A 72,089-nucleotide genomic window follows, 5' to 3' on the forward strand; every position below is an offset into this window, starting at 1 on the left:
AAGTATCATTTTGCTGCTACATGAATCCTTGTTTTGCCCACATCTTAAGTACAATATTGCAGTTCTGATGTCTGCATCTCAAAGACATAAGGAAATAAAAAGGAAATCCAATATTGGTTGGATTGTTAAGGGATTAGGCAGGGATGTATGCACTGATATCCCCAATGAAGCAACTGTGGCTGCTGAAGGCATACAAGGGCATGGCTTGCTGCAAGTGGACGGGCTGGTGTGGTCTCCCTAAAAAGGATCTCTTTGCTCCACAGTGAGACAGAAAGCACTGGGCTACATGGACCAGTAAAGTCCAGTTAGTCTGACCAAGCAGGGCATTCTCCTATATTTTTAAGTGTTTTGTTACAGTTAAACAACATTGACAGGAGTGCTGGCTTATCACACTTCCTAACACTGTGAAACATTCAAAATACGTAGCATTTGAAAATACCAGAATGACATCCTTTAGTCCTCGATCTTCAGATTTCTTCCTTCCTGGATCAGAGTCTGGAAATTCAATACAGCAGCAGATTTACCAGCAGAGTTGGATATTGCCTAGATACGTCTGAGACGGTTGCAAGGCCTTCCCAGTGCCTCACGCTTGCATCACTGCCAGCTGCTGTTCCCATTCTTCCACACTGCACACAAGAAGTATGGCTCTTCTCAGAGCTGGCATGAACCCTTCACTGATGAATATTTTCAAAGAAGGGATTGGTTTTGCTGAAGTTCCAACCTTTCTTAAAAATCTATTTCACTATAAGAAATTACAAGAAAGTTTCTGAGATCCACAGGCCAGGTAGCTTCTGCAGGTGATGCAGCTGACTTTCCTCAGGCAGAAGTGATGACTACAATAAATTATCTAAAGTTTTGAGGACTGTACCGATGCAACACGAAAACAAAATGTTGGAAAGCTGCCGTGTGAGTTGTCCAGAGATTCTCCAGCCAGGACTGCATTTATGAACAGCAGAGGAAATTCACCTGTCCCTTAGGCAACAGCTCAAGTGCAAGAAGTGAGATATGAAATCTAATTACCCTGAGCTTGCAGGCCCCATAGCATTAGTCATGAAATTATCCTGCTTTTTGAATATTCATCCTCCTAACTGGATTAATTCCAGTGACCTCACTTTTAAGTTGCTTGTTCAACAGTAACCCAAATTCATATGTACAACTAATGTATTAAATAAGTACGCCAAATTCACCCCTGTGAATTGGGCATCACTCTTTGAAAGTTAGGGGAGATCTACGACTGCTGAAAACAGCTCACTTAACTTCCCCCCCCCAATGTTAGCTAGCTTCCTTGCTCTTTCTCCTCTTTATGCAAAGAGGTTCAACAGCGACCTTTGAGATGAAAGTGTTTCCATACAAAGAACTGGGCACCACACCTCAATTAAGCAATAACTCCAATGAGCATCACTGCACAGAGTGCTGAATGGACACTGGCTACTCGGCTGCTCTGGTGTAGCATTCAGCACTAAGCCACTGAGCCACAACTCTGCTAACAGGATTTCACTGCTTCTGATACCCACATTGACTTGCTATTTGCCAAGAGCTGCTATACACACTTATCCAAAAGCATAGCATAGGCTACCTTCATTTATTTTTTTCTCAGTTTCTCAACAGAAATTTCAAAAAAAAATATCTAATTAGCAGTACCCTGAAATCAATTTCAGCACGGTAGCAGAACATCCCACCCTCAGCATGTGGGGACACTGAAAACTTGCAAATCAAGAAAGTTCAGGGGTTGCACACACATCTTATTTGTCCTAAGTCTAGTGGTTGTTTTCATTCATGTTTTTTATGCCACTGTATCTACTCTGGAAGGAGACTTGTTAATCAGAGCAAGCGAAAACAGAACTTGTCTCCCAGACTAAGCACACTGATTTCTAGTGTTACTGAGCCAGCAATTAAAGTTAAAAGAAAAAAAAAAAAAAAAAAAAAAAAAAAGAGACTGAAAAAATACAACTGAAAAAGTACCGTTCTCTCCATACATACTTTCTATCAGAGGTTGCTTTCTTTCCTATCTGCTGACTAGGTAACATCATCACAGTAGCACATTTTGCGCAGAAGGTGCTTTTGTGACACGAATAAAACTAGGTAGCAAGGAGAGTAGATTACACCGGGAAGCAGAACTGCTGTTGTCAGAGGAACGGGTGCCCCTGGCTATCAATGAAGCACCAGTGTTTTTCTGTCAACACTCACAGCCAGCTACACTGGTACATTTCCTTCCCTTTTCCATCAAAGAGCACTACCATATACACCTGGGACATTTTCACTGCCTACATAGATCAACAACATAAACTACCTATCCCTCTTTGCTTATTCCTCCCAGAACAGAAGGAAAATAACACAACAACTGCAGATCTCTGAATCACCAAAATGGATTTTTTTTTTTTTTTTAACCTTGCCTGCTATTAACTTGTTCCAAGATCTGAGCAAGTCAGATCTGAGTCAAAGGAAGTGTTTGAGTCTGCCTTGGTTCCCATACCTTTGGTTAAACACCTGCAGGAACACCAGTCTTGTAAATGGTGGCATTAATCCTAGAGAAGGCAAAAAATTTGTTCATGTAGTTTTGCTTTGTTTTCAGATGTTTGAAGACTTTCATGCTGTGAGGCATGTTTTGAGTCACAAATTTATGAATATAATGTCTATGAATATAAATTATTTCAAATGACACTTCTAGACTGTCCTGTTTTGCAGAAAGCGGAGGGACAAAGATAAGTTCTTGTAATCAGTTCAGAGTAATTTGTTACACATAGTTGCATTTATCTTCTATAACAGGCTGAACAAACAGTTACAGCTTATAATTTAAATAACAGTCTTATAATTTAATACCAAAGTATTTTTGATCCATTTAACTGTGACCATGGCTGACCTGTTCAAATATAGTATCACGTAGAGTACTGTAAGGCTGCACCATGAGGTAGTGCAGGGCATGGCACATGCATTTTTATATTTCATGTACTTCCTCTGGTGTATGTGCAGCCCTCCCTGGTGATGGAGCTCAATGAGCCTCAATCCTATCTCCATCTCCAGAGATGCAACAAAAAGCTATATCATTAATGCTGGCTTCTCCAGAATGCTGTCACTGGGATTTCTGCTCAGTCCACATTTTCCAGAGACTAGTGACTCTTCTGCTTCCCAAATCTTATTGTAAAATTATTCTGTTCTTCATGATTGGTTTTAGAACAGACTATGAACTACCATCTCTAGTGAAAATGCTTCACGTTCAATGTTGATTATTCTGAAAGCTCTCTTAGATCTAGATTTTAAAAGTGCATACTTGTTTATTGCAGCTAACTGGAAAGTTCTCATGATAAGCTGAGCACTACTGCATTGGGTGCAACACAAGACCTAGTCCCTTTCAGCTATGTTTCATGTTCAAACAAGTTTGTTCATTATCATATTATCTTTTCAAATAAGATGAAATGCTAAAGGAGGAGAACAGAAGAGCCATTAAGGTTACACTCAGTGCTACTGATCAATTTTTGTCTACATGTCCATTATCACAGGGAGATATCTGAGACATTTCGGCTGCAAAGGCAAAGAATCAGGCAAACTAGAAACCTTGTACATACAGCATAAAAATCTGTATTTGTCTCACTAGCTTATGAACTGAATTAAAAAACAAAAACAAAACCAAAAACCAACAACAAACAAAAAGCACAACACAAACAAAAAAACTCTCCCACTGATGAAGCACTCCAGAAACCATAGTTTAATTAAACAGAATGTGAGCAACTACAACTACAGCTGCTTGGGTGACTGTGGATTTGGCACCCTGGCAGTCAGTATCAGACAGCTACTCCAGAGCCTTGTGCCAGCACACCTCGCCATTAGGACACAGTGATCACGCTGCTGTCGTCATGCTCTCTGCTGCGCTGGATAAAGACAAGTCAAACAGTGCAATGAGTTGGTTGGGACCCAAATAGGATGCAATTCAAACCCTGGAAATATGAACCAGGCCTAGGCTTCAGAAAAATCATCCATAAAGCTGCACATCACTCCTTTGTCTTTTTTTTTTTTCTTGCCAAAACATATTTCATCCCATCTTAACCATTACTGAATCTAGTGGATGTTTAAAGCTCCATGACATCGGATTATTCTGACTTCAAGTTAACATTGTGAAAAAATCTGTAGAAAAATATGGGCAGCATGTGAACAGAAGCTTTCTAAACAGGCATTATTTGGAAAATGACAACTCTGGCCCAGATTTCTTTATGACTCACACGATAGGGTTATATAAGTTGTTACTAATATTAGAAATGAACTGTGGCATTATTAAAAAAACAAAAACAAAACAAAAAAAAAACCTGCCTGTTTCCATCTTTATATAAACAATCATTTAGACTAGACTAATAGAGGGCACATACTTTTTCAAATTCCTTGTAGAGCTAATTCTGTCTAAAGCTTATAAATACACAAACTCCATTTCATATCTGCTGTTACATCAAAGCTCCACAAAGGCAGCAGAAATAATCTTGTCAACTACATGGGCTCCAGCTGGACTTCCGAGAGCAGAGTTTAAGCTGTTTCAAAGGTACCTTGGCTGAAGCAAAGAAGGAAGCTAAAAAGTACTGTTAGAGAGCTTTGGCAAATACCTGCCCAGCAGGTACCTTATGCACCTATCTCAGTGGTGGCGGTGCTTTACACACCGAGTTGCTGAGGACATTGTGCTTTTACACTGCTGCTAGTAAAAGACCTGATTTTCACTAAATGACTGCTAATTGCATTACTGCTTTTAAAAGGGCTCCAGTTCTCAGCTCTGTCTTGCTGGAAAGCAGCATGAGAGCCTAACACTTCCTTGTCTTCTTCTGCTCTTACGTGTCTCTGCTACAACAAATCAGTCCCAGGCCCTTCCTACCCCAGGCTGGGGCTGCTTCCAGATGAAGCTGGGCCCAAAGGAAGTTGATAAGCACAGATCAAAACGTGGCAGGTAGCAGCTTGAGAGATGGGAGATGAGGATGGGAAATGTTCATAACAATTACATAACAGTGCTAGCCAAAAAGATTAGGATGTCTTTATGCTGATTGCTTTTTAAGCACTTAGGACTACTGCAGGTTAATGACCACGTTCAATACATGTTGTTGTGGGTTTGCTTGTTTTGATGGGAAGCTGCGAGGACTTTGATAACTGGCTGGAAAAGGGAACGTTTTCAGTACAAGTTCCCCTTTGCCTTATCACGAGTTGTCGACACAACAACTTCCTCTGAGCTGTAGCACGTCAGATAGGACACAGAGCATAAAGGCCAGATCCAAATTCTGCTGGGTGTTAAAAGGAAAGGAAGCCTATGTTATGGCTAATAGTAATTCTGGCCTAGAAGCAATCAGACTCTTAAGGGAACTCATTACCACACCGCAGGGCAATCAAATCCAAGTGCTCAGTCTTAGCCTCAGCTTCATCCATATGAGACTCACACTGGTTCCTTCATCTGCTGTTCTTCTAGGCAGATCATGCTAACTTTCTCTTTCTTCTTCCATTCACAGCAGTGATGTTTTCAGAACAGCTTTTGCCAACCCAGAAGAACACACTGGGCTCATTTTGCACTGCTACCAAGGACTTTCCTCTCAAGGATAACCAGCAGGCTGCTAGTATTCACAAATCCACGTAACTGTCTCTATTGCATTACACACGTAGTTCTCCATAAATTCCTGTTCATTGCTGAAATCAGGCAAGCTAACCAGAACAAAGCCCCCAGCCACTCACTGCATTGGAGAGTTCTCCATTTTCTGAATTTTACTTGTTCTTGAAATTTTTAGCTAAGAAAAGTACTTCAATATATAATCTCTCACATTAGCCATATCTACATAAAACAATTTATACATGTGTGTATATATATATATATATAAATATAAATATATGTAACTTCACCCATTGATTCCCATAAAAATACTTTGTATCTCACATAAGGCAAACAGTGCAAAAATCATTTGCCAACAAGACTAAACTACTGGAAGACAATGCTCATGAACAACAGCAACAAGAAAACAGCATCTTGGGTTTCATGCTGTCTGGCCTTCCACCCATCCACTACTTGACATTTTCACTGTCCCTGTCTGTGTTGCAGAGGCTACTTAAGTTTAGCCAAGCTAGCATCTTCCTTATCATGTGTTTATTACAAGTGACTCTGAACAAGAAAAGTTCAGGCCTCTCAGAAGAGGTAGAACTTGCATGGAAAAAAAATACTGCCTCTTTGAAAAGTGAGGCAGCACAGGCAGCATATAATAAATCTGCAGTGACATCAAGGCAATGACTGTGCATGGCTAAAAGAGGGGAAAGTGGCAAGAGGAGGGAAAATAAATACAGAAGAACTAATCTTTTGTCCATGTCTTGCTGAAAAACTAGCAAGTTTGGTGCCTTCTTTCTCTGAATAAATATAGGGCTAAACTTGTCTAAACTACTTGTCCAGCGGAACAGTACAGAGACTGCTCCTGTGTTGCCGCACACTCTTCCCCCCAAAGCCAGGAAGAAACTGTCTGGCAGGTTTGGGACAGTCACCCACCACCCACCTGCCCTCACTCCCTTCCTGCTCAAAGGCTCACCATGGAGGCTGGCTGGTGAGTCACAGCACAGCCGGTCAGCAGCTACACAGGAGAACAAGGCAACAGGGAGGAGAAAAGTCTCACCTCATCTCTCTCACCTTCCTGGAAGTGGAAGCTGGATTCCTTCTTTAAGAGCTTTAAATATCTTTTGGGAAAGCAGGATTTTTAAATCAAACCCAAGCCTCTTGTATTTTGCTGATAAGAACAGCTTTTTACCTTATTAAGTCTTCAAAGTACACCTCAACACAATGGTATAGCACTAATCCTCCTCTCTCAGCACTCATACCCATCAGAGATTTGTTGACAGTGTATTTACATTCAGTACTGCACTACTAAATACAGTAAATTGAAGTACAAACTTGGATTTAGCGTTTTAACATTTTTTATAATCCTATAAGAACCATCATAAGAATACCTGCTTTTAGATTTAAATGTCCCAGTATCAGACTAGCAATTTCAATAGCATGATTATAGATCACTAAGGATTTGTTCTGCTTGGTTTATAAATATATATAATATACATATCACAAATTCAAGCATACTGGATGCAAATGCATGCCTGCAAAAATAAAAGTTTACCACAACCCAGTTGAAAAGCTAGTCTTGGATATTTAGCTGAAAGTTTAGAGACATGCATGGCCATGTCAGTGCCCACAGCACATCTCAGGGAAGGTACAAACTGTCTGCGTCTGCTCTAAGTCTTCAGGAATACCTCACCAAACCTTCCCCAAAAGCATCTACATAGCAATGGCTTTGGGGTCAGCAGGTGAGTTTGAACCACTTCCTTCAAGTTTACTACCAGGAACATTTTAAAAATTAAAAATGGGAAAAATTATCTCTGCTGTTCTCTTCCAATATAGTCACACATTGATACTGCTTTTGCAAGATGCAAATTTCTACTTCTACAGACAATAGCTTAAGCAAACAAATACTATAATTAAAAAACAAAACAACAACAAAAAAAAAACTCATTCAGTGATTGAATAAGGAGCAGTAGGAGAAGAATCATTTCCAAATTTCACTGAGGCTTTCTCCATAGTCTTGGTTGCAGCTAAGATAGAGCTGAAACCTGGAGCGTGGACAGAGCTCCAAAGACTAGAAAGCCAGCTTGCACTGGTAATTCATTTGGAGGCTTTTCCTCAGGAACAGTTCCATCTTCTGCCATAATATGTTAATATAAATGGATGTGTCAGACATTCAATGCAATCTGCACACTTGCTGTAGGCAGTTCCAGTTCCAAGGCTCTGACAGAAATGCTATTGCAGTGGGACTCCATTTGCTCCAAACCTTTCCTCAGTGCCACTGACTAAACATTGGAACAAGAAGCCTTCTTACTTTGCATACTTGGTGTGAGTTTGGAGGAATGGACAAAGAAACATGGGCGTGGAGATCGGAAAGCTTTTATCAGCTTACCACTAATAAAAACAAAGCTGCTTTGCTCCTGCCAGAAGATGGGAAGAAGAGCTACTGCTAACCCCTGCACAGGCAGTATGTTTCCACTCTCTAGCAGCACGGATGTGTTTTTGCCTCCAGGAGGAATGCAAGAGCATCATGTGAATAAGGAGTGGTGCAGAGTCCAAAGGGCTCCAGCAGAGAAACAACCACTGATATTGACAAGAGCAACATACCTAGATACACAAAAAAACATCTTTGAAAGGAAAAGGATTTTGTTATCAAGGCAAACAGGAGGAACAGAACTGTTGTCAAATATAACTGCTCCAGTTCCAGGTCGTGGAAGCACTCAGCACTGAGCCACTCCTTGAATCCAGATGGGCTTATCTGAGAACAAACGACAAGAAAGGAGGACAGGCAGTGCCAGGCCTGAACTTAGCTGATTTATTTATTTTTTGTAAACATAGAACCTCTTAAAAAACTGTCATTCTTCTCATATATAACGTGTAGTAACTTCTTTGCTCTTTTATATGGCAAAAGTGGAACTTTAACTGGTTAGGCTCCTAGCACAATATCAAGTCCTCAGTAGCTTTTTGTTGTTATAGCTTCGTGAGAATGATATGAAATGGTTTTGGCAGCCAGCCACTGCAGCCTGTCTCAAACCAGTTATAGATTCGCAATTTCCTACACTGCAGTTCCAATAGGACCAAGAAATTTTCAGCAATACCAGACCAGCAAACACAAAATCTTGCCCAGCAAAACAATCTTGTGCTCAACCAGCCCCCTCTATGCAGGTGTATATAGATGTGGCAAATTATATAATCCATATACAAAGGCCAAATTCATTTTTGGGTGATAAGTGACTTATTCCAAAGGTTACTGGTCATTTCCTTCTGATGTTAATATTCAATATTCAATAGCATTAGCAATACCATCCTAACCTGCTGGTCTGAAGCACCGCTAGCAGCTTTACCTCTATGGGCGTCCCTGATGCCCACACTGAACCGCTACCATAGTATTGCAATAAAGCAGTTTGGGTCTTGTTTCTTGAATAAACCATTAGTAACTGAAGATAAGTAATTGTGCATTCCAGTGGTGATTTGAAAGCCTCTCAGCCTTCAGTGCTTTGCCCCAGTGGTGTCACTGACTTTACTAGTCACAGTAAATGCCATCAGACTTGACCAATGACACTCCTATTTTTAGACACCCTGTGGTTAAGCTGCAGAGCAAGATCTTTGTGGCAATATCAAGTTTCACGTAGGTCACTAACTCAATCTAGACGGTTCAGCATCTCACCAGCACGCTCTTGCACAGGCAGCACAGCAAGTTGGCTAAGGTTCAGTTCAGTGGAGATTAAAGTATATTTTTTGGTGTATTGAAAGCTCTATCAAGAGCAGCAGTGTTCTCACAGCTACTAGAGTGTACTAACACAGTGCCTCCTTCCCTCTGTATGTAACATGAAGACTATAAAAGCTCCTGTTTGTTCTGGGCTTTGCCCTAGTTATCTGTAATCAAAAACTGAAGAGCTGCTGGTCAGAGTGGGGTGAGTGCACGTATTGAAAACTGTGGGTGGTGACAAGCCAAAGAGACAGTCTGCAGAGAGTTGAGGAGCACACGACATCGTGTTACTGGCGTTCTTTGTTGTCAGTGTCTGCACACAAAAAGGATGGATCGATTTCCAAAGTATAGAACTAGATTCTCACACGACATTCAAAAAGTTTGATCACTTAGTTGGCCTTCAAAGCATGGCTCTGTTGAATGCATTTCTGCTGAAGCACTCAAAGCATACCACAGATGACTGCTGATTGGACATCTCCAAGTTGCTTGAATTCAGCTATGTCCTTAAACTCAGTTAAAAGCTCCCAGGACATTGGAGCAAATCAATTGCAACAGAGTTAAGCTGAAATATATTGTTTGGTATTTTGAAGATGTTACTGTGCATCTGGTAGCTCTAGTTCCTCTGCCTTTCCCATCCTTCTGGGCAGGGTACCACCATGAGGACAGCTCAGCGCGGCTACCATGAAGGCCAAGCAGGAACAAAGGGCAGGTCTTCTAGCTCCTGCTGTCATGGTAAGAGCAGTAACAGAAATGAAGCTCAAAGGGTAGAAACCAAGAACAGAGGTGCCAAAATATCAGATGTTAGTCCCACTACTGTTTTCTTGTGACAAACCAGAATAAAGGAAATCACATATTTCAGGTGAGCAGCTTTTATCTGCTCTTCCTGAAGTAGGCAGAACTTTATGTATCTAGAGAACTTGTAGTGAAATGCCTATCTAATATTCAGTAATTTAAATAGTGTTTGACATATTCTGATCAGAAACCAAGTGAGTTAATCTACTGTAGCAGTAACGCTGTGCTTGTGATACCCACTGAACGATTAAGTACGGTCTCATCCTCAGAATTTGTTAATAAACCATTTTACAGGATACAGCAGAAAAACAAAGAAACAAAAAGTCTGGTTATCTAGGACAACACCATAGTAGGAAGCAGGATTTCTACACGTCCCAAGTCATCCAGTACCCAGTGTAACATCACAGAGCAGAAACTGTTCTCATATTCATTCCTGGGTTGTTGTTTCTAGTACAGCTATGGCTGGAAGGGAACACACAAGTAAACTGGGACACCATAACCTAATTCATCTTCCTGACTTGTCCCCCCATGTTTATTTTTTTTAAACAATGACTCCATAAAAGGCTACATGTGCTGATATTCATGTCCTACCCAAAATCATAGGAATGGAAGCTTCACATGTATGATTACTGACAACATTTGGCTTTGTAACCTTAACTGTCTTCTCACTTATCTGAAGTTCTCCATACTTACTTTACTGTCAATGGTCATTTTTCTTAATTAAAAAAAGGAAGAAATGGCTGTCCGGTACCTTTGACTGGCTGTGAGAGGAAAGGGGGATTTGTCAGGAACGTCCAGGTCTTTCTCTGCGAGCTACCTTTGGTGCATTCATTCGGTTCTCCACAGTTCAAGTGCATGCGCTCTGGGAACTTAGCCCTCTATATCATTGTTCTGATTTTATGCTGACATAACAGGCTGTTAATAAGGCTGAAACATGGACTTTAAGTCCTGTTATCTCCAAAATAAAAGATTAAAGGAGGAAGTGATAACAGAGCACAAAAATCTGAATCCTTACTCAAACTTCTTTTGATCTCACACTGAAGGCAGCACTCCTTTCATACATGTTGGGTATATCTGCCTGCATGTAGCCTTGACCAGTGCCAAGGGTTATTGCTGACCTGAGATCAAAACACTTGAATAAAGTTTCGTCCCTCTCCATGAGGGTACAGCAAGCAGGCAGGTGCCTGGCTGGAGTTCTGTTTTCCTGCCTCTGGAGCTCTTTCATGCCCTGGCTCACTGATCTATGGGAGAAAAGGTAGCCCCCAAAATAAACAACTCATCTTCACATCCAGCCAGTCCTGAAGGCTCAGCATAGCAGTATCTCTGACCTCATTTTGCAGACATTTTCAGCGGTACAGCAAGAGAGAAAATAGAAGACCACGGCATTGCTCTTCTCACCAGACCTTTTTAGTTAGTGGTGGCAAGGCGCCACTGGTTTTTGGGAGATGGAAGGTCCAGCCACCCCCAGATCTGGATGCACAAGGAATACAACAGTCTTTAATTTGGATTGCTGTCATCACTTCCTAGTACTTCTCCACTCTACTGTTCTATGGACTTCAATGCAAGAAACTATTATAGTCAGAAAGTTAACACAAAAGCCATCATCACCCATACCAAACTGAATTTATCTACAAGTTCAGGCATCTCAGTACGAATGCCCTTTTGTATCATTCACTCAGCCTTATTCCTGATTGTACTTCTGTATGCAAGCCTCCCTCTTGGGTGTGGAAACATATGCAGCTCCATCTGTCTCACAGCTGTCTATACCCTCCTGCATGCTAATCATGCAGTGTCAAAAGCAATGTAAAAAAATCACCGTCAACTACCACAGTGCTGTATTTTGGCTCACTTTTCTGACCAATTGCCTGTAAATGTTCTGAGCCATAACCAAATGACTTTACGTGTTACAGAGCAACACACAACCCCATCAAACCCCCCACGTACCTCTCTCTGCTGCACAAGCCCGAGACCGCAGGCCACTAGAATCAGAAGAGCCAGCTTACTTTCTAGTTTCGTGGACAAACACTGCCAAACCACTTCCATCTCAGACATCCTGACTCAGCAGACACTGTACCTGTTTAACAACAACCTCGTTGATCGCACCTGACTACTGGAGGCATCATTATTTGGGGCCTATAAAACAAGGCTGTGCAAAACAAAATATCCCCCTGCCCTGAATAAAAACAAACAAAACCGAAAAACACCACATAGCAAAAACACATCACATGGAGGATGACACCATGGTATCTACCAAGTCTACAGAACTACAGGTGGTGGGGGAAAAGGATATTTGCATGAAACAACCTGGATAATAAGAGTGGATAAATATGGTATTTTCACCCCACGGAAGTTACCATTGTTGGCACAGATATTTAGGTGATAGCATACTTGAGTTTGATTTAGAGGCCAAGGAACTTGAATTGTCACACTGTTTGACAATTGCTATGTTTTATTCAAGCAATTATTCCTTCACACACATCCATGCATTGCAACCAACTTTCACTCTGAACGTTGATGACTCCCTGGTAATTAGAACAAAAACTGAAAATAGAGTTTGAAAAAGCCCTGCTTTCTGTAAAGAAGGTTTGGACATGGATGTTTTCACTCAAAATCTACCCTCCGGTTTCTATTAAACAAGTTTGAATGCTGACGTTTTCACTGGCCACGTCTGTGATATTGGATAGAAACATACCCAGTGATTTGGCAGCTGACTCTAAAGCTAAACGCACACTCCCCATTAAGAAAGGAAAAGGCTGTTGCACTGGAAGTCGTCTGATATTTATCCTGCTTTTAATTGATGTCTCTATTATCTGAGCTCTCAAAAAGACTACAAAAGCAAACATCACAGTAAGCATTTCTGACTTTGCTAATCTCTCCTTGTCTAGGTTGATTTATTGATTTCAGCTGAAGATTAGCCAACACTGAACTCTTCACTGATTACATTCACTATGAATTTGAGAAGTCGCTTGGTGTAGTCTAAATCTGTGATGCTTAGTGCCTGGCCAAAGATCATTAAAGTCAATTAAGTCAAGCCTCTGAGACTGCAGCCCAAATCCCAACTACTGAAGTTCTCAAACTGTAATCACAGTGGTAGACATACTTATCTGATCATGTGAAACAAACCTGTCACTTGGTCACCTTTCTTTTTTTCTTTTACACTGCCTATTGTTGCCATCATGGTACACACTTCTTTGAGGCATTATACAGCGTTGCCTAAATGTATGCAAGCAACATATTGCTTAGCCAAAAAAAAAAGAAAAAAAAAATCTGTCTTCTAAGCAGTGATGTAAATGGGGAAAAATTCAATCTTGTTTTAAGCTATTATTTGTTTCCAGAACTAGACTGAGATTGAAAACTAGCTTCCAAAGCAACCTATTCTGGTATCACACACACACAAAAAAAATAGCATGTCTCTTAAACGAAATCAGCATAAGGCAGCACTGGAAAATTATTCATGTATGGAAGTTTCAGGCTACATTTGCTATCTGATTTTGAAAACACAGGTCCTCCTTTCAGAAGTCTCACTAATAACTAAAAGCAGGAGAACACAGAAAATGGAGAAGAGAATGGTTTTCAAAAGGTACTTGTTAGTTACACTTTGTTAGTTCCTCTATTTGCTGTCTTTCAAAAGAAACACAAGTCTATTTTCATCAATCATCAGTAATCCAGCAGTCTTCATTATTTTCTACCCTTTTTCATTCTGTTTATAGAATTAGGTTCCATATGCATAGCAGATAACTTATTTGTCTTCGATGAAATTTCTGAAGGAATAAATTATAAGAATGTCCTTGAATATCCAGTCCTTCCTAACATGCAACTAGCCACAGGAAGAAAAAAAAAAAAAAAAAAAAAAAAAAAAAAAGTGTCGTGGGCACAATCTAGGGTGAAATTTTGAAAGGCAACTCAAAGGATTAGGAAACAAAAATCCCATCTGTTTGCACTAAATATAAATGAAATTGGAAGTCTCACTTCTAACACTTAACATATGTTCAGATTTCATGATTCCTCCCACCTTACACCCCCTACCTCCCCCACCCAAACAGTTTAAGTGCATCACTGCAATTGGTTTCTTGTATAAAAATGGAATAGCTGTTTCCTGTAAATGCCACCTACCTTTTCTTGCTTTTAATTCTTCCCAGCATATTCTGAACTGCTGTCCACAAATATGTCAAAAAGTGGTTCAGACATGCTCTTTATGAGGTTTATATTAATAGTTCTTTTGCAGGGTTTCAGCCCAATAACTACATGGGAGTTAGATGACAACCTAGAGGTTAGTTGTTTATGTTGTTTTTTGTTGTTGTTCTTTTTAAATGAGAGGCAGTCAATATTCATAACGTGATAAATCCTTGTTACTTACCAAGCTCTGAGAAGAATACATTCTTAAATTAAGTACATTTACCTTAAGGAAGCAGCAGGTGCCACAAACTTAGATCCAACTCACCATTAGCTTATTGCTTTGGAAACAGCTGTTGCAGAACGGCTAGCAATTTGTCTTCTAAACACTATGAATTCAGTTTTGTAAGAAGAAAGAGACAAGTACTTGAGTACTGCTTTTCATTGTAACACAGCAGCAGTACCTGTTTTTAAAATCTTGGTATCACGTACTACTGCAGTATTCCCACATGCTATCTCATTCTAGGGATGATTAGTCTCAGATATGCCTTATACGCAGATCCATGCCACCTCTTCCAGAACCTAATGTTGAAAACTCAAACTCATACTGGATTCTCCACAGCTTTTGTCTTTACCCTGACATTCTCTCCCACCTTCAAAGAAAAAGTTGCAATAGAAAGGCTCTTCTCATTCTCTCTCAGTTACCTCACACTGTTACTACGCTCTGGCTATCCTTTTTTTTTTCTTTACAATGACAGATGGTGGCTAATAACTAGGGCTTGATTCATAATAACTGTTCCTTATCAAAAATAATTCAAAAGCATCTACCCTAACAGAAGCAAGAGATAAGTCTCAAGTTACACAAACCTTTCAGCAGACTCCATTTCATGTAAAAATGTGGACAGACATCTCAGAACTTTAACCTTGCACTCTAGTCTAGATAAAACACAGGAACAGACAACGCATTCAGCTTCTACTGTTCCGTACTCAGAGCTTGAAGGATAACAGGAAACAAAGTCAGTACAGTACAGCAAAATTGGATTTCAGAACATGTGATTTTCATTTGGAGATACTTAAAGCACATGCAAATTGCATAGCCACACAGATTTGGCTTTGTAAACACATAATAGACTGCTGCTTTGCTCATATGACAAACTTAAGTTGAGATTCAAATGTAACTGGAAGAACATTGTGGGAAAGAATTAAGAATATGTTAGTCAGAAATTCTTGTTTTTTAAAAGATAGAAATTCAAAAGAGTCTTTTTAAAAAGAGATGGAAAATTTTATAGTGTGGTTAAAATAATGGTTTTGAAATGTAGGTCACCAATCACACTGGTTACAGAATTTCTATACATTCACGGGTTGTTAGACATATGTTTCATCACAAAAATCAAGATTATCAGTGAAATCTCATTTTACATCAGATAAAAAATTAAACATAGCTCTTCCCAGCACTTACTAACAACCTAACTTCCAAAGAAAGAATTTTTCAAAACTATCTCCATCAGCTCTCACCCATAATCGCATCAAAACCCAGCGCGGTTTCCAAAGGGCTGATAAGATCAAACTAACCCAAGTGGTGACTTAACCAAGGTTAAGGAACTTATAGCATGGTACGAATCCTTGAGGTTCATTGTGCCTAAGCTTACAGAAAACATGCAAAAGATTTTCCAGAGTATATTCAAAAAACTAAGGGAAGATAACCCATTTAACTGGATTGCATTTAATTAGACAACAGGCTAAAGAAAGTGAGATTGTGCTGCACAGGAGAGGAACCAAGCACCCACAGAAGAGTTATTGGAGCTCTGTACTTGGGGCTGTGATATAACCTCCGAACACTCATGAGCTTGTGTGTACTACAGAAACTACTCCACAACAGGTTGAGGTTTCATCTGTCTGACTTAATGACCTGCCACATAGCTACCAGTAATTGCTCACCATAGTCTTCTTAAGATGTTGCCAAAAGTTGACTTAATCAGTACTCCAAAGTCTTACTTACCTAAGCACATTAACTTAAAAGTTTCCATTTTCCCATTGTTAACCATCTTTCAAACTGGCATCACTTACACTGCAGGCAGGTGCACTCCATTTCTTATAAGTGCCTTTTCTAGGCAAAGGTAGTTCTTCGGATGGGGGAGAAGTCAACTATCATTTTTATGGCCCTTTAAGAAAATATCAGCTTTTTTTTTTTTTTTTTTTTTTTTAAATTAAAAAAAAACTAAAAGTAATGGAAGAGACTTCCAGAAGAATCTGGAACATAGTAAGCAGTTTCCACAGCCTACTGAAAGTAATCAAAGACTTGATAGATTTAAAAAAAATTGGAAACATTTGCCTCATTAGGATAAACAACATATTAATGCTTGACATCCTCCACTCGTGGCAGCAGCTTATCCAGCAGTTTCCATTTTAGCTATAGCTGTTACATTTCAAAAGGGAGGCTGAGCATTGTCACATGTGTAACATCCAGGGTACAATCCAGGAAACAAGAACTATACCATACTGCTAGGTATCAAAATTTCGTGTATTATTGGTTGAAAAAAAGCAAAGTTTTCTTTCTATACTTCCTCAATTGCTTCATTAGCAGTAATGAAGCTTAGCTCCCTAATGTACAGCTGAGTCAGCAAATTCTTTGTCTAGGCTTAGACAAACTAGAGAAGTAACATCTCCTCCAGATGGAAATTAATTATTTAGCCACATTTATCAAGTGAGAGCAGCAACGTGGCTGACTTCCTAGGCAACTGCTAGTGGCCTGAGAGTACTTCTGGAGTTCACCTGGACATCTAAGATGGCTGGATTTGCTCAATTGTCCAAATTCTGCTGCTTACATTAAACCTGAAAGGCCAGGACACCACAGAGCAGTATGCGTTGCTGTGATCCCTCCCCTCATTTATTCCCACTGTCTTCCAAAAGCAACACTGAGGTGCAGTAACTGCAGTTGACAGCAGTCTCAAGCTCTGTGTTTTTGCTTACTCCAGCTGTGCAAAACCAACACAGTCACACATTCACCTTTTCTAAGTAAGGCACTCTTCTTTCTGCCTTTTGATGAAAAGATTGCAAAGAGGTTCTGTTTCATTAAGAAGTGAACAAATTACTGAAATCCTTTAAGATTTCCACATCAGCAAACTCATTTATGATCCATGGGATATTTTGTTTACCCACAGCTCTCAAAGTAAACTAAGGACAAAAGTCCAGGGTTTAGAGAGTGCTTGAAACAGAACTGCATGACGGATTCATATTTGAGACACCCATCCGACAGTAAGGGTGCATTCAGGACTTCAATATTCCATTCCAGACTCCAGGTACTGTAGAAAATCACACCAGAATCACTTTTCACTTCTTTTTTCCCCTCACTTTTTCTTCAACTTGAACTTACTCACAGTCCCTCTGCTAATATTGACCTTAAGCTTAGTGTTTTACTTTCCTGGTCTCTGTTGTTTATTCCCTTGACAGCAATCGTAAGCAGCAATCGTAAGCAGCAATCGTAACTTGTCTTATCTACCCAGTCTAAACAAAATCTTTTAAGTGTTCCCTGATATGATAAGCTATCTGTTTTCCAGATAACCTGGGAAGCTGGGAAGCTATTCTGTACAACTGATAGAGTTTGAACACACCTTTCTTGAAAACTGACAGCCTAAGTCATGAAAAGTGTTCTCTGCAGTTCTTAAAAAGGCCATGAAATTGACTACATTCCCCTCTCTCCATTAAATATATGGGGGTTCGCAACTCTGAAATCAATTTTTCAACAAGTAGGGCTTTTACTCCTTCTAACAAGCACCCCAGTTATTGATATGACTGACCCTGTCTTCATTCTCATTTCTGTCTGCAAACCATCCTGCCTTCTGTTCTTCCTCAGTGTTACATATACCACTGTCCTCATCTTCCACTCTACTGACCTCTGATCTTATTAAAAAAAAAAAACACACACAAAAGAAAAGAAGAAAGCTGCTTTTCTTCTTTCCCTACTTACTATCCTTCTCCACTGTTCTCTTCTACTAGATCTTCTGTGTATCTCCTAAGAGATTCTGTAAGCTACAAAACAGTTCCCTCAAGGAACAAGAAAATAAAAAGCCTACTAAATACATAGAGAAACCTGTTTGCCACAGTCTCCCTGCTGTTTTTTTTTTTGGTCAAACAGCTTCTAGATCTCTCAATGATCTGTTCAATGGCTCCAGCTAAACATCTGACTTGTCTCATTCTGCTTCACTATTTGTGAGATGTAGTTACATATATTTTTATCCAGACTGATAGAAGAATATTAACAAAACCACAGCACTTATTTTTTCAGAGTTAATTGGACAGCTTTTTGACAGGATAGGGGTCTTCCAACTATCGTGCATTATGCTGTTACACACAAATTCAGTAGTGCCACATCAACAGAGCAATAAAAGCATACTCATTTATTCATTTCCATAATAATTACACTTGACAAGCTAAAAAAACAAACAAACAAACAAACAACAACAACAACAAAAAAAACCATTAATTGTAATGGCCTTGCTATGATTCCAGATCTGCAAATGAAAATACACCCAACTTATAGCCACAAAAACCTAAGCCAATCATTTATGATGGTGTATTTACCACAGAAGTCTGACGTGCAGAAGCCAGAAAACAATGGCTATTTATGGGCCAACCCCAAGATTTTGATGTTTAAGTCTAATGTTGTTATTCCCTTCATTAGGAAGGTATATATGAAATCAGAACTGTCATCTCCTCCAGTTTTAAACAGCCTATAGAAGCAAGCTAGGCAAAACAGCAAAAAAAATAAAAACAGTATTTAAAAAAAAATAAAATAAAATCCCCAAATCCTCTCTTTACCTAATATGGTATGTATTAAAGAAACCCAGACACTTTCTTCCCAGGGGCTTACATCTAAATTTAACCCTTCTGTCAGATCTTCGTTAGTAGTAACAAGCAGTTCAATTCTTCAGTGTCATTAACACTCATTTCTCAGGCAGACATACAGGGAAATAAATGCTGGCTGTTCAATGAGCTGTACGCCATCTCCTCCCAAATGCTGAATCAAATGACTTTAAGAAAATGCACTTTATAGAAAACAAAAGAAACTAGGACACTGAAGTCACATACTACTCCTTTTCCAAAGCACAGAAGTTGTAATTTAAAATCTCCTTTCCAGCATGCTCGTGAGAGCAACTCACTGTTTTCCCCCCTGGAGTAACACCCCACTTACATATTGCTGCTGCTAAGTCCTAGGGCCATATCCCACTTCCTGGGGCTTGTAACAAGACCTCATCTGAGGCAGCTGACCCTACAGTATCAGCTACCTTTAACCTTACTCACCTCCCACCATTCCTCCCACCAGTTCCCTAGCTCGTCTCTAAGTGATGCCTGCTGTTTAGCATTTCACCACACAGGACAGCCTACAGTATCTGCCACCCTATACAAACCTGTTAAACTGTCTCCCACATCTCCCTCTTCTCTTTGATCTAGGACTTACACACTCAAAGTTTACACTTAGTTTAGGCTAGACCCTTCCTCCACCAAGGAGCTGCTTAATTTGTTCTGATACAAAACTGATAGAGCCTTTATAGAAGATGATTAAAAAAACAAACAAACAAACAAAAAAAACAAACATACTGCTCAAAAGACCTCAATAGAAAATACCTGGACACATTTCGTTTCTTCCATCTTGTGCCTGTAGTTAGTTTATCCTGTAATCTTTACTATGTGCTTTGCAGTTCTTTACCTGCTAATTGGTTTAATTGGGAATTGACACCGGGAATTGACAGCTGTTAATATGCAAGCATGAAGGGACCCCATCAGCCGAAGGATCCATTGGAAACTAGCTCCTAAGCTACACAAAGGTTGTGCAACAAGCCCACAGTGTAGCAAAATGAGACTTGAATGTAATATTTCTAGCCCATCGTAGTTCTCACTGATACATGCATTTTGCTTTGACTAGCTGATCTAAAGAATAGTTGGAGGAAACAGATCGCTAAGTGAGGTGCTGGCACATACCTTTGGGATATGCCTGCTGTGTTATGGCAAACGGAGAATAACGTTGGGCCCAGAAATACTACCATGACTCACTGAAACTAAAAATTAGAGGAATAAAATATTAGGAAACGGTACTTCCTGAGAATAAATAAAGAATAAATAGAGCATACCATAACAACAGCTCTTGCTGCGTTTTGGGTCACACCTGTGAAGACTGCCTTGGTCACAGAGAAATGAGTTTCTTCCATCTCACTACCCAGCAGGTTGATAACAAACTTTGTGCTTCATGAGCCCTTAAGTGTACAGTGGGCCTCTACCTCCAGATCACAGGCAGGGAAGAGATTCCGCAAGCCAGAGTCATGGGTCAGCTGCCTTCTGCCCTTCAAACTTAGTTCTGCACCCACCAACATGTAGTTTTTTTTGTTTTGTTTTGTTTTTTTGTTTGCTTTTTCTTTAGCACCAATTTAAAGAATTTGTCAGAAACTAAAGGATTCCTCCTACTTTTAATGTCTTTTAAAACATTAGAGAGAGGGATACAAGGTTCCCTCTCCCCACATCAGCATGTAATGGATACAAATCATTAATCTGGTATCAGTAAATAATTTTATCCCAACAGCAGGAGAATTTCATGTAAAGAAAAAAAAAATGATTAAAACTTCAGAATCAAGATTTCCAACTGAATATACCTTGTTTTCACATTTTTTGAAGTGAGAAAATATATTGTGTGGTCAGGAGATGGAATAATATACCTAACAGAGCACATAAGCACGTAAAATATTTTTAATAGGTTATTTAGTACAAATATTTCACAGGGAAATTGTATTATATTGTTTTATGAGGGCTAACTTGTCACTGGCAAAAGATAGCAAGTGCTTGTTTAAAGAATACTGAAAGGCAAAGCCGTATCTACACTAAACCTGTATCTCCTGTCTGCAGTTCTGTCTTCATGTGTTCTTTATTGCCGGTACATTTTCAACTTGTGTAATGTGGTCATAAAAATATTAGAGAAATAGGGAGTCATAATATGAGCCATAAGAGCAAGAGTCCAACAAAGTAGTTCAGAATAGAAAGGCAAATGCAATTTTTAGAAACCCAATTGAAAGTCAGCAGCAGAAATTCCATAGAGTGGAAAAAAAATATATATATATTATCGCACCTTAGGCTGTCACAAGCAGGAAAAAGTAGGTGTTATCAGGAATTTTTTTATTACTCTTTTACCACAAAAAGCCATCAATGAAATTTAAGACACCAGGAGGAAAAGTGAAGAACATGGTATATGGAAGGCAAATTGAAAAAAAATATACATATATCAGAGCTAGGAAATGTAGAAACATGGTCTTAAATTTTGACATGTGTTTTTCCCACTGAAACTCTGTTGAGTCCTATCACATGCTTGAGTTACGCCCAGCAGATAGGAAAAGTAAGTCTGAAGCCCAACAGAATGCTTTTAATTTCTGGAGAATCAAGAAATAAGAACAAGAGAGACAACAATAGGAGAGTTACTCAGATTTTGAAAAAAAAATAAAAATGAAAAAAATAGAATCTTACAAGACCCAAATAACATCTTTTAAAAGTGGGATAGGAGATTTGAATGATTTTATTTGTGTAATGGGGCTCTCAAAAGTGATCCTATGTGGCAATTCGAGTTGACACTTGCCTCTCCCTGCTGGGATGAAAGGGGAAATGCACTGTAAGAACTCACATCCATCAGTCACTGGAGATGTAGTACTACCAGAAAACTCAGCCTGGCAAGTAGAAGAGAATAAAGAGTAATATTAAAGACAGCCCACAGGAAATGCTGCAACAACATTTGGAATCAGAGTGCTTCAGACTATTATTAAAAATTGAAAATATTTCAGATTGGGTCTTTTTAATGTGTCAGTGGAATATCATTAAGTTTCTATAAAAAGATAGACTTAAAAACACTTTGAAAGCATCTAATAATGAATATCAAATGTTTTGATAGGTGTACTTATACTTACTATTCAATAAACATTCAGAAAAATCAATTTACAGCTTTTCAATTGTCACAGGGTAAACCATAAGTGCAAGATGAAGTTAATAGCTCCCAGGTGAGGAGTTCACCCACAAAGATGGAATAAAGCAGAGTCTTTGTCAAACTCTTCTCATATTGAACTTGCTTGTTTACTGACATGTGCTCACTGGAAGGCATTGTATGGTCTACAGAAAACTCATCTTCTGTTCCCTCTTAAGCTACAGAGGGAATTGGAAAAAAATGGACTTGTGGCTTCCAACTATTTGGCATAAGACCCTTCATTTTCCATGCACCATTTAATAAATTCACTTGTAGAGTTTTCAAGTACTCTTAGATTAACTCTTCTAATTAAGCCAAATATTTGCCTGTGCGATGTCTTTCGCCAAGCTGCATATGATCCTTTCTCACTTTTTCATAGAATGGCCTGGGTTGAAAAGGCCCTTAAAGATCGTCTAGTTCCAACCCACCTGCTCTGGGTAGGGTTGCCAACGTGAGCAGGCTGCCCAGAGCTGCATCCAGCCTGGCCTTCAATGCCTCCAGGGATGGGACATCCACAACTTCTCTGGGCAACCAGTTCCAATGCCTCACCACCTTCTGAGTGAAAACTTTTCTCCTAATATCTAATCTAAATCTCCTCTGTCTCAGTTTAAAACCATTCCCCTCATCCTGTCACTATCAACACACATAAACAGGCATTCCCCCTCCTGTTTATATGCTACCTTCAAGTACTGGAAGGCCACAATGAGGTCTCCCCGGAGCCTTCTCTTCTCTAAGCTAAACAAGCTCAGTTCCCTCAACCTTTCTGCGTAGGAGAGGTGCTCCAGCCCTCTGATCATCTTAGTGGCCCTCCTCTGGACCCATTCCAAGAGCTCCACAGCCTTCTTGTGCTGGGGGCCCCAAGCCTGCACACAGTGTACCAGGTGGGGTCTCACAAGAGCAGAGCAGAGAGGGACAATCACCTCCCTCTCCCTGCTGGCCATCCCTTTTTTGATGCAGCCCAGGACAGAGTTGGCCTTCTGGGCTTCAAGCTCGCACTGCTGGCTCATGTCCAGGTTCTCGTCCATCAGGACCCCCAGGTCCTTCTCTGCAGGGCTGCTCTCAAGTTTCTTGCAGCTGGCCTTGTTGAACCTCATTAGGTTCTCATGGGCCCACTTCTCCAGCCTGTCCAGGTCCCTCTGGATGGCATCCCTTTCCTCTATTGTACCGACTGCACCGCTCAGCTTGGTGTCAGCTGCAAACTTGCTGAGGATGCACTTGATTCCTATAATCCTATAACCTATGTCATTGATAAAGGTGTTGAAGAGCACAGATCCCAAGACCGACCCCTGAGGGACACCACTTGTGACTGGCCTCCACCCAGACATAGAGCCATTGACCACAACCCTTTGGCTGCGACCAGCCAATCAATTCTTTATCCACCTAACAGTGCATCCCTCAAATCCATACCTCTCCAATTTGGAGAGAAGAATGTGGTGAGCGACCAATTCAAAAACTTTGCTCAAGTTCAGGTAGACAAATTGATGGATTTTTGAATAAGTTTAATACATCTCACATATGTATACTACAGGTTAGTAAAGTGTGTGCTGCTATTTTGGAATAATTTGTTTTTAATGAACTATTTCAAGTCTCACTCGTTGGTTCACTAGCTTCAACAACATGCTGCGTGGGGGATACCAATGCAAAATGCTGACTGAAATCACCACCCCGCTTGTCTCAGTTCACCATTAACCACGTCCCCCTGCCTCGGCACCTCCCCATCTCACACATCCCTCCAGCCTTTTTTCCACCCCACCTCCTCCTCTTGCAAACCTCCAGATTGCATTTCTAGCTTATCAGTTTCTTTCACCTCAGTTCACCTTCTGATGAATTTTTAGGTTAAGAAATCGCTGCTTTAGAGTGCACTTTTGCTTTTTTTGAGCTAAAAAAAAAATTGCATTTCTACAAAACAGTAATACAATCCTCATACTTAGGAAGACCTTGATGTTAATTCTTCAGATAGCACTGCATTCATGACGATTGTAGGTTGCCATTTATCTGCTTGAAGGTGCTCGGGCTCTGAGAGCATTGACTCAGCCAACTTTATGTGCCACGCTAACACCTTCCCCGTGGGGCACCATTTTTGATTTCGTACAACGTAACGCCTGCTCTTGAGGAACAGCGGCGCGGAACCGCGCTGATGACTCACAACGCCCCACACGGAAAAACCCCAAGGATGCAACACCGGGGAGCCCCCAGCAGCCGAGCCTGCAACACAAAAAAACAAGGGGCAGGGGCCGAGGGCGCTGTGAGGGAGCGGGGCGTTCACCCAGGACTGGGGCACCACAAACACGGGGACTCCGAGCCGTAACTGACAGAAGCCGGGCGGCATTATGGCAGAGCACCCGCCACGGCCCCGCTTATATAGTGCGGAGCGCGGCGGTGACGTCACCCCCCAGCCAATAGCCGCTTCTGTTTACCTCCACCCCCTCTCCGCGCCGTATCGGCCCGGGAGGGGGCGGAGCCAGCGGCCGGGCCCCGCCCCGTCCCCAGCCCCGTCCCCAGCCCCGTCCCCGTCCGCGCCGGAAGCGGCGCAGCGGCGGGCGCGGGCCGGAAGCGGCCGTTGCCGAGGATGAGCCAGCGGGACACCCTGGTGCACCTCTTCGCCGGCGGGTGCGGGGCGCGGGGGGACCTCGGGGCCCGGGCGGGGGCTGAGGGGGGGTAACGGAGCCCGTGAGGCGGTGGGGAGCGGGGGCAGCGCCCCCAGGCCCGCCCGGTGCGGTGCGGGGGCCGGCACCCCGCGGTTGGGGTGCCCCGAGGGGAGGCCGCACGCTGAGGGCCCGGCTGCGGGTGCGCGGCCTGCTCGGGGGCACGGAGCGGGGAGGGGGGCGCGGTGCAGCTTCCGCCCCCGTCTGCAGCGGGCGGGGTGACCGGGAGCGGCCCCGCGCCTGCTGTGAGCGGAGCCCGGCCAAGCTGGCGGCGTGGTCTGGCCGTGCTGGGCAGGGGGGGAGCTGTGCGGGGTCACCGCCAGGCGCCTCTGCTGCCGTGGGGGGCTGCGGATCGATCTGCTGGAGCCCTTGTCAGTCCTCGGGGGGACCTGAAAAGGAAGGAAGCTCTGCTTCCCTTCGGGCTGCAGGGGAGGTTGCATGCAGCCAGCACCGATGTCTTAATCTGCTGACCCTTGCTGTAACATCTACGTTAAGTCTTTAATTCCCGTTTTCATTACTGAAGCTCTAAGTGATGACATTGCTGTTTTAGCGACGTAGGTGGGGCCATTCTAGGATTTTTTGGTAGCTGCCTAGCTTGCTTCGTGACAATTCAACATCAGCTGTCAAACTGCAGTACTTCTGGGCTATTACCGGTTCATGTGGAAGTTGACATTGTATTTCTAATAATCTCTCCTCCCTCTTTTTCTATATCTTTCTGTATCCGTATCCCCACCCAACAGGTTTGGTTGACCATTTTAGCAGTACTGGGCAGGGGTACAGGAGCGGAAGAAAATTGCTCACCAATTTCTACCTGATTTGATTTCTTAAAAGTAATTTTACTCTGTTAGTTTTTTTTTTTTTGAGAATCTCACCTTTCTCTGCCTCGTAACTGCATGTCAGTTGTAAATGTGGCTGGTATTGTGTAACAGAAATACTAATCCTGTGTTAAAAATAACTAATTCAGTACTTATTTTGGAATGGTGGGCATATGACGTCTAGCACCATCAATGAGTTGAAATGGTGCTTCTTTATTTCTTTAGAAAAGGAAGCTCTTCTAAGTGATTTTGCTGGACTGGTTCATGCATCAGCCAATACATCAACAAAGTACTATTTTCACATGCAGTCCCCACCCAATGCACATCTTAGACTTTCTTGACTTTAAATAGATTCTCTGAAGGTGTACGTGTAAGCATAACAGCAGTCCCATTCAGAAGCAGAAAATACATAGCATGGGAAGAACATCACTCTTGTTGGAAATAAGTTGGAAAAATAAGAATTCCATGTTAATAAAAGAAAAAGTGTTACAGCCTTTTACTAACATGTTCCAAAAAAGGCAGTTGTAACTGCTACAATTTGTAAGCAATTAGTTCCATGCACTAACTTTAGGACATGTCTTAGGACATTTAAACATAGTTTTCTAGGCTGTTTGCAAAACCACCATCGTGCACTCCTTCTAACTGTACAGTGATTGCAGGGAGCCTTCCAGAACGGATAAGCAGTGGACCTGGAGTTCAGTTTCATGCTGTGACACATTTGCAGCCACTTACTTAGCTCATATTTTATCCCAATGAACTTATTTGTCAGGATCTCTTTCCACAAACTGTGTAGCTACCACCCAGCTCCATCTGCTAATCGTATCTCATCCTTGTGGGGCCATAGCTGGGATGCCTGTAATGTTGGATCCTGACACAAAATCATATTTCATGGGAAGCTCAACTTTCCGCTGAGGTACTCGGTTGCATCGCTCCGAACTCACCCTTTTCAGGAGTCAAGCTGTTGATTGTATTTATGTTGTCTGTTTTTCCATTTGGTAGTCAGATAACCACTGTTGTCACTGTAGACAATGCGTTGGCCGTGTAAACTCAGGTGCTTTTATTGCAGAATCCCTGTAGTGGTTAAAATAGTCAAAATTCAAATAATCCACTTAAGATAGTTAGAATTCTTTAGAAAGATAGATACTATACATGTGAAAGACTCCTGGATTTTTCTTTATTTCAGTTAGGAAGATATTAGTTAATAACTTAGAGTGTAGGATGGTGATTGGTGGTGTTTTTTTGCCTTTCTAACTGCCTGTCAGAAAATAGGGACTTGACCTGTAATTGAGTTACCAAGCACCTGGACTCCCTCCTTCCTTAAAATACATTCCTGGCATAACCCTGAATGTCTTTGAGAACTAGTTCTTCCTGTTATGAGGCATAGGAGGAGGTTAGTGCCTTTCTGCCTCAACTTTAGGTTAATTTTGTGTTTAGGTACTCTACTGCAGGGGGGGAAAAAAAAGGCAATTCTTTCTTGAAGCATTGAGTAGCTTGGCTTTTGCTCCGTGATATGACCAAATTGCATGAAAATAGCTATATCTGAAGAATTGTGAAGCTAATGTTTCTCATATTTCCTTCTAGTTGAGTGATGTTTTCAGCTGTCAAGCTGTTTTACTTGATACAAATGTCACGTTGTAAGTATTTATTTGTCCTAGGTCCTAATTGAAGCTATGCTGTCGGCGTTAGTGTTTGTTTTGGATAATGGAAAGCAGCGATGCTTGTTCCCCTCATATTATTTTTTCCAATTTTCACTTGTATGTTTTTGTATGTCAGCACATCAGGGGGATTTCATTTTTACATTGTTAATTAGAAACAGGTTTGATTAATATTTCTTAGTTTAAGGAAGTTAAATTAAAATTGTTATTTTTTAAAACTTCAGCAAAAAGTATAATCTGTGAACAAGGGCGCTGTGGGCTGCTGGTACTCCTAGCCAGTGTATTAATGAGAAAGATACGTAATGTACAAGTGTAGCAGTATAATAATCGGAAACCCCTGGAACTTCCAGATTAGTGAGATGCATTCTTGCTGGTTCTGAAAGTTTCATTTCCCAAAGGCCTTAAATTCCTTCTCAACAGAGGGATACTGTAGGTTTGATATTCAGACCTGCAACTTACCTGTCGATGTGCCCGCCTGTTACTCTCATGCTGTAAGACGGGTCTGTGAACTTGCTGGCAGTCTGGGGACCTGAATTTGTGGTAGGTGGTAAAGAGATCAGAAAGTGTTCTGCTTGCAAGTGGCTCGGTGTTTTCCTGACGGCTTTTTGAGATCAGTTTTCTCACTGTTTATCTTGTCAGTCAGTATTTGCAGGGAACTCTTTCACAGAGGAAAGAGAAGCAGCAGGTAAAGTACATGAATGAATGTAGACCCAAGATAACGGGGTCGAGGGTTATCTCCGAGTCTTTGAGGCCGCAGTGCCAAATACAGTGAAAGGTGAATCTAAGGTAAGTGCTATGCAGCCTCATCCTGGGCTTGTGTAAAATAAGCAATTACCTAAAGGAAGAGAAGCTGGTGGTTCTTAAACAGTGCTAGTTACAATTATAGGTCAGCTGTACCAGCGCTACTGGGAATATTAATCCTCTTGGGAGCGTTTGCAGACAGTCCAGTGGCTGTAATGCTGAGACCCTCATCCACACCAGAGCTGTCCCTGCTTTCACTGCAGGGGTGTCCACGCGTAGCAGCAGACTGCAGCCCACAATGCTGCATGAGGGCAGCGACTCCTAAGCAGGTACTCCCAGCCTGAAACACCAAAAGGTTTTCTTGTCCAGCTGTCCCTGGAAATAAATCCCTTGATTTGAATGCTGGGCAGGATTAGCTTATGGAGCATATGCGTATTTCTTTCCGTGCATATCGTCACAGTAAGAGAGGTTGATCTGGGACAAGGGGTTGACTTGTTCTGGGGATCTGTGCTGAAGTGCTAGCAGAGCGTAAAGCCAAAATATGTCCAAATACATTAATCAGGTGAGGTGATGGTCTTCTAAATACACATTTGGAATCAAATGCGCTTTTTTTTTTTTCCATGGGTGCTCTCTGGATTAGGCTTGTGTTGCAGTCTTCCGAAATTCTTCTGTCCAAGAGATAGCAAGTAGAGACAACTGTTCTTGGTTTTGCTGTAAATCTGTTTTGAGTTTGTTTGGTAGCTATTTGTCTACCTGTTTTGCTGAGTGCATCGGCTCTTGTGCTGTTTTGTGCGGTTCAAGCTGAATATTTAATTTTCTGACTTGTCTGGGTTAGTAATGGTCTTTTAATCTTCTTTTTTTCCCCATGTGTTTTTTTGTTGTGGTGTTGTTGTTGTTGTTTTTTGTGGATTTACTTTAAGTTAATTAGTACCTACAGGGAGATTATCATGCCCTTATACAATCAGGTGTTTCTGATAAAAGTCAGCTTTCTTATAAGCACTTGGCAAAGCTCACAAAGGCTTGTAGTAAACACTGATTAGAGACAAAAGTCAAGTTTGGGATAGGTAAGATAACTAGGGTCTTTCATGACATTCATTAGAAATCAGTTTTTACAAAATGATTTTTTTTTTTTCCAGTTTGGAAGCTTTGGGATTAAGGGCTGGGTCTGTGTCCTGGCTTACACGTTAGCAAAGTGCCTTGCCTTGCTTCAGGAGTTAGCACTGTGCCCTGTGTTGCAGCACAGTGCAGAACTTCAGGTGACTCTCACTTGCCGACTGGCCACCTTTGGGCAGGGACACCTCACGCTCTGCCCTTTCCACTTGCAGTTTGTGCTCCGTCAGCAGGAGAATAGTTGCTTACCCACTTTCTCTGGTGAAACTCAGCTAATCTTGAAGAAAAAAAGTTACATATTTGTAACTGTTTTTACAAGTCACAGTTAGTAGGGCCCAGCACTGGAGATGCTGAAGCTCTGGTATTGTTAGGTAACAGATTTCTGGAGTAGTTTACAAAATCCCACGTGTGGTAATCAGAAGAGAAATAAATGTCACTATTTTCTAATTTTTGGGAAATGTTTTTCTGAACTGTGCTACTCCCTAAATTGTGTTAAACTACAAATAACAAAAAAAAAAAAAAAAAAAAGCCTGAACCAACCAAGCAAAAAACCTAGATTTGATCCTGGGAGGAGGGCAGCAGGAGCAATAGTGATGATCTGCTGGCAATTTATAGAGCACTCCTAAGCTGGAGCTGGAGGTGCCCGGCATGCCAGGGTGAGGAGCACAAAGAAATAGCTGTGTCTTTCACAGTACTTCCATTAGTATGTCAAATAAGCAAGGCTTGAAACATATTTTTAAGTAAAATACTGCTGGTGGCAGAACACCTGGCATGTTCCTCAACAGTTGCTTATTTTTACGGGTCACATAGTTACTGAGTTGTCTCTCTTTGTTTATCTACAGGCTGCTCACTGAGGTTTCTCATGAACAGATTATTTTGCCAAGCCTTGCAGTATTTACCTTAAAATTCAAGTCAGCTATGTAAGTCGGTGTGGTTCCCGGATTATCCTTGCACTTAGTGGATCAGTTCTAACTTGGATCTTGGTACTACTAAGCAAGGCTGGTTCCTCGGTGTTGTGGGGGGGGGAGGGGGGGGTTCTTCTACTTCTTAGACTTCAGGTGCCGTCTCTGTTGCATGAGGGTTTTTGAGGGCTGGGGAAGTGAGGTATCACATTTTGCCAGGAGTGGAGATTCGGGACTTTGCAAAGACATGTGAATGACATGGATCCACGCAGTTCTTCACAGAACTTCTCCGCTTTCTTCATTTGGAAGTTGCCATTTGAGATCTTGAAAATGGGGAGGGAAGAGAATTATAATCCAGCCTAGCACTACTGACAAGTTCATCTGAGACATTTTATCTTGTTTAAAGAAAGAAAGCCAACCCCTCGGTAAGAAGCAGTGCCCAGAGTGCTGATCACTGGAAATCATGATGTGAACGGCAGCAATCGGGGCAGGCAGCGAGTGCCCAGCTCTCCCAAGAAAGCAGGTGGTCAGCTGCTCCTCTTCCCTGGGGGTAAATGGCTCCTTGTCACGGAGCAATGCTTCAGAAGGCAGGCTTGAGAAGAGCAAGCATGGAGTAGCTGCATGTCTGCCCTCTTCCCTACCAGTCTCATAATCCATTGCTGGGGGCCTGCTCGTAACGCAGCTGCAGGGAGCGCCTGACAAGAGCTGCTGCAGTCAGCCAGCCTTCGGGGTGGCTTGGGTGTGCTGCAGGGGAGCGTGCAGCTTGCAAGCTCAGTGTTAATCTTCAACTTCGGAAAAATTTTCCAGTGCGGAGTAGCTGGAGCCAGAGGCATTAAAGGCTCCAAATTCCAGGCCCCGTTGCTGAATGGGGGCCGAGTTTTCTCCTGCTCGTTTCTTTCCCCTTCCGTAGTATTTATCATCACACAAATATAAACCCTACCACGTGCTTTCGCTTGAAAACAAGTCCTCATGTAACCTGCCTGAAATCAAATGCGGAAAGATCTTAGTGGCAGCAGGCTCCGGGGGATCAGAAGCAGAGGGGTTGCAAGAAAGGAAACAAACCCTGAAGCCGGCTGCCTGTGTTGCCTGCACACTCACATTGCCAGGCAGCACTGGCTGCTGTGGAATCGCAGGAAGAGCAGTGACTTGCTCAGTCTTGAAGACACACTTGAGACTATAAAAGCTCTGTCAGGCTGTACCGAGGGCTGGCCTGCCAGTGGCTCTCACATGGTATTGCATGTCATCAACCCAAACGTGTCAGGGGTTTCTACTGCTTGCAACACTGGCTAAAATATTTTGCTCCCGTACTCTGTGTATTCCTACAACTCCTGTTTTAAAAATTTATTTGTAGCTGAATATTAGGAGAGCAGGCAAGCAAAATGCTTGTTCAGTGATGCTTTAAAGATACTACTCTGAAAGCTGTGTCGGTCTGTTACTGGACAGCATGCCAGGACCTGACCTCCATCTACCCGTGAGACTGCACTTCTTCAGACTCACAAACTTAATTTCTTTCCTCAGACCTTGAAAGAGGGCAAACTTCAGTGTAATGTTGGAGTTAGGGGTGGGACAAGATGCCTTCATGTTCTAGAAGTAGGCTCTCTCTAGGTTGCTAATTCAAACAGACCATTAAGAGAACAGCATCAAACAATTCTTAGCAGTTGCTTGGTACTATCAGTTCAATTCATACAAACATCAGCCTTTTAGGATGTGACACTGTACTAACAACTGCCATTTCTGGTGTTTGCAGCAGAAAAGAGCTGTACTTGACAGACTCTGAAAGCTCCTTTTCCATGAAAGCCTGCAGGAGTTCTTTAGTCCCAGCTATTCCTGCTAATTTGTACTGAACTCTCCTTTGCATTTAGGAAGACGTTGTTTAAAAAATACTGATGAACAAATCTTGCAGCATTTAAAAGTTTGTTTCAACAAGCTAGCTGATAGTTATCTTATTCTCAGTGCTTGTCAGGGTCATACACCAGCTCTTCTTACTCCTTCAGAGGAGTGAATACTGAGCCCTTTGAGTTCAGTGCAAAGTATATTTCTGTGGTTGTTAGTGGATTTCAGACTGAGTTGTAACAAATGAACACCCTAATATAAATCTGTTGTTTAAAAAACAAAACAGAAAACCAATGAGTGCATACCATGTCTAGGTCGTAATTTTAAGAAGTGTATTTGGCAAAGTCAAGAGAACATGGGAAAAGGTTCAAGGGTAGCATTTATTTTCATTAACAGTGAAGTCCAAGAATTTGGGGTTATCTTTGGAATCAAAATTTGTGGATTTGATATTTTTCCCTCAGAGGCTGATGTGGTCGTAGTTAAACAGGAGTGTGGGTAATTATTAATTAGCCTGTGAACAAGCACCAGAGAAGCCCTCTGAAGAAAGCTGCTAAAAGGCAGCGTGTCCCTGGCTGTGCTCTCCTTGAGCAGACTGGGAATAACGCCGCTGGTAGCGTAAGGCACGCACAGCTTCCTGTGGCCTTCTTACAGAAACAAGCGTCAGACTTCTGGCTTCCCAGATTGAGCCCTACAGGGAGCTGTTCTTGGAACCAAGTGTGCCTTGCTGTACGGGGCAGGAGTTGGGAAGCACTCACAATCATTGCTGTTGTGGTACCACGTCCAAAAATACGAAGGGAGTTTGTTAATTTCAGTGGTATAAAATTGCCACGTTACAGTTTTTAGCAGCTTCCCTGTGTGTGTGGTGCATAAATCTGTTCTACCCTTAAGGATTTTTGGCACCTCTGTTGTGGTTGGGAGCATGCTGAACATTCAAAAGAAGTTAAAATTTACCACAGGAAGTTAAACATTGGAGATGCTGAGCTAGTTTCCCGAAGTGATTTGAACAGCATGTGATGAAGACTGTGCACCTTCACTACTTCAGAAACTCTTTTTGTCTGTTCAAATTTTCACTACACATTAAGCGATTAACAAACTGACTGAAGTGTGCTTGCGTTCAAGGGCAAGTAACCACAGTTATCACGCACATTACAGTTATTTCTTCCCATTTTGCAAATCAGCTGTGTTCAGTATAACATTAATTATACATTATTGTATTCTCTTTTTTTTTTCAGTTTAGAATACGCTGATCCTCTTTCTCTTTGCAGATGTGGAGGTACAGTTGGTGCAATTCTGACATGTCCACTGGAAGTTGTGAAAACACGGTTGCAATCCTCCTCTGTGACTCTATACATCTCCGAAGTCCATCTCAACACGGTGAATGGTCCCAGTGTCAATCGAGTAACTAGAGTTTCTCCTGGACCTCTCCATTGTTTGAAGTGAGTGTGCATGGGTAGTAGGTTTCTGGTTGGGCTTTTGGGGAAGGATTCACACTCTTATGCCTATTATGATGTTACTATGAGATGATTGCACATTTTGCTGTTCAACTGTATCACATTCTGTTTTTCCAAATGTCTTTCATGTGTCAGTTTGCACCGTGAATTAGTCAGAACATACATCCCCTGTAGGACTCACGGACCCAAACTATATCCTAAAAACTCACTGGGAGCAATGTAATGCTTAAAATTAGAATAGTTCATTTGGAAGAGACCTACAAAATCATCAGGTCCAACTCCCTGACCACTTCAGGGCTAAACAAAAGTTAAAGCATATTATTGAGGGCATTATCTAAGTGCCTTGTCAACACTGACAGGTATGGGGCACCCCCTGCTAGGAAGCCGCCTGCAGTGTTTGACCACTCTCATGATAAAGGCGTTTTTCCTAATGTCTGCAGAACAGAGGCAAGATTCCCTTCACTCTGGGCGACTCCATCTTGCCAGTGACGGGAAGGTGGCTTCAGCATTTGGGTATAGGAGGAAAATTTCCTTCCAGGAAAGATGTGCTCCTGCTTTTTGCATTAGGCAGACTCAGACAAGTGTAAGAAGCTACTGTTATCTGTAATGAATCAGTGAGAAGTAGTTTGTAGGCAACCCCTTTTGGCAGTTGCAGTGAAGGATTTAAGGGTTTATCAGGTTAGAGCACAGCATTTATTTAAATGGAGCTTGTACCTAAATAGCATGTTGGACAGAAGGTTTTTCTTAGTCTGGAAGTCTTGATTGAGAGTTTTTTGTTTGTTCATTTGTTTTTTTTGCAGGTAAGTGTCTGATGGGTGAACATGTTGGGAACAAGTATGTGAGTGGGTAGGGCTCAGGTTGTGACAAGGAAGGAGAGCTCCATCTGAAACACTGGCATTTGCCTTACTAACTTTCTCATGGTGGAAGCTGAGCAATTCAGCTTCTTTCCTGAATGTTCTGGATTTTCTGCCTTCTACTTAGAAATGAGTCCAAATAAATTGCAGGAGGATCAGATGTTTTTCATATGCTCCTCTGATAGAAGCCCTAAAATGCCTAAAATAGGTTGTTTTTCTATCCGTCTTTGCAGGAAACAAATTCAGAGTGCGGTAGAGGTAGTTCATGATGAACTTCATTGCTAGGGCTGGCTTTTTTTTTTTTTTTTTTTTTTTTAAATTGCTACTACACGTTAATTCTTGATCCTTGGTATGAGAATATGTATCTGCTGTTCCTTTTGTTCTTTGCTTAGATGTGTTTTATTCCTTGTAAGTATCAAATTACTGAAATGCCAAGTAACTTCTGTAGGTTTCAAGTTCTTTGAATACAACAAATATGAAAAAAAATAAAAATCCCAGATGACATGGCAATGTGCTGTGTCTGTAGAAATATGTAGTTGTAGAACATAATTATTTTAGGCCTCTGCTTTAAGATACTAGGGATTTCAGTGGATTTAGTGGGGAACTCAGTTTGGACCTCCGTCACTTATGCCTTTATCGATATTTGATGTTTTCTGATTTGTAGGTTAGGGTTTGGTTGTATTTTCTCACACCAAATTCAGTGCAGTGTTCCAAGGCTCTCATGATTGAGCTTAAAGTACTCGTCAAAAAGCGAGTTGAATTAGGCAAACGCTGTCAGAATTCCAGTTAGCTAACTGTTGTGGAATCACTTCTGCATCCTTAGTGTCAACAGAGGTGACTTAAAAGGCATCTGTGCCAGGAAACAAACTGAGAAGAGCTAGTGCAGGTGACTGCATTCTCTGGCAACAGAAGCAAATTCCGTTATTCCTAAATATCTGTTGGGCATATCATGTTGCTGATGCCTGTTATATCTAACCTCGACTGAGTTTAAACCAGAGGTCTTAATAATGGAAATCTGACCGACCTTGCAATGTGGATTGCCCCACATAACACTGGCAGGTCAGTTGAGGCCATATGGAACATTTGTACTGCTCTCCCAGCTGTGGGTTTGCTGTTCTCTGATTTCACTAAACAGTGCAGGCTCTGAGATCTGATCTTTAATGCAAAAAGGTTGTGTCTTATTTTCAGAGTAGAATTTAACTCGTGCAGCTGGTATCTGGGAATGCAGAAGAGCATCGATAACTACAACCATTATAGTCCTTTCTGCCTGCTGTTAGGGGAAATTCTGCTGTGACTTCTCTTGGATTCTTAGTTACTCCAGCAAGTCTTGGGACACTGTAGATCTAGAGGAAACAAAAAAGAGACTTTACTCATAAATTTCTCTGAGACACTGAGGTTCCTGCTGCTTTGTATGCATTCATATTTGTGCATACATGCATGTATTTGCAACACTTCATATTGTGGTGTAAGGTGATGTTCAATTAGTAGTGCGTTATGTGGGCACAGATCACGTGTTAATTGGGTACAGCTTTGCTATCATCTGATGCTGCAACCATGCTCAGCTTTATGGAATAAGCTAAGATTATCTCAAAGAGTTCATTCCAAAAGCATTAGAATTGCTTTTAGGATAACACACTTGTCTAATTAATGAGGATTTCCAAAGTGCTTTTGAATACTCTAATTATTGCTGTGAAGCAACTTTACTCACTCAGTGGATTCATATTAATTGTTGTGGCTATGAAGCTACGGCATTGCTGGACACATGATATGCTGATTTTCCTAAACAGTCATGGTGACTATTTCACACTGATGCAACAGTTCACAAACACTGCTTTATTTTTGATTACTGAGAACAAACTTTGTAAACTTTTGTTTTGATTTGACAGCAAAACTGTGGTAAAATAGACAATCTCAGCTGCTGAAAATCAGAATAGATTTGGAATCTCTTTCAGTGCTATGGATGACTTTCATCTGTTTGTTCTGATAGTAAATTGCAAGCAAAATGGCCATTTATACAATGGTAGTTTGCTTTATTGAGCAATTGACTTGTCATTAACCTGCACGTCTCTTTGAAGAAGAAATATTTGTGTGTATTGGCCCGTGTTTCTAAATAAATAAGCACTGAGTTTTATGTTGCAATGTCCAGTGAAGCAGTTAATTTCTAACTTAAAAGCTGTGCCTAACTGAATTGCTAGAGTAGTTTGCAGTGATAGGGACGCAGGTAGTCCTTGTTTCTCCTCCTTCAGTCTCCCATATCTTGCTGTACTTCTTAAAATACTGTGTCTGATTAGCATCTAGTTTGTTGGACAGATTGGTTTCGCTGAAACTGGATATTAATGGGTATCCTCGTAAAGTACCAAGATAACTTGTTGCATAATGGTCTTCAACCTGGTCTCATTGTTTTAAAAAAACGTAGTTTTGTGCAAAAGATATTCCAAACACTGACATATGAGTAACACCTTGCTTGATGTCTCAGTTGACTAGTTACCCCTCTGTTTCTCTGTAAGTCCCACAAAGGTGGGAGGTCATATCTTACCTACAGAGGTGGGGATTGTCTTTTCAGGAATGAGTTAAAGAAAACCCATTTGATGCATGGCCAGCGGCAGTGCTTGGCCAGGAGCACACAGGCAGCGGTTCAGAACTGATAAGCGGTTGCTGATGGATGGATGGATGGAGGAGGGAATACCTCCTAGCCTTAAGGGAGGGCCACTTCTCACATCGGGGGGGGTCTGTTTCCTTATATTTCAGCAGAGTCAAAATAACCACTGTAACTTACAGAAAGAGTAAAGCTAAGAATGGTTTCTAGTGGAACACTTTGTAGAGTATCTTAAATACCCTGATTACCACCAATTTTTCTCCTAATCACTAGAAAAAAGATCTCAAAGACGTTGGGCACTTCTGGCATAGAAGGAGCTACATTGTGGTGCTGCAACTGACACGGATGCCTGTAGGTTTGTGAAGCAGTGCCCAGTGTAAGGGGAAACTCTGGGGGAATAGGGAGGGCAGAGCAAGAGGTAGGGGGCTGTAGAAGGCTCCCTGACACTGAAACAGTTCACATACCACTAGAGGTCACGTGTAGTGTAGTTTGAATCTTGCAGTGCAAAGGTAAATCTTTCAAAATCATGTGAATGACACAGCACGTTTTGAAACGTGCCGATTTAAATCATATGATTTATAGGGACAGCGGAGGCAGCACTTCTCATCCCAATGGCTGCTTTACATTGAACTTTTGACGTGTACCTTACTGTACTGAGTCTTGTTGAATCAAACCAGGGTAGCACATGCAAAACCATGTTGAGGTTGCTGTCTTTTTGAGAAGAGTGGGTGATAGCTTGCAAAAGATGTGCTTGGCTGGGCATCAGAGTGAACGTCTCCTTAAACTGCCCTTAGGAGGCACCCAACTGTTCCTGTAGTTGAATCTTTATAAATTTTCCTGTTTTCCCTTTCACTCCCTGCCCCTCTCATCCAAAGAAAGTTCCCAAATTAGGAGCTAAAGGGTGATGAATATAGAGCAGAAACTAATATTTTTTCTCTAAAGCAATTTAGAAGAGCTTACGGGAACATGAGATTTCAGTGTTTAGTATTTTCTCTCTAATATAAGGACACTTTAACTGCTTAACAATAGGTAGCATCATATGTGCTTGATCTTTGGGGAGAGTCTGTATAGATGTCATAAGCCATTACTTCTGTCTTTATTTCCTGGATTTTTATGGTATGTCAAGCAGCCATTGAATTTATATTATGCCAGTTCTGGGAAATGATCCATCTTTTGTGGTGAACATTGCATTGTCAAGGTTATTAATGGATGTGTACACAAAGATTAGAGCTTAAAATGATTTTGTAATGGTTGTTAGTGCATTCCTTAATTTTGATGTGAATATTAAAGTATGTCACTTTTGTTTTCTAGGATGATCTTGCAAAAAGAAGGTCCTCGTTCTCTGTTTAGAGGGCTGGGTCCTAATTTGGTAGGCGTTGCTCCTTCCAGGTAAATACAAACAGACATTCAGTAAGCAAAATAATTTCAGTGAAATTTTGGTTGCTGTATATTTTTCAAGGGATTTAGGGTTAATTTCAAGTGTGGTATTGCATCTGTAGTGTAAACAGTAAATATCTAGTAAATAGAAAAAATTGTTTCAGGGTTAGTTTGTCTGAAACAATGAGTCACTCATGCTGCACAGCTCTAGTCCCACATCTCTGCACCAGCTACCTGAGCATTTACTAACGCCTCTTTCTGAATGTTATTTGTTATTGAGCTTCTTCCAGTTAAGAAGGAGAATATTTCAGGAGTTGCACATGTAAGCAGAAGTTTGTGCCTTATGCACAGGTAGATTTAGCCTTCAGTTAATCCATCATCTTCAGGAAGCAGTTGTGTGACCAGCTTCAAAACACCGTGTCTTTCTCCCCTCCTGAATTCTGTTGAAGCACAGACCACTGGCCTAATGCAGTGGGAAGTCTGTTTTGAAAAAGAGCAAGAATGAGTTGAGTGAGACACAGCTGTCACAGATGAGGCTGATCCAGCAGTGGGCTGGACTCCAAAAAGTAGTGGGGCAGTGGCAGAGAGTGCAGCAAACCAGATTGTAAATCTGGTCCGACTGGCAGTGGTGTTGTGGCTGTCAGTTGTTCTGCCCCAGCCTAAATGCTCTAGCTGCTGCTGTTAGCAGAGTGAGGTTTATTCAGACCTCAGTTACGCCAGTTTGAATTGATTCTCGCGTACAAGTGTTAGCTGAAGTTCATTCCAAAAATAGAATAGCTAAGGAAGAGTATGAAGGCCAAGATGTGTAAAACTACTTAGTCCTAATGAGGCTAGCTATCTTTTGGCCTATTTTTGTTCCTTTCTCTTCTGTTTTTAAGGGAAATGTCTTTTTGCAGCAGGAATATATATTCACAATGGTTTTATTCCTCCACTGACTTAGTGCACTGCTTCCCTTTACCTCTTGGTCTGAACAGAAGATTATTCCTTTTTCCTGGACGCCCAGTTGAGGAATATTTTAATGATAGTGGTTCAAGGGTCTTGGATGCTTCTGGAAAATATTATTCAAATACGTTTTCTATTCAGCATTGCTCTGTCTGCTGCTTGAATCTGACAGATAAGATGTTGCTATGTAGGTTCCCTGTATGAAGAGAAAAGCATGATTCAGCAGTTGGAATACTTTTATTTTAGCAGTTTTTTTTGAAGTATTAGGAATCCTTGAGGTATTTTCTGATCATTAAGTTAGAATTGATATGTGGAGAAGCTGAAATAATTCTAGTAGCTGTGTTCTTGATCTCAGCATATAATATTTCATCATTCTGAATATAATCCCCTCAAAAAGGAAATGAGTGTAAGGAAAATCTAGGGTCATGTTCTTTTAATCTGCTGTTGGGAAATTAGCATTTGAAGACTTTGCCACATGCAATGCTACTTGTATTTCAAAACCAGGAACCACCAACAAAAAACATAGGTCATAGGTAAGGAATTATTTTCACATTTTCTAAGCCAGATAGTTCCTGAATTGAAGAATGCAACTCTGCTCGGTAGTCCAGTCTGGTTCTAAATGTTCATTATGGATGCTTTCTCTCATTCCAACTGTTGCCATTGCTAGGAAGTTTTCTGTTCCTGTCCCTTTAATCTCTTCAGTTATGTTCTGTGTTCTCCTTCTATAATAAAGCAATGCATGATTGCAGTTTATATCTTTAGTACCTGCAGCTTTATTCACCCTTCACTAAAAGCATGCAAATGCACACCATGTGTGGACCGCATGCTTGCTCTGCCAGCTCTCACTTTATCCTTCTGCACAAAAAAAAAAATTTTTTACATGTAATTTATCAACCCATAAAGGCCCATTGATCTCTGCATCATCGTTCAGGGAAAGTAAGCTCTTGGAACTTAGCACTCTTTTTCATAAACATTCATAAAACTTTTCTTTTTACTTTGTCAAGAGACTTAAAAGATGCATTGCAACCATCATTCTTAACTCGTGATCATTCTTAGCACCACTGAATTCCATTTTGTGATTACCCTCAATGAAAAAATCCTCAATTGCAAAACAAAAACAAAAACAAAAAACAACAACAACCCATCAATCAGACTCTTCAGTAAATTGCTTTTCAGTAAATCTTGTTTAGTTTCCTTTCCCATCTTCCCTCACATAAAATAGTTAGCTTGCTTTTTTCAGTGTTCATACTAAAAATGTCTACTTGCTGTAATGCCTTATAAATAAGCACATCTCCCTTGCCCTCTGGCAGACTGTTTTCATCCTGTACTTCATTTCAATTTGGTACTAGCTAAGTGGACTTAACAGCAGGTCTTTGTTTAAATAAGCTGTAGAGAAGCATGTTTCATAACACATCCAGTATACTTAACTGGGTTGAGATTCCATTTTAGAAATTACAGCCATTGAGCAAACACTTTATCATTTTTTATAATAAAGAAAAACATGTTTGTACTGCTAATGAGGTTAATGGTCTGTTCATGAAAGCTTGGATTTTTTTCCTTTTGTAGGGAGGTGTCTAAGTCGTTGAAAAACAACAGTTGCAAATTCAAAATGTATTTTCTGTGTACTTAAAATCAATGTAACGGCTCTAATGAATGAAAACAAGTATCTTCATCATATTACATTGACATGCTAACTTTTTTGCCTAGCTTTGTCTTGATAGCAGGTTACAAACTTGAAAGTAGTACAAGTTTAGAAATATTTTCTATGTAGTGTATTTGGGAGGGGGGGCGGGAGAACATACAAAGTGCCCAATCAAAATACAGAACTATAGAAAGCAAGTGTGGTTCCCATCTTCAGAGTTGCTGAAGCTTTTAAAATATAAATGTAATTATAAATATGTAATGTTTCTTTTAAATAAACAAGTCCTATATATTTTCTATTTCTTCTCAAATCATAATGTTGAAAGGAGCTTATGCCTTTAGAACGAAGTCTGTTAAAGAAATACCAAACAATGTAACTCCAGTTCTCACTTCAACAGTGTTTCGCTTTCTGGGCTAAGCTTCCTAGTGTCACAGAAACTGTTGCTGTACTTCTATTTATAATTAGGTATTCTTCCCCTCCCTGAGTGTTAACTGGAGCTGTTGTGTAAGAAATAACATTGTAAAGTGTGCTCATTTTCTTCATTCCTAAAACAGTCCCAATGCTTTGCAGGAATTATAACGTTGAGTGTTTTTTTTACTTAAGAAATAAGGCTTGAGAGAAGATGAGCTTGAGTTAGCGAAGTTAGTGGCACTGGTAGTAAGGGCACCAACGCATAAAACATAGCATAACTCAGATCTTGTTCTAATTTTAGAGCGATATATTTTGCTGCTTACTCAAACTGCAAGGAAAAGTTGAACAATATTTTCAATCCAGATTCTACCCAGGTACACATGATTTCAGCTGGTGTGGCAGGTAAGGATCTGTAGCTTTTTAGCTTCTTCATTCTAGATTCTACAGACAAGTGAGAGGTGGCATTAAATGTGGAAAAAATAAAACAAAGTGTTCAGTGGTTGAATGACTTCTTTCTGCAATGGTTACCTTTTCTGGCCTCTGGTTAAACAAGCCACCTGGAGACTGTGTGCATGAAACTTTGCACTTGATGTTAATTGAAGTCTTTAACCATGTGTGTGAATAGCATTTTCCAGGAAAACTTGCATGTCTGCTTCCTCAATTCTAAATTTGTGAAATGAAAAATGAGTGCTTTAAACACAGTAACTATCTGCTCTGCAAACCATAAACAACACAGTGTGCACTGAACTCTGGCTAAATAGTTTGGAATCTATTTTTTACCCTTACTTTTTCTGTTACAGCTTTGTATATCTGACTTGTTTTTGCCTTTATGAGATATACTTGCACATATTTGTGTAACTGTGTAACAGCCTCCTCCTCCCCTCCAAATCCTTTGCTCAGACACTAGTCTACATGAAGTTTGCTCAACCACTCAAGTGGCATAGAAGAGCAGATTTCTAGCATATTCATATATTTTCAAGTCTGGAAATGAATTCCTACTTCAGTCTGCAGTGTAACTTTGTTATACATGTATTTCAGCAATTGCCACTGTTTGTTGCTTGATTTGTGTGTTCTGTGCTTTGGGATTGTTAACAAGGGGGAGTTAAAGGCAACTGAGCTGGTTTCTGATAAAGGACTTGTCCTGGGAAAACTAAAATGAGCTGGCAACAGTTTGTTGCCTGTCTTTTCTATGTAGAAACAAATATTTCAAAGTTTTTATTTTTTTTCAGTATAGGTCATAGATGTTTCACAGATGAATTCTGACATTATGATAGCCTCTTGAACCTTATAATTTATGTCAAATTTTGCAATCAATCTAAAATGGACTGTCGAAGGTGATGTCAGAAAGATGAGTAGGGTAACTTTTCTGTTGAATACTTGCTAATAATCTGCTACAAAGAAAATGTTAGATAGCATAGTAAATTTAAGGGACATTAGCTTTTTAGTTAAATAACACACTAATGCTTATCTCTATCACATGAGAAATGTGATGGCTGTATTTAACCTTCTGACAGACATAAAGACATCTATTTTATCTTAAATGGGCAAATTAGGGTGCTCAAAACCACAGTGTTTTTATCACCTGCCAGTGTGTGTTCTGTTTGTAGGTGAGCAGCACAGGGAATGTGCTGGGAAAGGGTTTTCATGGAAAAGTTCATCCTAATCAGTTAATCTCCTCAGAAACCCTAATTATATAATTTTATTTTATTTTTTTTGTCTTCAACTGTTTGTTAATAGGAGAAAACATAAAAATAAAATACAGGGGGGAGGGGGAATGTATGGGCAATAGGGGAAAAAAATTAAGTGTATCGTCAATTGAAGACAAATTGTTTAACTTGTGCATTGCTGCAGAGAATTGAAGGTTCAGAGTGTTCCTTATTTTTCAAGTTACTGTCCTGATTCCATCGTAAAAATAAGTTTTATGTAGATATGATGTAGTGGCTTTTCCCAAGCACTTGCAGATGCAGACTGTAGCTTGTCCAGGAGTTCTGTATCTGCTTACTGACTTGCTTCCCTTTCAGAAGGTTGGTATTACGCATTTGCACTTACAACTTCTGGAGACTGTGGTAAATCTATTTTACCTTAACTGCTGTTTGCCTTTTTTGCATTTCTATACCAACTTTCATATTGAACGCTTCTGTGACTGTTACGTTTCTCACACTTCCCTAGTACTGCAGCTGTATTGCTGAACCATGTAGCTGATGAAACTGAGGGCAGAGCGTAGGTTCTCACTACAGGTTGTGGATTTTTTTGTTTGCTTCTTTGTGATCAGCTTGGCACTGTATATTCCAGGCATTCTCTGGAAGACCTGTAGAAGAAGGTTCTTTGACAAACGATTTCTTGATATTCAGCACTGGCAGTGTACTGATATACATGGACTGTAGTTAACAGTGCTTTCCTGGGAACATGCTAACCATGTTTTTGCAATTCTAATATATTTCAGAAAATGCACTTAAAGCAGCCATTAAGTTTTACCTGCAAGGTTTGTATTGCTCTGTGATGCAAAACATCTCAAGGAAATGGCAAAAGAACAGGGGCAAGATCAAATGGGAATTTGTAATTGGTTGACTTAAACAGGTTAACGCAAGATCACCATAACGTGTTTTGGATATTAAGATTTCAAAATTGGCAAGGTGGATAAACTTGCAACAACTAGCAAAAATAATCAGTTTTGGTTTTTTCTTTTGCAGCTGCCATGGGTTTCAGTAAGGAATTGAGTACCTGAGTGTTAAATAAGTGATATTTTTTTTTCTTTGGATAGACCTTTCTCTCACATAAAAGCTTCTGATACCTGATGAGCATGAGATGACGTTTGCATTTATGAAGTTTTTCGTGTAGGTTGCAAAATACAGTAATGCAAAAATGTAATTATAAAAAAACAAACAAACAAACAAAAAAAACCTAAGTTATCCATGGCTTTATCTCATGCATATATGAAAGTACTTTAAATAGTGAACTTCAGACAACTTTAAATACTGTTTGCATGTATCATAGGTTAATACATAAGTATCCCAGGCTAGACTGATGCTATATTAAATAAGGATTTATTTATGCACACAGCTTTTTTGGGTGCAAGAAGCTGAGGTACAGTTTTTTAAGCCTTTTTGGTTTTTAGGCCTGATTCTTCCTTCTCAAGATAAATATACATTCTTAGTTTTATTAACACTTCTTTATTAAGTTTGTTTTATCCGAAGGAGGACAAATTACGCTACATATTAATAAACTGATGCCTTATGCAATTCGAAATTGTTTTCCTTTTTCTGTGTGCTAGCTTCCAGAATATAATTCACATTACCATAATTCCTAAAATACCTTTATATCCCATAAAGGAATACTCAGCAATCCTTTTTGCTCACCACCTGGTTTATCACACGATTCTTGCATGCTTGCACAGTGAAGAGATTCAAAGCATACTACAAGAATGAGTGTTTGCTTTTGTGAAGATGGTTTCTCTGTACATTGCAAACTTAGGCTAAATTCTCAGATTCACTGCAAACTCTGCCTTCTCATTGTACCTACTCAACCTCTCTTACCACAACAGAGAATAAAATCTTACGTAGGGAACTGAATGAGATGGTGACTTCCTGTTTGGCTTTCTGAATTGCCTTTTTAGTGATTTATAGCATTATTCAGGCAATGCAGATGCAAATCTGCTGCAGAACTACTTTGCCTAGTATACTATTGCTGCTGGTTTTGGAACTCTACTGTAAAACCAACCCAAGTGTAACTTTTTTTAAAATTTGGGACCACTTTATTACCTATTAAGGTAATACACTTTTTGTAGCCTTTTAGTATACACACAGATAACTTGAATACCAAGTACGAGGCACATGTAATTCATGGATTATTGACATTAGAAAGCTTGATTTCATAAGGCATCCATTTTTTTCCGTCCTAAGATGACTTTACTTTTTTTTAAAGATATTTGGGAGGTAGTGGGAAAGGAGAAGGGCTCACTTGTAAATCTCATACATAGGTAAGTATTTGGAGATGTAAAATTGAACTGCTGCAAATGAGCAGAAATTTCAGTACTCAGTGCATTTTACACAACTATTTTAATACCTGTGGCCTGTTCTGATTATTTTTCTTGCGTTTTTTCCTAAACTTTTACCTGAAAAAAGTTAGATCTCACAATAACTAATTCACAAATCCTTCCAATGGGATTCGATTTGTACACATGTGTCTGATGAGGTCACTGCTTGTTGTTATGATACAGAAAAGCCTGTGTCTATTTTAGGCATTTACTGTACATTTCTCCCGTGAAAAGAGTGAGATCGTGTCATCTCATGCTCCCCATCCGCAGGTCACTTCCTGCAGAAATATGGACTAACTTAAACCTCGTGAGTACTGAACTGAGCGTCTCTTGCAGCCTCTAGTGTAAGAACCACACATTGGGTTTGTAATATCTATTAAATAAACAAAATAAGGGGAATTCACTTTCATTATCTTGAATTCACATTATGTGCATTGTGCAAAGACATCACGTCTCCTGAACTCTGTTAAGAGTTAACTTTGTGCAGTTCAGGGAAAGGTGGAAAATACCTTTCACTGATGGCTGCTACTTTTACTTAGCTCTGTTGGCTAATTCCAAGTCCCTTGCTGAGTTAAACAAGTTTTTTTTGTTTTCTTTTTTTTTTGTGTGTCCCCAAGCTGCCTTTAAAATGTTGCAGCTGTTGTCACGTTATTTCAAATACCTCTTTTTTTCTTTTTCTTTTTTGTTTTTAATATGTATACAATCTCCTTTCTGTCTCTTTCTCTTTTCTCTTTTGGTTTGTTTTTATTTTACCACTTTGGATTTCCAATTCAGCATTCCATATTCACATGTGTCTATCAATTACATTGGCTTACAGATTAAAAAAAAAAAACACTTCTGAAATATGATGCATAATAGGAATACCTGGGATCTTACCTGTCATTAGTTTGTATAGCTCAAAAAGTAGATTGCGATATTTTCTGTCTGAAGTTTGGATATAATTTCATAGAACAAACTAAAATACATACAATACAAGAATTTCTTGTATTGCCAGATTGATTTTAAAATTAATCTGGAATCTTAATCTTTTGAGAATACAACACGTTGATAAGCATTGTAAACCATTATAAAGTTTAGTTTTAAGACTTCAAAACAAAAAAAAGAGGAATAAAAAGGAAATGATAGAGCTTAATAGTTGTTGAAAGCCCTGCACCTATGTTTTAACTAGTACTTTTGCTATAGACTTACTTTATTTAAAAACAAAAGCTTATCTTATCAAAGATCCCCAAATTATGGATATTTCATGTTTTGGAGCCTCTTCCTTGAGGTCAGCATCACTCAACTCTTTGTTTTTCTTCTTGCACTGGCTATTTACTATATTACCTGTAAGAATTGAGCTGTAGTCATTTCATCTTGAAACCTGAATTATTGAAGGCTCTTTGATTTGAAAGCTTTGATACAAACTGTTGTGCTACGAAGGCTTATGGCAGCCCTGGGGGCAAGAATGCCTGTTGCTAAGTGTCTGAGCATACTGTTAGGAGTGCTACGCTTAAATAATGCTTAGAGCAACCTAGGGAGAGGAAGTTTAGACAGAATAAGCCTGTGCCAACCACTATTTGCTGGCAGTTTCCAATATACTCTCCTCAGAAGTATGTGGCTGCCGCTGCGGGCAAATGTTGCTTCTTGGATAACATTTGGACAGCAAAAGTTGCCTCTTGTTGCCTCTGATTTCACCTCTGTTTCCTGTTACAGATTTAGCATCTTCAGAGACCAGTTCTACGACTTGGATAGGAAAGAGAAAGGGCCCAGCAGATAATGCTGCCAAGTACAGGCTAGCAGTAAGAACATTTCAGAGCATGTAACTCCAGATAAATAAGAAGCAAAAACATTTTGTTCTTGTTTGACTCATTAAACACTCTCTAAGAGCTAGGAGGCACTTTAGAACTGATCTTGGCTTTTTTGAGAGAAGCCTTTTCTGGAATACGTGTGTTTGTAGGGGAATTGAGTTACTTTTTTTGCCACCTTATTTCAAAGCCTTTCTTTCAGTCCTGTTAATTACTAGTGCCTTTCATGCGCTGTAGGTGTGGAAAGATTCTGATTTTAAGGTAAGAAAATTAAAGCTTTGCTAGTGCTAGTATAGAGGAATATAAAGTGTGCATTTAGTTCAATTTAGTTCAGTGGAATTCCTGTACCATAAAGCCTTAGATAGGTCAGAAGGGCTCAGACTAGTTGAATTGCAGAGCTTTTTTGCAGATGTTTAAAAAACATCCAGTGCCTTGTTAAGGCAGAGTAGGTCGCTGATGCTTTGAGTTTTTTACGTAATAATTTGACTGTGTGGAATGCAGGTATGAAAACATTTTAGGCTTGCTAGTAGTTCACTCCATTGTATGAAGGGCTATTTATTTACCTAGACGTAGAAAAAAATAAGTAGCGTATCAAAAAGCAACCCCAAACCTTTATGACCAGTGAGTTCACAGGAAGTTTTTTAGTTAAGAGGTTTGAGACAGTTTAAAAATCTATTTAATCAAAAGATTAAACTGAAATCCCTTAAGTGTTCTTGCTGTTTTGGCACAGAAGTATAGCTAAATCCTAGTACCTGCTAAACCTCATAGTTTGTCTGGAGAACTGTAACTGAAAATCCTAATAACCTATTTAAGACTTGGGGGTGGGGAGGGCAGAACAAACCTTACAACAGTTAAGATCCCCTGGCATTTCTCAGAGTATTGCAGTCATTTGTGTGCAATGTAAACATAGATTATGATTAAACAGAAGTAACTGGTATGCAAGCAGTTCTGCTAAATATTTATATTTATGTAAGCTGTTAATGATCTCCATAAACAAGCTCATCAATAGCCTGTTCGTTGTATAAGTATCGTGCACCAGATATGCACTGAACGAGATAACTCCTCGTTGCTTTCCTGCAAGCCCCGTCCCTTCCCTCACAGGAGGGCAGCATGTCTCTGTAGTGATATATCAGTGATGTGTGTCACTTAGAAAGCAAGTGTCTAAATTTATCATCTTTTGCCTGGCCATGTTCCAGCTCTTCCCTTTTCCTTTCCTCTCCTGCAGACATGTCACCTCATTAATGGTGCACGTGTGGTATTATGACTCGAGATGGTTTTTTATTTTGATTTTTTTTTTTTCAGAGCTGCCTTTCACTCTGCTCTTTTTCTCTCCACGGTTGTGCAGAAGTAAGAATGATTCTTACTTCTTTTCTTTCTTTCTTCTTTTTTTTTTTTTTTTTTTTTTAATTTGTTTCCTTCTTTCTCTTCCTTTTCTTTTTCTTCAGTGGACTGAAAATCAAAGCTTTAACCCATAGTCCTGATGCAAGCCTGAATAGTTGCTGTCTGTCTGGATAGTTAGAAGTCATACTATTTACTTTAACAATTTAAACACTCATACGCTTGTAAAAGTATTCCTGGGCCAACCAACAATCTCTGCTTTGAATACTAAATAAAATATTACCTGTTAAATTTAACTGCTCTTCCTAGTTCAGTATTAAAGGTCTCTTAACTGACAGTAACACACGCCTTTTAACTGCACCAAAAGTAGTATTTATTCAGTTTGCATGCTTGTAAACTCGGATTGTATTTCAGGTAGCAAATTAAATTGACACAATTGTTTAAGTTATATTAAATGCTGTAGCTGTATCTGCAACCTGTTCGTACTGAATTTTCCAAATTGATTGGCTGATACTAGTCTAGCTAGCTTTGTTTATCTGTGCTGTCAAAAAAACAAAAAGGGTTGGTATGATTATATAGACAGAAGTATACATAATTGGGCTTATTTAATATGTGGGGAAACCCTTGCTAAGAGTAAACTTAAAATCTTAATGTGAAATTAAAAAAAGCTAGATGATTATTAGCTGTATGGGTTCATAAAATGTCAGTAAAAGGCTACAATGGGAACTTCGTAAAAATCAGTATAGTCCGAGTTTTTGCATCCTACCTTTCTGTGTGTGTTTCAAACTTAGCTGCAGTTGCCTTTATGATACTATCACATCTAACTTTTTCTTTTTTAAATATTAGGTTTTACTGCAATCACAACAACCAATCCCATTTGGCTAGTAAAGACACGATTACAGCTTGATGCAAGGTAAGAATCTACTGGTGACAACTGGAAATCTCACTGCTGTTAGATTTAAACTTTGCCTAAGAGTTCTGAACAGAAGTATTTGGATCGACTCTTTCAATATCCAAAACTTTGAATTAAGAAGTTGGTACTGATCTATCTGAAAGTTACACTTGTCGTTATAATAATTTTTCTTTATTAATCTCTCTGTTCTAAGGCATGCTTGAGACACTGTAGTACACTGGCCAACAAATTTGGAACGAATTACAGGGTTAACAGTCTTATATTCTACCAACATGTGCTTACATTTCCCTTCAGTAATGCAGTCTTTTTGTTGTTAGTTGTTGAGCTAAAAGTTCCTGAAATAAGAATTTTAAGTGTTTTAAATCAGGATTTAAATATTTTAGTGAAAGTTTAGTAAAATGATGAAACCCCAGTCTGCTCTTAGTTTTTCACGAATAGTGAGCCTACAAAAAGCAGAAGCCTGCTTTTATTGATCCAAACACAGGAATTTCCCTAATGTGCAACAGGCAATAGAAGTTGTCTGAATTTATTACAGAAATTGATTACACAAAGTGTTTATTGATACAGTACTTGTAATGACGTAGAACCTTATGCAAATGGAGAGGAAGACTGACCTCTATTGTCATCTATTTAAAACTAGGGAGAGACTGATGAGATGCAAATGTCTAAATACAACCGTCCTGTTCATTTTATAAACTTTCTGTAAAAGAGTGCAATATCCAGTTCTCTTTGCAGCCATACTAAATCCGTTAATGAGCCAAAAAACTTGGTAGCTTATCCGTTTCTGGTTGTAAAGCATGAAAGCATTGCTTCAGAAAACAACATTGCTCTGTGATAATTCTTCAAAGGAAAAACAAAACCAAAACAACCTACCAAACTGACGTTGTCAGTTCTGAGTGACATTGTCAAATGAGATTCATTTCTGGGGACAAACTGTAACTTTCAAGCGTAGGCAACACTGATCTTACATGTTTAAGAGTTTATTAAATAATTAATAGAATTAAAAAACTAAATATAAACACAGTGAAATCAACTTAATTTCTTCCTTATAAAACAAAGAAAACTGAAAAACCTCTGAAGGTTGCTGGGGCAGAATGTACTAATTAATGTAAAGAGGGTTGAAATACACCAACCCTAAGCCCTAATAAATGGTTTAAAACTATAACCTTGATTGTTCTTTTAAAGTGCTTCTGTTACAGTCTGTGCCAGCATACTGTGTGATAGCATTTGTTTGGGAGGATAGGTGTCTGTGACAAGTGGTAATTTCTGATGTACATGTAACAACCTTAGATGTGCAGATCTTGTAACTACTTTAGTGCAGTGGTGTTCTCCTGAATCTTAGTCACGACCATGTGTATCCTAAGGAGTATCTGGGCATCAAAATGTCATTAAAACAAAATAGATTATTGCGAGCTCTTCTTGCTGTACAGCCTGCAGTTCAAACCTTAGCATGTTTTTGTATTGCTTTCAAACTAACGAGTGCACATTATTTCTGTATGTAGTAACAAACCCGTTGCTCATATGGGAGCTTCCTTCTAGAACAAGGAAATCTATCTTTAAGTGTAGAACACAGCAGTTATACAGGCTAATCTAACACACGCTGCGTTTTCAGCTTAAAAGAGTTTTAGTTTTTAATATTTCAGGTTTTAGAGGCATAAAACACTTGGCCTGTATGATTATTTACAGGTTGGACTAGATGATCTTGGAGGTCTTTTCCAACCTGGTTGATTCTATGATTATACTCACTTGGTTTTGTTTATGCTGAGGTTCTCTTCAAAACTCCCACTGGTCCCAGTAAAAATGGGGAGAAGGCATGTTTTGTTTCCAGAGTGAAATTGTTATAGACTTTGAGGCAATGCTAGGGCTCTTAAATGTCAGAACAATTTCTTGCAGCAGTCCTGTAAGAAAGGTAAGACAGGTTTACCTGTCCAGGTGTAGAGGAGACATATAGATTGGGCTGCTCTTGGAGTTGCAGCTTCTAGGTTTAGCTGTTCCTCTTGCTAACTGTTCTTCATCTCTGTTCTCCTGTCCTACCAGCAGCACTACCCACCACTCCACAGCATCTGCCACCTAGCTCAGTCAAGTTCTGATTCACATCTATGTGTACACAAGGACCACTTAAAATAGTACCTGATACCTTGCTTCAGTGCTTTCTGCTGCAGAGTCAAGCCATCAGGATTGAAATTCTGCCATCTAGTGATGCCTTATTCTACTTGCATCCTGTCTGTCCTGATTTGACAGTATGCGTATGATTTAACGTAACTTCTTAAAAGCTTATTTGCTGTTTTAATCTGTGCAATTTGCTCACTCAGGAGACCTCTGCTGGCAGAATCTGTATGCTTCAAGTGCCTGTGGTCCCTGCTGCAATGAAGCAGATTTTATGTAGTGTCATAAGGGTCATGCATAGTTGTGTACAGTGTGTTAGATCTTTCAGTATGCAGAACTCAATTCAGTAAGTAAGCTAAAAATGGGAAATAGATTTTCTTTACCCAAATATTTTTTGATAATGTCTAATGTAATTTGGCTTGGGTTTTTGAAGTTCGTTCTGACATCAGAAAATAAATAGCAAGAGGCTGAGGACAAGTATTTTGATGTCCTTCAAGTCCAGTGTGCATATTGCAAAGTGTAAGGAGCATATGCCTTGACATCAGCTGTGGCTTAGCTGAATCAAATAAAAGCTGCCTATGTTGTGTTAGTTGTCATGCTCTCTTCAGATGTTTGCTGATACCCAGCTGTTTGCTGATACCTCTGATGCTCTGAGACCTGTTGGAACCCTAGCTCTCCTCTGTTTCTTTCATGTTTATGAGCCTCTCACCCAATTCATCCTAAAGGCTGTACTGCAAGACATACGCTTCTGGAATGGGATGGGTAATTTCTGTAGGAGCTGTTTATTTGAGGCAGAATTTAGGGGAGAATCCACTCAATATGCAGAAGAAAATTGTATTATTTTTTTCTCCCACAAGCCTTAACTTATAAAGTCTGCTTGGGAGTCTGTTTTTAGGCAATTTAGTCCTTTGTTCCACAAGACACTGGGAGGCCTAGAGCTGGTTGATTTGTCTCTGTAATATTTTACTTTAATTATACTATAAAAAGTTTGGCTTGGAATCAATGTAGTACTTTACTTGTGTTCAGTGCTGAAGGTATTTAGGACATTCACTTCCAAATTCTGTGTTCCCGTAAGTATTTGAATTAGGGACCCTTAGCATCAGTGTGAGATGTTTCCTAAATCTTCTTGTCACTCAAGAAAAATTGCTTAATTATTTTCTAATCTCAATTTGCACTATCTTGATGTCTGTCTTGTTTTCTTCTTAGGAATCGTGGAGAAAAACGAATGAGTGCGTTTGAATGTGTCCAAAAAGTTTATCGATCAGATGGTATTAAAGGCTTTTACAGAGGAATGTCAGCATCCTATGCAGGCATATCTGAGACTGTAATTCATTTTGTTATTTATGAGAGTATTAAGAGAAAACTACTGGAGTATAAGACTGCTTCTGCCATGGACAATGAGGATGAGTCGGCAAAAGAAGCTTCGGACTTTGTTGGAATGATGATGGCTGCTGCCACTTCCAAAACTTGTGCAACATCAATAGCATATCCCCATGGTAAGTGGGGCTTGTGTAGCTGAGATCCTGAATCAACGTGATCAAATAGAGTTTTTCCAGCGATTTGTAGCTGACTTGGACTTGCTTGCTCAATAACAGTTCCTTTATCTAATGCTTTTCACATTCAGCTAGTCAAAATGAGTATAGTATTCAGAAATGAAAATATTTTAAAATGGATATCTCTCATGGCTATTTTTTGTCAATGTTTATTTCTACAAGGGAATTGCCAGGCTGTGGCCCAAAGTACTTAGGGAGAAGGTACTTTGTTACTTGGAATCTACATAGCCAGCAATTTCACATAACTCACTAGTGGACTGTGGTGGTTTACCACCAGTAGATAGTTAACCACCACCACACTGCTGTCTTACTCCTCCCCACTCAGGACATGGAGAAAATACAATGGAAGAAGCTCATGGGTTGAGATAAGACTGTGTCAACCCAATGCAGAGAGAAGAACTTTCTGGTGTGTAAGAAAATAGGCAGCCTAGTTTGGTTTTCAGTGGCATTTGCTTTTTTCCAGCCAAGTAGTTGTGTATACATTAAGCTTGATGGATTGAGTACTTCATTCATGGCAACTTTGAAGTTAAAACATAAGCTCAAACAGTTCTCTTCTGGATTTTAACTGAGCAAAGTCTTGCTTATCGATTTAGTAGACAATACATAAACATTTAACTTGTTTTCCTCTTACATGTACCTGCTTTGCTTCTCTGTTGTTTATTTTTTTTTAGAGTTTTTCTGTTATTAAGAACCTGGGGAAGGGGATTGGTTGTCTTTTAATGTAAAATTACTAGTTGGTTGCTGAGAAAGATAAGTGGCAAACATAATCATGTGTGGTTTTCCTTATACAGAGGTTGTACGAACAAGACTAAGAGAAGAGGGAACAAAATATAGATCTTTCTTCCAGACGCTATCTTTGCTTGTGCGAGAAGAAGGGTATGGATCCCTTTACCGAGGTTTAACTACACATCTGATCAGACAGATTCCAAACACAGCTATCATGATGTCAACCTATGAAGTGGTAGTCTACTTGCTCGATGGATAGCAGCGTGTCAAGGCTTTCTAGAGGAAGCTGGAAGATTGAAAGACTGAAGTGGACCATTGAATGTCAATGCCAAATGCGGTGGGCAAAAGGAAAGTTATATCAGGAACATGCAGCTATGGACAAAATAGAAGGTTGTGGGCAACCGAATAATTTTGCTGCCTTATTGTATGGTCTCAGAAATGTGGCAAATGGGAGCTGCCCTTTAGGGAATGCATTTATACATCTCTTAATTCTAAATTGCTACTTTATTTTCATCTGTTAATCTAGACAATGCTATTCAGTTTTCAGAGACCTGATGAGTGAGAGAGGGGGTGTAAAACATTCTCGGGCAGCCTTATTTCCACTTAGTGATTGCTCTCAACTCCATCCTTTTTTGTTCTGTTTTACTGCACAGTAACCTGTTGGAAGAATGGGGAAGATGATACTTTAATACCTTTCCATACCTGAAATTTCCATTAGGTTGCTCTGAAGTTTCATATAGAGACTGAGGTAGTAGTCAGTGTGTAAAGTTTTCAGTGTTGCTACCTCGAGATAGGATATGGCGCAGGGACCCAGAACTGAATTATTTCTTCACTTTAAAAAGGTGATGCTTGTTGGCTGTGTTTTTTTTTTGTTGTTTTTTTTTTTTTTTTTTTTTTTTTTTAAGTTTGAGCAGTGTTCTAGGTTAGTGAGAGAGGATCTGATTGCTGAACTCTTCAGGTTATCCATCTCTTAATATTGGTGTATGTGGATTTCTAGTTCTGCCGCATCACTGTTTTTAATTTCTGAAAATTTCCCTCCTTTTTAGAAGAAAGAGACCTATGAAACATTCTTCTATATCATCCGGTTTCCTTGCCAACTTGTCAGGTCACTCGCACAGCTATGGTAGTAGCTGAATGCTGCTACTTAGCCTTTTAAAGGAGACTTACTGTGATAGGAAATCTTACCTAGTCCAGCCTAACATTTGTGAAGACAGGATTTATTCAAAAAGCTCAATGCTACCTAATAACAAGGTGTTTTATCCTAAAACTTTGGGCAAAGCCTGACCTAGCTTACTAGTATCTGTATTGGTGTAGAGGGGAAGAACATGCATCACCATGGCTAGGGTGACCAGAAAGCAGAAAATGTTGAAGCTGAGATAAATCTCTTCAATGCAGACAGCCTCCGTACAGAATGATGGAGAAAAGAGTAAATTAGATTTATTTTTTTGGTCAGCATTCCCCTTGATAATTGGTGTATCACTTCTTCCAACTTGAGCCTGTGTGCAGAATTGCAGTTGACAGTATAACCTTGTCCTCCAGATTGTTTGAATTTTCAGGAATTGTTTTTTGTTCTATTAACCAGTTGCAAAACCATGAGTTACATTCAGCAGCAAGGCTTAGCTAGTTAACTCTTGTCATAACTTAGAGCACTTTCCAAAATCATACAGTCGGAGTGTCAAAACCTGAAGTTTACTGTTACAAGAACTCGTGTATGTTTCCAAACAGAAATCTTCTGTCTGCACCTAGAATATTTATCAATATGCATCCATGATCCTTATGAAGAAGATGGCCATTGTAATTTGGGGGCAATAGCTTTCTACATATAAATGCCACTACACTGGTATGACAGAACTGTGCTATCAGCTCTTCCAGTGTGGTGCTTCAGTGTACTTAAACTGTGCATTGTGTGCAATGGCTTTCTTATAAATGACTCCTTATGCACTTTGTGGCCTTCTGGCTTGTGACTTTTCTTCCTCTTATCGATTATCTGTAGTCAAACTGTGGTTAGTACATGCTGTTTGGTTTTAAACAAGGCATGTGGTTTGATTTCCGTATAACTGCAGGATAAAGCATTTCATGCTGTAGATGTGTAGGATCTCTGTTGCAGTAGTTCTGTAGGCTTTATGTGAAAACTTGAAGCTTACAGAGCAAGCAGTCTGTTTTTTTTTCATTCCCTTTCCTTTATTTTGATCTTGTCATGTTCTCCATGCTGCCAAAATTTTTAATACTTCATGTAACTACTGATTGCCACCTATAGCACACGCAGTGACCTTGGAGTGGAAGCTTGGCTGTACTGACTTCTTTGTCCTTGGAAAATCATGTTTTACCTTTTTAAAGACAAATACTGTGGTCTGTGATCTGTCTGCGAAGGTGAACTTGGTTGATTTAAAGAAGTGAAGGGAGTGCTTATATGTGTGCTCTAAATAAAATGCACCTTTTTCTAGTGATTTCTAGGAAAAATTGGAAGTATTATTCATGACTCTAAAGTCTTGCTGTGATGCCATTATTCAGATAACTAAACTAAGTGCAGGCATAGCTGCTTATTGTAGCTTTAAATCTATAGAAAGCAGATTACTCTTCAGGCTATCCAAGTTATTTGGTCACAGACAAACTTTAACTTGGCAAGACAACATTCAGCTGTGGAGTTTGTGAGTATAGCTGACATTAAGCCTTGCATTAGCCTAGGCTTCATGCAAGTTGCTCTCCTTTGTTTATTGGAAACAGTCTCCCTTGATTACACATACATCTCTTCCATTAATTCACTGGGTACCTCCTGTGTGCCTTCTCTGGGTGAGATCCGACCCCTGCAGTTGCTTTCAAAACAAAAGTTGAAGTAGAGAATTTTGACAAGGCCAACTGAGTATGGGAGACAGCAGCTAGAAGTAGACAATCAGCTTATGGTTCCACCTTCTTCAGGGGGGTTTAAGCAATGTTTTTGCCTTCAGGGGGTGATCATGTTTTTTGGCTTACTTTATATAATATAAACCCAAAGTTTTTTGGCTTTTTCATTAAAGTACAGTACATACAAAGTTACCTCTGAAATATTTCCCAAAGATCTTTAAATTATTTATGTAGTTTTCCTGATTATTTATTCCAAAAGCTCAAAGGGAATTAGAAGATGCTACACTCTGTACTATTCTTCTACAGAACCAAAAGGAGTGCATTTAAACTTTCTTGTAATTTAAATGGTCATCCTAATTTCTATTTGAATGTAGCTTATTTACGTCACTTTTTTTTTTTTTTTTTTTTTTTTTCCCTGCTAAAGAGGCAAATTGTTTTTTGGATGTTTAAAACAAGCCTCAGTAATTAGTTTCTTTCCACAACTTCCCTTGCCTAGATAAACCCTTACTAGCTACCAGTTTTGACTCAGCAAAAGGTTAGGTTTGGGAAGCACTGAGCCTGCACTTTGCAGAACCAGCCCAAAGATGGCAGTGGAGCCTGCATTGCTCAGAGGGAAAAGGGGCTGCCTGGCTGCCTGTGTGGCTGTGCTGCTTGTCACCCAGCTGCTGTAGCATCCTGGGGGTGACGTGCCAAGGGTGGCCTGAGTTTGGAAAGCCAGAAAAAATCGATTTCGGCGAGTGCCGTCACATTTCACTGCCCCTCTAATTGCCCTACAGTCCCTGTAGTGCTGCGTGCTGACAGGTGAGTTGTGGTGTGTCGCAGGGGGCTGAGCCTGGCCTTTAAAATGACCGATAGATCTGCTGTTTGTCTGAATTACTCATCTGCTAGACTATGTTGTTTTAAGTAGTTTTACACTAGGGTTTTATGGAGTTTTTGTTTATTTTAATTGTAACTGAAACATCAGCCTGTCCACTAGTACATTGACATTGCACCTATCTAGTTCCCTGTTTACATAATGCACTCCATTTATTTCCTTTCTAATTGAGATGTTTGTTAATGACAGCTTCTGCTGTTACGTTTTTGTTCTTATAATTACATTTGTAACATTCCTCAGACTGTAGCATTTGAGAAGAATACTTCCAGATCCAAAATATTGGAGAGCCTCTGTAAATGTTGCTTCCTGTTTGAACTGTTTAAATTCAGAAAACAAGCTGAACACTGAAGTGTGCCTAGGTAAATGTAATCCCTTTTCAACTTTTGTCTGTAAAGATTTAGTTAAGTAAGTTTTCAGTTCTTCTATTTAAGTGAGTCTGCCTACCCTGCATATGTGAACTTAATTATGCCCTAGGAGTCATAGCTAAACACTCACAAATGACAGTTCCAGAATACTTTCATGCTCATGTGAGGTTTGCTATTATTCTTGCATACATGTAGTTGGCTGTAAACTATGTGCATTTACTCTGTATTTATATAGTTAACTCTTTTGTTTGGATTGCTTTAAACTTCAAAGCAAATTAAAATGATGTGCTTCTACTCAAATGTTGCCTTCTGTGCTCAACTGTACACTACTTTGAACCTTTTTGATTTCTTATTTTTGATACATACCAGTGCCTGGACAGTTGTGATTAAAAATGAGCATTTTAGTAGGAGACCATGGTGAATCATTTGATCTTGTGTCTTTATAATAACTGCACGTAATGGATCTGTGTTGTACCTATGTTTTTTTTTTTGTTGGGGTTCATGGGTGCTTTATATTACAGTCTGTGTTCTTGCAGTTGAATCTGAATACTCATGTTACTGTTGGTCAACTGAGATTCAGTAACTGGTGTTCAGAAAGTTTGTGCCATTTAAAGTGCCATCTAGCACAAGCTACTGTTGGCAAAAATGAAGGGCAGTAATTCCTTAAAATGTTCAGACTTCATTGCAAGTGCACTTACAAATAAGTCTTTGAATCTGAAGTGCTATTCGATACGATTTCTTTTTAGCTGTAAGCATTTGATCTGAAGTCTGTCCTGAGAACTTCCTCACAAATCATTCTGCAAAAACATACATGGGTTTTGTTTGGGGTTCTTTGTGCCGCATTTCCTTCCCCTCCCCTCCAAATCAGTGTGTTCTGGAACTGAATCCTTAGCAGCTTTTGATATGGAGCCAGATTTGATGTTTCCTATTTCATTATTTCAGATGTTCAGAAGTTTTTCAAACCTTGCATTAAAAAGGCATGTCTGTGATAACTCATTTCTTTATTTTCTTTCAGTACGTGTTAATTTGAATTGACCAACCCTGCTCTGCTTCTGAGACTTCTTAGCATCAAGGTCAGCCAAGCTTTAGAGGTGGTCAGTCTTCTGGAATTAGTGCAGGCAAGCAGCGTGCTTATCCCTGACACATCTGAAGTTATGCCTCTAACTGGCATAATTGTAATTGTCTGCAATTGATCTTTCAGTCGAGTTCTCAGAGAGGCAAATTGGCAGGGCAGAACTCAGGTTAAGTGCTTGGGGATGTTTTGACGTTCATGCTACTTCACTTCTGCTGGAGGGGTTGTATTAAGCTTGCCCTGGACAAAATCATGTGTGTAAAGTGAAGGTATGTGAGGTCTGAATTGAGTTACGTTTTGGCATTAACGCACTGGTGGTCTGACACAGATGCAGCTGAAAAGCATGTGAAGCTTAATAAAGATCTCTCACAAAAGAAGGCCCTTAAATTTGATAATGCACTTAAAATGAGGTAATTCCAAAGACAAATACTCCTCAAATCTTCTAGGCAGTGTTGCCAGCAAGTGTGCTTGTTGCTGACTCAGAGTGTGATTTATTTATTGTTTTCTTGCACAGCTTCTGTCAAATGCAGGGGATGCCAGGACAGGAATCTAGTTCTCATGAACTAATTGGTACAAACAAAACACTGTATTTAACTGAGGAAGATTAACTGAGGAGAGAAGGAACTTTCATATTTTAAGTGGAATGTTGCAAGGGATGCAATATTGACTGGTTTCACTAATGCAGGCCTACTTGTTACCGATAGACTTGTGTAAAGTCAACTAGAAGCCTTTAAAGACAAGCTCCAGATGATGAATCTTAGTCCTGCTTCTGGGTGGATTTCTACGTAAGGGAGTGTTTCTTCCCTTAACTGTGGTTGTTCAGAAGTCGGTAGCTTTTTCTAATCTTGCTCCTGCAGCAGACACTTAGGACGGGACTGAGGCTTTAACTGCTGAAATTATTGCATCTGGAGTATAAACAAAATTCAAAGCAGTCTGTTCTGGAACTTCAGCATCCATCTAAAACTCTGAAAATAGGCATGGTAAAGTGCAAGTCTGCAGAAAAGATTTCAAGAATTCTTATAATTTAGGACTGTTGCTACATAATTAGGGACTAGATAATGTACTACCAGTATTTAAGAGGGAAAACAATTAAAATGAGGGAACTGCAGGTTTGTGCATCTGTACCAAGCAGAGCTCTAAGCAAATCTCTCTTCTGCAGAACGTTGGACGCAAAGGTAAATGGACAGTAAGTAAGAGTTGATCACTTTGAAATAAACTGGTGATTGTTTGCAATAATGTGTATTTTAAATGAAGAAAATGCAGGAAATCCAATCCATATGATTTTTGTGGAAGTATCTGAAGTGGAGCCACAAAGGAAATCTCTAGGTTATTCCAACATGGGTAAGATCTTGGCTAAAGAGGAAATGTTTTGTAGTAGGAACTGATGGATTAGTGATGAATAGTAAAAGTACTTAAGGAAGGCTCAAGAAGACTTCTGCAAGAACTGTACTTGGTATTGTATTTAGTATGTATGTCAGTGCTTCTGGCAGAAGAAAGATTTGTGTATAATCAATTGGAAAGAATTAGCAGTACACAGTAAGTGTTGAACACAACAAAAGAAAAGTAGATTGTCATGACTAGCAAAATAAGATTAAATATTAGTGCAAAATGCATATTCAGTCAGTTATAAACTGCTGTAGGCTGGGAGTGTTACTTTTGTAAGCTGGAAAGGACAAAGTACAGTCAGTTCAATAATGATGACTGCTTTAAATTTTTATTTATAGATTTACAATATTTTAAATATATTTTAAAATAAAAATATAGTTCTAGAAAGCTAAAGGAAAAGCACTTTTATATATGAAAGTTGAGCTGCCCTGACTTGGGATACTGTACTCAGCTCTAGTTCATCACAGCTAGGAAAAGAAGTTTGACAAAAGTAATTGGGGAAAGAAGTGTGCATATCCTGCCAGCATAACTGACAGAATCTGAAAAGGGATATGGTGATTTGAGCAGCCTGGTCTGGTGGAAGGCATCCCTGCCCATGGCAAAGGGGTTGGAATTAGATGGTTATTAAGATCTCTTCCAACTGAAACCATTCTATGATTCTGTGATTTTACTGCCAGTATTAAGTTATAAACCCCAGTGCTACAAAATGAAGGGTTATTTGTTGGCTGTTATTACATCCTACATAATAATCAATGCAAAACAGTCTTAAGTAGTCCTGAGAGCAGGAAGGAGGGAGGCACTTGAGTGCCTGAACAGCACGTGGAAGAGATGCATGGTGTGGTCACCTTTTGGTAGCATGGGTCTACATTTACTAACCTAGATGGTCTCCTCTGTGTGTTTAGTTTGAGTTAGGTGCTCTGTTTATGATGGAGTTAATCACCCTGTGCTTGTGGGGTGCATGTGTCTGTCTTTCAGGAGGATTTACAGAAAAGAACTAGGGCTCATTTTACTGTTTTCCTCTGTCCTCTCTTAGAATCAACAGAGCCCAAGAACTTATCTTTTTAACATTCCCTTCATGTATTTGTCTTTAAGCAGCTGAAGCTTAGAGACAGATAAGCTTAAAGACAGATTCTCTTAGTAAGAAAATATATGATGTTCAATTGATCTGAATTTTTCTTTTACCACATGTTGCTTTCCTGCAAGTCTTGCATTTTGATAGTGTCTAAGGGATGATGTTGTTTGCTGTTAGGAAAGAATACCTTTTCACTGAGTGTGCAAGGAGACAAATTCCTGGTGTAAAACTATTTAGTTGATTTAGGCTGTGACTGAAATTTGCTAATTCTTATGCTAATATAAATAATTTTATCCTTGTTTATTTTGTTCCTGCTATATCTAGCTGTACTGGTTCCAGGTCCCTACTGCAGTTTAGTGAGTTCTTACAGTATATTCCAAACTGTTCAGTTAAATACAAATCCCCGAACTATCAGTCTCTCCACTTTTCACTTTCACTTAATACTAGCTACTGTTTTGAGTTAGGGTAGATATTACAGGTAGCATCCTCCTGGGCTGGTTCAGCTTGCTTTGTTGCTCTTGCATACAGTTGCTTCCCTCCAGTTTCCCTGGGAAAGGAATTTGTAGATCTAAAGTGAATTGGGGTGATAAACATGCTGGATCTCCTGACCACGGGATGACTTTCTAAAGATGATGTGGCAAGAGTCCCATGTAATCATGCTGTGCTCACTAAGGGTAGACTTTGGCTAAAGGTGAAATGAGGGAGCGGTGTCACAACAGATACAGGATGAAAATCCATCACTTCCAAGGTGACACCTAACTCACCCTGTAAACAATATTTATGTACTGAGGGCAAATTTCTGCATTAAGCAAGGCTTTGGGAATACTGAGCGGGGAGTGACTGGGAATGTTGTAAGGGTGTCAAGGGAGCTTGGTGCTGAGGAGTTTGTCTTCTCCCGCATACAGATTAAGAATTTCCCTGGAAAGCATCAGAAGTTGGATGTGACACTGATATATCTCAGAGTAAAAGTAAGTTTTGTCCTTGCCATAACAAGAAGAAAATTGGGAAAACAAGGACCAGAAGGAAATGTGATTGGGTGTACTTTTATTCCTGCTTTAATGATCTGAGGCTAGATATGTAACAGTACTTCAAAAAAAAAAAAAACAAAACAAAACAAAAAAAAAAAACGTGAAATATGGTTCCCTTTGCCAGCAATTCCCACATAAGGGAACAATGCTCTACAAGTACAATTCTGCAGCATTTCCATTCCAATTTCACTGTACTATATTGCCCAGCTATTGACCAGGCTGGGCAAGGAGTTTTCCTGTAGAAAGCAATAGTATGAATAATTCTCGGGGCTACATCTGGCTTCTTGCTGTCACTAACTCCTCGCAGCATCTCCAGAAGCGTGTCCTGTAGAAATGTTTCTGTGGACTGAGGTGGCCTGCCTCACAAGAGAAAAGATCAGTTCCTATAGGACTACTCAATAAACACTCCGAGTAGGCTGGCTAAAATTAGTGGGAGCCTTGTCATAACAGATACTGAAGGGAAAGAACTTTTCTTGGGAGGAAAACACAACCTGTGGATAGGAAAAGGAAATGAATGATGAAAAAAAAACTAACTGTTCTTGCCGAGATACTGTAGCAAGTGTAAGTCTCCTTCCAGAGATGGGACAACTCTGCAAGGAATTCTGTGGGAAATCACAATGGATTGCTCTGTGTGCTTCCTGTTTTCAGCTGTACCCAAGCGCATGGTCTTCAGGTAAAAAAAATAAATAGGAGATTCCTTCCTCATCCTTTAGAAATAGGTATCTTATTGTTAACTCTCCTTTCACAGTCTGCGGGTACTATTTCTTACAAGGAAAGCTTCTTACTGATGTGCAAATATATATTTTATTTTTTACACCTTTGTCTTCTAATGGCAGGCAATCAGAATTTTTTTCCTAAGTTGGTAGGTTTTCATGATGGGTCTTATCAGCTGCCTTCATTCTGTCATTCCTTGAGGTGTGCTTCTTTCCCTTCAGTCTCTTCTGAAACTTAGCAATCTGTAAAAGTTTACAGAGTTTCTATTATCTTTGCCTGCCACTACAAATGTTTCGTGGCCTTCACAGCGATTGAATGACTTGTAAGTTGCTTTGGGGAGCTCCAGCTGGATATGCTTAAATTAAAGCTTGTGAGTATGGTTTGAATTACTTGCAACAAAAATGATCTATTATCATTCACACATTTTCCTAGGAGATTAGTTGAGGGAAAATACTGAAAAATGACAACTATCCAGCTACACTTGTAGGGTGGTCCAGTATTATTCCCCAATTCACTCGGGCAATAAACAGACATTTAAAATGCTTTCTTTGCAATGCTGAAAATCACAAAACCAGTACAAAAATATTGATCTTTCCACACTAGATGGAAGAATATCTGCCAAAGTCCTTAATTGTTGTAACTGACGGGGCCATTGCCAACTCTTTATAGCTTGGATGTAAATGGAATATTACCTCTTGAGCAACAGCAGCTCAGAGCTGTTGAAACCACACACCGAAAATACCTTAACCATACAGGGGTGAACCAGTTTGAGCTTTCAGATGCTCTTGCAGTTTCCTCATAGCACAGTTCAGCCAGAACTATACTCTCTTCCCAAGATACCACTGTCTTTCCCGAGATAAGATATTGTTTCCTTAGAGTAAGACAGGGATATGGGACACTCCTCACATTCAGCTATTTCTGTGGGACGGTGTTCTGGTAATTCTCAGGATCTGAGCTTTCCATTTAGTAAAAATGCCCCATCCCTGAAACGGGATGCAGAACTAACTTTGGAGGCACGGGATATTTAGAGATGATACTCCTGAAAAGATGCTGAAAAATAAGTAGAAAGAATGGAGTTTTAGCTGACTGGAAAAGACCAAAAGGCATAAAGAGAGCCCCTAAAATATGTCAAGAAAGAAAAATGTTGGAGAAACTTAGCGTTTCATTCTTTCCTAGATATGAAAAGATACTTCTCATTATTCAAACGGAGAGAGTTGGTGATAAGTGGTGGTAGTATCTGCCAGGCTTCCTGTTTCTTCACAAAGGTGATAACATGGGGTTTCAGAGCTATAAATGCCTTCCTAAAGAAGGGCACAGGTGAGATGTTATCTGGAGAAAAAATGAAGTTGTTGTGGTTTTGAGCAGCTTATCTGAGCCCATAGGATAAATTGAGGCTCTGAGAAATGAAATCTATGTTCATTTATATATATACTGAATGTATCTTACTCAATTTTATACAGTCTTTCTAGTCTGTGTGTCCTGGGGAATCTGTAGGGAGCTTTTCCAGTATCTGGTTTCTCCTTAGCGTTATGTCAGAATGCAACTTTGAAGGGAGATGAAATAAAGCTGTAGCAATTACAAATAATTCCCTGTTTGTACACCAAGTTCAGCTCCTCTTTGCTGAAGCTAGATACAAAAGCTGGGAAAAGGTGATGGATTTCAGCTGTTTCACCTGTTAAAAGTGTTAATGGATGCCTCATTATCTGAGAAGTCTGTCTTTCTACAAAAAAACTAAAGTCAGCATTGCCAACAATGCTTTTAACATTCAGTAATACCTACAAACCTACTGAGCTAACAGACGAAATAGTATTCTAGAAGTCTGAGAAAGGCAGAGGTCAGAGCAAGGTGTCAGCAGTGTCACCAGGGAAAATCAAGGTGTGCTGTGTGTAAATAGAAGGCTGAATGATTTTCATAGTAAATTTGGTTCATTCAGTCATTTATGTGATATTAAGGACAGGACAAAAATAAAAACTGAACTTTAGGTGTTAGTCACAGTGAAACTTTGGATCAGCAAAACTTGTCCCAGATGACTCTGGAGCACAGAGCATGTTAATAGTAGTATTCTCAAAGTGGTTTATTCTAAGTAGATTTAGGGATAAAGTCGTTTATTTGGCAAATTTCCACTAAAATGTGAATATTGTTTTACACAGTAGATCCTGGCATGCAGGGAAGAGCTTTTTCATAAGCGGTGTGTCAACGTTAGCTCTGTAATGTAGTGTTTGGATGAAGGCATCACTGCACAGACGGGCACACGTTGCGCTGTTTCCCTGGCTGTGATGGATGGTTGCATTCAGGCCTCAGCATGTACTAGACCTGCAGCGTGGTGTTACAGTGTTTGTGATACAGCAACATAATGTGCTGATACGCCATGAAGTTGTCATGATACAGCATTTCTTTCCTGTAATGTCGCAAATGAGAAACTTCACTCACTTTCTTCTCTCCATGTCTGTAGTTGCTTGTACTAAATTAAGATGATACATTTTTAGGTACCTCAAGGGAGGCTGTAGCGAGGTGGGGGTTGGCCTGTTCTCCCACGTGCCTGGTGACAGGACGAGGGGGAATGGGTTTAAGTTGAGCCAGGGGAGTTTTAGGCTAGATGTTAGGAAGAACTTCTTCACTGAAAGGGTTGTGAGGCATTGGAACAGGCTGCCCAGGGAAGTGGTGGAGTCACCATCCTTGGAAGTCTTCAAAAGACGTTTAGATGTAGAGCTTAGGGATATGGTTTAGTGGAGGGCTGTTAGCGTTAGGTTGGAGGTTGGACTCGATGACCTTGAGGTCTCTTCCAACCTAGAAAATTCTGTGATTCTGTGATTCTGTGATCAAAGCACAGCTTTTAAGGGTTGATTTGAGAAGAATCTGTTATCTTTTCATTTTACATCAAAATGAAGAGTTAAGGTAGCTCTGTGTAATCTGCATGCCCAGGTTCCCTATTGGTTGATGGAAGAAGATACAGAAGGTGGAGGAGCCTCACCTTCATGTTCTTATGCCCTTGGAAAGAGTTTGTTTCTCAAAGGAGCATGTCAGCCCTGGTTAAATGGGAAAATGGAAAGCTTCCTTTGCAGCATAAGCATTGAAGTTAAGATATTTCCAAGTATTACAGACCAGAGAGAAGATAGTTACAAAAAAGCATTAAGCTGTTGTGGCTGATGGATTTCACATGGCTAAATGCCCAGGGCTGTAACCAAAGCTGAAACTTTGCTAACAAACACCTTTGAAAAGTTTTATGTACTCCACAAGTTATTGCTATCAGCACCTCATTTAACACAAGTAGAAACCATCGCAACAACAGTGCAGCTGTGCAAAAACGGAGTTACCTCCTTATGTTGTAGCACAGGTAAAATAGCGGAAGTCAGTAGGCAGTGACCTTCGGTTCTACAGTTAACCCCTCTTTTATTGGATCTTAAAATTTAGGGATGAAGAGTATCTATCTGGACACTTGATGATATATGCAAAAAGGGACTTGAGTGCGAGACTTAGGCATTTAATGTTTTGCCTCAGACCCCTTGCTGCTCCTTCCTGAGGGTAGATGAACTGTTGGAATGCCCAAGCACTTTATTTTGCCAAGCATCTGGAAATTGTTCTTTGCTCATATCCACAAATGCCTCAGTGGGACAGGAACGTGCAGCTCAGCCCTAAGCTTGGTTGAGATCCTGGGACTCAGCATTCACTTTTAAAGCTTCCTTAAGGAGATCGTCCTGGGAAAATTTATGAACTAAAAATGCAAGGAATGATTGCTGCTTTCTTTAGCAGTATAGGTGGTGTCATTCCAGTTTGTTGTTTGTTTTGCTTTACAAGTAACAAAGGTGAGAGTGCTCAGGAAAGAGAAAGGGGGCCCAGATTCAAACTCCTTTTCTGTCTAGAAGACTCTTGCCTTTCAGAAGTTGAGACAGGCTGTTCCTGGCTCAGATAAACATTTCCTGCTTCTCTTTTCAGCATGCATCACAACTGTAAAGTATTCAGGAAACTTGGAGAAAAGAAAGGAGGGAGATAGAGATATTGTGCTGGCTGGTTCTTGCCTCTTTCCTCAGGTCACTAGCTAAAATTGAGAACAAGGAACAGAATCATGGCTTTGCTTCAAAAGAGCGATTTGCCTTTTGCCATGGAATTTATTTTTCTTGTGTAGGTTCTTCGACTTCCCTTCTACAAAAAAATTTGTCTTTGTTTTCTGCACAACAAGTCCACTTCAGCCCTGGAAGTTAAAACTGTCTTTCCCAAGAATAAATGGGTCTATATGCATTTGAATTTCCTTTATTGAAGGAGGGCCTTGGATTTGCTATGACATTTCCTGTGGCCCAGAAACAATCCCCCTTGCTTTGGGGATCTTTCAAAGAAACTGTGTCCAGTCTCCCAGTTGAGTTCTTTGCTGTTGTCTTCTGGACAAAGTGCTCTCTGCACCAAAGGTCTCCTAAGGTTTAGAGGTTAATATCTTGTCTCAGTATTTGCTCTTCCCTTACTCTAGACAGATGTATGTGAATATTCAGAATTTTGGTGTCTTTTAGTCTGTCTGAATTGTGAACTCTTGTACTGCTCATGCCTGTGCTCTGACTACCTGGGACATTTGGCAACTTCACTTAGAATTCACAATCCTTTCTCAGGACAGGAAAACAGCAAAGTAGCAAGCTAATTTCTAGGTATCAAAGTCCTGTACCATGCCTGATATTATTAGTTTGTTCTTCTGCTAACTTTTTGGTCAAGTGATAATGATCTGTCAAGAGGAGTTTGATCTCAATATTATTTTTTTTATTATTTTATTTTATTTGAGGGAAATGAGAAAAGTGAAGGGAGGTAAAGAGTTGGCTACAGATTATGTTTGGTTCTTTGTATTGTGTTCTGAAGTACTTTTGCAGGTATTGCTGTTGATAAACTTCAACTAGAGTATGTGGGGAAAAAAAAAAAAAAAAAAAAAAAAAACAACTAAAAGGGTCTCCACAGAGAAAAAAAAATATTATTGCAGTGGGAGAATACCCCAGTTGAACAGTAGTTCAATTATATTTTGCCATGGCTATCTGTAAGCATATATTAAGAATGTGCTGATGGAGCTTAGAAAGCTAGTACATGACAGAAGGAAATGTAGGATAAACAAGGAGGATATAATAAGAATGATACACACTTTTATCTTATGCAGACCTTCATTTACTCTCTTCCTGCTGTTATGGATTGATTTTTGTGGTAGAAATTACTACAGCATACAGGGGTGCAATTGCATCTCTTTCAGCCTCTATAAAGAAAAAATTGTTATTCCCAATGGTATACCAAAAGAGAAAAACCTCAACCAACTGCTGGTCAAAAAAATTCATTAATGATGTAGTTCAGAAACACAGCTCTCAATTTAACAATTAACACTTTCAGATGTACACAAATCAAATTAAAAAAAAGAAAAAAAAAAAGCTCAAAATGAGGTATTTTGTAACCTATGAGAGTCTTACTGAAGGCTTGCTAAAGTCAATGCTCGTTGTTCAACTCCGTATTGTCCTACAAACTGTACTGATGGAGGTGACCGTAACATGAAAAGATTTAAACTCAGTCAGCTAGAGTCTTTTGTTGAGTTGAGGGTATTTGTATTATGATGAATACTGCTGTCTTAATATTGTGGAGCCTTAGTCATGGAACAGGATTTCTGTGTAAGGCCCACACACAGGTCTTTGAAGAGGAATGTGTTAGTTGCTTTATAAGCAGGCTACAATTAATGCAGAATGTTTTAGGTTACTAGTAATAGATGCAAATTAATTTTCATCAAACTCTTAAGTCAGATAAATGGTGTAGTTAAGCTCTTGCTTTAGTTTCCTCTTGGTTTAGTTTTCAAAGATTTAGGAGACATGGTGGGAAGAAAAGCATTTCCACCTGTAATGGCTAATTTTATTTAGCAGAGCTGTTATATGACCTCTTAATCTGAAGTGTTAAAGTGGATCACTCTGAAGAAGTAGTGTAACTCCAGGAGACCTAGAGGGACTACTGAAAAGATGACTATTTTTGTAAAAGGTCATTCTGAACTTTTGACTCTGAAACTTAGGCTTATTCTTGACCTTGGGATTTCTAGTCCCTGGCCTGATGGTGATCGAGAATATTGAAAACAGAGCTATATAAAACTACCAATTTTCACTTAATATGAAAGTTGATAGTTTTGCAAGTATGTGAAAATTTGATCCAGTGTACAGTTTGCTCTTTCTGCCAGCCAACACTCTTATTCATGGTGTAAATGACTGAAGTTCTCCCTCTGGGCAAAATGGTGAATTTGTTCAGGCACAGATATCTTTTTTCATGGAGAAATATTATCCCCCTTATATCAGAAGCAGCTTTTTATACAGAAACATGGTTTTCCCCATTGTTTTTCTAGCCATAAGAATTTTTGTGCAGAAACAGTAGTATGGTCTTATGGGAATTGCATACCAGGTAAAGTGATTCCAGTGATTGTTCTCTAAGCAGTATTTCCACACACACCCCCAATAAAAGTTTTCCAGGTTATAAGAAGTCAGTTAGATGGCATTAATAGAGGGAAAATTGTTTGAAAAGAAAGCCTAAGAGATTAATTCACTCTATTTCCTTGTTTATAGGCAATCAAAAATCTAACATGATCATAAGGTATTCAAGGGGATGAAAAGCACACAACTTCTTAAGAAAGCCCTTTGCAGGTGAAAGACAATTGTAATTCCTTGCAACCAAAGTTACCTGCAGCACAGGTAGGGTCACCAAACAATAAATAATGAATATGTTGTAACAGAGGCACCACAAATTCACATACACAAATAACATCTTTCCTGTCACGTAGAACTGAAAGTGTGTGAGCTTTCTCATATTTTACCTGAGTATGTGAAACATTATGGGAATTTAGGATGACTGAGTGTAAAGAGTTTTACATATAAATCAAAGTTCAAATTCTTAGGCTTGGATTTTATCTATTCACTGAGCACGTTATGTTGGAGGGTTCATTCTGTGTTCATAGTTTCTGATTAAGTTGACAGTCACAAAAGGCTTGACCCATCCTACTTCATTTAATTTAGTGTTGAATTTTTTTTGTTTGATTTTAAACAGTAAGATTCAGAATTAACTATCTCCCCTAACTAGTGAATATCTCCCCTCCTTGCTGCTAAATTGATTTGCAGAACTGTTTGCCCTCATCTATGGAGAGTGGGGAAGTTTAAGGCTTAAGCCTCTAGAAAGAGCTAAGTTGTTTAATGCAGCTGTTCAATATGCAAGCATGTTCCAGACTAGGAATTTTAACTAAAGACAACAAAGCTAAGATCCAGGTCTCAGTGGAGCTGAAGTATCAAAACAATATGGTTTTGTACATTTGCTTGAAGAGCCTGAATGTAGTTTGATTTCATCAGTGTATGAAGATGTGTGTTATCCTGTTAGTGGTTTTTTTTTTTTTTGTTGTTGTTGTTGTTGTTTTTTCACAGTATGACTGATAATCAGTTGGAGCTGGACATATGAGTTGGAAGACAAAAATCTCAGATAGGAACATTGATACAGGTGCAGAAGAGAATCACAGAATCACAGAATTTCTAGGTTGGAAGAGACCTCAAGATCATCGATTCCAACCTCTGACCTAACACTAACAGTCCCCACTAAACCATATCCCTAAGCTCTACATCTAAACGTCTTTTGAAGACCTCCAGGGATGGTGACTCCACCACTTCCCTGGGCAGCCTGTTCCAATGCCTCACAACCCTTTCGGTAAAGAAGTTCTTCCTAACATCTAACCTAAAACTCCCCTGGCGCAACTTAAGCCCATTCCCCCTCGTCCTGTCACCAGGCACGTGGGAGAACAGACCAACCCCCACCTCTCTACAGCCTCCTTTAAGGTACCTGTAGAGAGCAATAAGGTCGCCCCTGAGCCTCCTTTTCTCCAGGCTGAACAAGCCCAGCTCCCTCAGCCGCTCCTCATAGGACTTGTTCTCCAGGCCCCTCACCAGCTTCGTCGCCCTTCTCTGCACCCGCTCAAGCACCTCGATGTCCTTCTTGTAGCGAGGGACCCAAAACTGAACACAGTACTTGAGGTGCAGCCTCACCAGAGCCGAGTACAGGGGGACGATCACCTCCCTAGCCCTGCTGGCCACGCTGCTTATACAAGCCAGGATGCTGTTGGCCTTCTTGGCCACCTGAGCACGCTGCTGGCTCATATTCAGCTGACTCTCAACCAATACTCACAGGTTCTTCTCTGCCAGGCAGCTCTCCAACCACTCATCTCCCAGCCTGTAGCTCTGCTTGGGGTTATTGCGCCCCAGGTGGAGGACCCGGCACTTGGCCTTGTTGAACTTCATGCAGTTGACTTCAGCCCATCGGTGCAGCCTGTCCAGATCCTCCTGCAGAGCTTTCCTACCCTCAAGCAGATCGACACACGCACCTAACTTGGTGTCATCTGCAAACTTACTGAGGGTGCACTCGATGCCCTCGTCCAGATCATCGATGAAGATATTAAAGAGGACCGGCCCCAGCACCGAGCCCTGGGGGACGCCACTAGTGACTGGCCTCCAACTGGATTTGGCTCCATTCACCACGACTCTTTGGGCCCGGCTATCCAGCCAGTTTCTAACCCAACGAAGCGTGCGCCAGTCCAAGCCAAGAGCAGCCAGTTTCTTGAGGAGAATGCTGTGGGAGACGGTGTCAAAAGCCTTGCTGAAGTCAAGGTAGACCACATCCACAGCCTTTCCCTCGTCCACCCAGTGCATCATTTTGTCATAGAAGGAGATAGAAGGTTTGTCAAGCAGGATCTGCCTTTCATAAACCCATGCTGACTGGGCCTGATCGCCTGCTTGCCCTGCAAGAAGAATTTGAATTTTCCGTCACACTTCGCTAAACATTCATTGCAGACATTTTGCTGTTCTTTGATAATAGTGAGAATTTCTGTAGCTGGCACACTTAGTAGATGCTGGTCAGTCAAGACGTTGCTTCCAATACTAAGCCAACTAACACCCTGTCATGCTGTCCTGTGGCACTGATGTTTATATAGGTCATAAACTCCAAAGAATTTATAAAACTTTCTGAAATTAGCTATGTGTAAGCATAATATTGCTTACAAGAATCAGTGTGATTTGTAGGCTTTATGGTTGAAAACCAGCCTGAGTGGTGACTGTAGACTATCTAGTAAAAACTTAGGAAAGAACACTGACAAGGTGAATATTTTGTGCAGTCCAGACATGCCCCGACTCAGCTCT

The 72,089-nt window shown here is 40.0% G+C and overlaps 1 protein-coding gene across 1 annotated transcript; it reads left to right on the forward strand.

The window, feature by feature from the left end:
• Window positions 1-24,667: 24,667 nt before the first annotated feature.
• On the forward strand, window positions 24,668-54,451 carry SLC25A36 (solute carrier family 25 member 36). Its single transcript, XM_032193156.1, has 7 exons — window positions 24,668-24,765; window positions 33,122-33,292; window positions 38,069-38,146; window positions 41,431-41,531; window positions 49,131-49,197; window positions 52,510-52,799; window positions 53,648-54,451. Exons 1-7 carry the CDS (start codon window positions 24,725-24,727, stop codon window positions 53,839-53,841), a joined length of 942 nt encoding a protein of 313 aa, XP_032049047.1. The 5' UTR covers window positions 24,668-24,724; the 3' UTR covers window positions 53,842-54,451.
• Window positions 54,452-72,089: the final 17,638 nt, after the last annotated feature.

Source organism: Aythya fuligula, chromosome 9 (assembly GCF_009819795.1).
Source record: "Aythya fuligula isolate bAytFul2 chromosome 9, bAytFul2.pri, whole genome shotgun sequence".
Taxonomy (NCBI): Eukaryota; Metazoa; Chordata; class Aves; order Anseriformes; family Anatidae; genus Aythya; species Aythya fuligula.

Excerpts from the sequence above, each read along its gene's own strand:
- SLC25A36 (XM_032193156.1), top strand. The coding sequence starts at position 24,725 with ATGAGCCAGCGGGACACCCTGGTGCACCTCTTCGCCGGCGG. Across the intron at positions 33,293-38,068 it reads GGACCTCTCCATTGTTTGAA|GATGATCTTGCAAAAAGAAG; the intron begins GTGAGTGTGCAT and ends TTTGTTTTCTAG. Across the intron at positions 41,532-49,130 it reads GATTTCAGCTGGTGTGGCAG|GTTTTACTGCAATCACAACA; the intron begins GTAAGGATCTGT and ends TTTAAATATTAG.